Source organism: Chenopodium album, chromosome 3, assembly GCF_948465745.1.
Source record: "Chenopodium album chromosome 3, dcCheAlbu1.1, whole genome shotgun sequence".
In the NCBI taxonomy this organism is placed as follows: Eukaryota; Viridiplantae; Streptophyta; class Magnoliopsida; order Caryophyllales; family Amaranthaceae; genus Chenopodium; species Chenopodium album.
In genome coordinates this window covers 67650109-67722197 of record NC_137836.1, presented here as the reverse complement: position 1 = coordinate 67722197, position 72089 = coordinate 67650109, and the positions used below count along the sequence as shown (strand labels likewise).

At 33.2% G+C, this 72089-nt stretch overlaps 5 protein-coding genes and 1 pseudogene across 11 annotated transcripts; 3 read left to right on the top strand and 3 right to left on the bottom strand.

The window, feature by feature from the left end:
* Positions 1-1765: 1765 nt before the first annotated feature.
* On the bottom strand, positions 1766-11527 carry LOC145624070 (protein LOW PSII ACCUMULATION 1, chloroplastic-like). 4 transcript variants are annotated; one of them, XR_014110376.1, is made up of 11 exons: positions 11188-11526; positions 9011-9114; positions 8347-8482; positions 7987-8218; positions 7643-7800; positions 6933-7121; positions 6588-6688; positions 4464-4560; positions 3081-3156; positions 2868-2931; positions 2142-2321 (listed from the first exon to the last, which is right to left on the bottom strand). XR_014110376.1 is itself a non-coding variant. In XM_081677011.1 (11 exons), exons 1-9 carry the CDS (start codon positions 11437-11439, stop codon positions 3082-3084), a joined length of 1344 nt encoding a protein of 447 aa, XP_081533137.1. In that variant the 5' UTR covers positions 11440-11527; the 3' UTR covers positions 2142-2321; positions 2868-2913; position 3081. The 4 variants fall into 4 exon arrangements, 3 of the variants coding, with proteins under 3 accessions (XP_081533138.1, XP_081533137.1, XP_081533136.1); XM_081677011.1 differs by having other exon boundaries at positions 2868-2913; positions 11188-11527; XM_081677012.1 differs by lacking the exons at positions 2142-2321; positions 2868-2931 and adding an exon at positions 1766-2049 and having other exon boundaries at positions 11188-11527.
* A 10696-nt stretch (positions 11528-22223) lies between these two features.
* LOC145615095 (putative indole-3-acetic acid-amido synthetase GH3.9) lies at positions 22224-25021 on the top strand. Its single transcript, XM_081670173.1, has 4 exons — positions 22224-22532; positions 22627-22728; positions 23280-24097; positions 24285-25021. Exons 1-4 carry the CDS (start codon positions 22243-22245, stop codon positions 24851-24853), a joined length of 1779 nt encoding a protein of 592 aa, XP_081526299.1. The 5' UTR covers positions 22224-22242; the 3' UTR covers positions 24854-25021.
* A 1126-nt stretch (positions 25022-26147) lies between these two features.
* LOC145624069 (uncharacterized) lies at positions 26148-38444 on the top strand. 4 transcript variants are annotated; one of them, XM_081677009.1, is made up of 6 exons: positions 26148-26273; positions 29645-29736; positions 31271-31362; positions 32305-33703; positions 36821-36896; positions 37068-38444. In XM_081677009.1, exon 6 carries the CDS (start codon positions 37076-37078, stop codon positions 38171-38173), a length of 1098 nt encoding a protein of 365 aa, XP_081533135.1. In that variant the 5' UTR covers positions 26148-26273; positions 29645-29736; positions 31271-31362; positions 32305-33703; positions 36821-36896; positions 37068-37075; the 3' UTR covers positions 38174-38444. The 4 variants fall into 4 exon arrangements, with proteins under 4 accessions (XP_081533135.1, XP_081533133.1, XP_081533132.1 ...); XM_081677007.1 differs by having other exon boundaries at positions 26153-26273; positions 29565-29736; positions 32308-33703; XM_081677006.1 differs by having other exon boundaries at positions 26153-26273; positions 29565-29736.
* On the top strand, positions 26236-29548 carry LOC145624068 (uncharacterized). Its single transcript, XM_081677004.1, has one exon. It carries the CDS (start codon positions 26236-26238, stop codon positions 28681-28683), a length of 2448 nt encoding a protein of 815 aa, XP_081533130.1. The 3' UTR covers positions 28684-29548.
* Positions 38445-41336: 2892 nt separating the features above from the next.
* LOC145625251 (glutathione S-transferase pseudogene) lies at positions 41337-43236 on the bottom strand (annotated as a pseudogene).
* Positions 43237-46851: 3615 nt separating this feature from the next.
* Positions 46852-49460, bottom strand: LOC145624066 (glutathione S-transferase-like). The gene is made up of 3 exons (XM_081677003.1): positions 49218-49460; positions 47566-47614; positions 46852-47477 (listed from the first exon to the last, which is right to left on the bottom strand). The coding sequence occupies exons 1-3, from the start codon at positions 49362-49364 to the stop codon at positions 47029-47031; spliced, it is 645 nt and encodes a 214-aa protein (XP_081533129.1). The 5' UTR covers positions 49365-49460; the 3' UTR covers positions 46852-47028.
* Positions 49461-72089: the final 22629 nt, after the last annotated feature.

Below are 72089 nucleotides of genomic sequence, written 5' to 3'. Positions count from 1 at the left end.
AAAGCACTCGATATTGTAAGGAGAAGAGAGAAAACCAGGAGAAGGGCAAGAGAAGAGGTTGCTGTTTTTGTGCCCATGTTTTTCTTTTTTTGTGATCTTTCTTCTGTGTTTTTGGTTATGCTGTTTTTTTTGGGTTTGTATTCTGTTTTATGTTGTGTCTTTTAAACTTGTAGAATTGGTGGTGACAGCTGACTTGGGATGTTCTTTGACTTGATAAACTAACATAGTAGGTGCCACGAAGGTTGTAACTAATATGATGTTCATTGTATACACTCTTCATTCCAAATTAAAGTCTCATACATCATTAGAGCGCGTTTTTAGGAAGGTGAAATACGATCCAGGTTTTGGTTTACCAACAGTGAATATAACAAAACAAGCTAGTATGATTGGGTTAGATTAAAGTGAATAAATAAACGACAGTGAGATTTGTAGAATTAAATATATAAAGTATACATAAAGGTGAAATGAAATTTTTATCTAAAGATCAGAATTTTTGGTAAAATGAGACTCTTAACTTCTTAATGACTTGTTTTTTTCAGCTTAATTTCAGTTCAGTTCAGTTTCTAATTTCCTTCTCTCATAAACAGTTCAGTTTAGTTCAGTTCAGCTCAATTAGTATATCATAATAGACCCTTATTTGTGGACGGGAGAATACTTTAATTTTGGTTGGTTTGGAGATGTCAAAAAAACTAAATAAAATTTTAGGTTGGTTTGGATTCTTCAATTAACATAGTTGAGGGCACGAAGCTGGGCGGTATTAGCATAAATAATTGTTAATTAAGTACTTACGACTTTGCAATTTGTAGACAACAACCTTTTTTTTGTGCGTTGTAGACAACAACTTCTGACTTAAACTAACATTGTTGAGGGCACGTAAGTTGTGGAATGTCTCATTGATTAGATTTTGCTTACATTATGAGTTTATGACCAAAATTTGTACAGCTTTATAATAGTCAATAATTCTTATTAACACTAAGCTAATAAATCTCCTAATTCAAATGGTTTTGACTTAATTTTTTGGTTGTTTAAAAATCTGATAGGCAAAAGATTCATTATTAAAAGATTTAAAACCCCTTTTAAATATCATAATGTAAGGCCTAAATTGATAACACAAAAACTCAGTTTCACTAGATGTGTAAATAACTTTTCTATAAACTAAGTCAAAACTGGATGTCCGGTACTCCGGTACAACTAAAACTATTTTTGGCTTATACACTCATACACATGATACAATCGATTTTACAATAGAAATTGCCCTTTTCTCGTATAATCTTTTAAAATGAATATTATTTTATGTAGGTTTTATTTTATGTTCATCCAACTTGGGTTGACAAAATGTTCCATATTTACTCTCCCTATAGAAGTTGGTAGTTTGGTACCCTATCTCTTTTGCATAATAATAGAGACAATTTTATCCACCGTTTCCGATTAGACGAATAATGGACAATGATAATTGTTGTTGTTGCCTTAAGTTAATCTATTATACTCTAATTATTAGCCCTATTACAATTATAACATACGCCAAAAGATTTTCTAGGTTGATACCTTGATTGTTTTCTGTTTTATATAATCTTTCCAATAATGATTTCAAAGTTCCCTCAAAAAATTGACAAGATTCTTTTTTTTAGGGAACAAAAAAAAAAAAACATGTTTAGTAATGTCATTAATGCAGACATCCGATCAAAAAAAAAAAAAAAAAAAAAAAAAAAAAAAAAAAAAAAAAAACAGACAAAATTCAATCCCATATATTTGATTCTAATCTCAAGATTTAAACCAAAAAAGCTTGTTAAACTAGAATGATTCAGAGTAAAGTTATGGCTTCCATTTAAGCGCCTATTTGGCTGATAAATATTAAATACTAATATTTCCAGTTACTTCAATAAAGCTGGTGTAATGCTTCGCAATGACTTGAGGCTATGTTTTAGCAGCGCGAGCCTTTTGCAGGAGCCTTCCGAAGTTCCTCTCCCTTGGTTGCAAAAGTAGCCTTTATGGCCTTATCTTAGCACGTAGAATTTCGGTGTTTTCAAGCCTGCTATTGAAGGAGATAATCTGATTTCCCAAGGAGGATTGAACTTATTAGGTACACACTTAAGTGGAATAAACATTGTATTTGTAGGGCTTAAACTCAATTTTCGTTCTGAATTTATAATCAAATCGATATCCACAGCATCCGGTAGCCTACAGGAATGGCTTTTCAGCTATACAACAGAAAACTAAAACTGCACATCATGACATCAAAATGCTAAAACAAGTACACGACAGAAAAACAAATGAAAATTATATAAGATATCTTCATCTACACTGTAACGCAGGATGTTGAGTAGGGATGGCAATGGATCGGATTCGGATCGGGTGGAGCTTCACCCGCATCCATCCATTACTCTAATCGCTCCATCCACATCCATCCGTCATCCGCTTCACCCATCATCCATATCCGTCCGTCCATCATCCGCGGATGAAACGGGTGGAGCGGATGACTAATGGATGAGTATTAAAGTGGAAAAAAACTCACATAAACTCTAATTTTCGGTTATTTGTACAATAATTTTTTTATTTTATTAATACAAAATGAAACAATAACAATATATTGTTTGAACAATTAATTTGCAACAAAAAAATAAGTAATTTTCTTGCACATTTCATATTTTATTATTAAAATTCTTAGATTAAAAAATATAATATATGTTAAACGGGTGGGTGGATGGTTAGCGGGTGAAAAAAGTATCATCCACATCCGATCCGATCCATCACCCGCTTCATCCGTCACCCGCTTCTCATCCATTTAATTCGGGTTTTCGTCCATTTATTTATAGCGGGTGGAGCGGATTCGTGGATATCCACTTAATATTGCCATCCCTAATGTTGAGCGGCAAATGACTTGAGTTCTCAAAATCTTCTGGATTGCACACATCTCTAATTTGTTAACCATGGCTTACACCAGTAATGTCATCCAAAGAACACACCAGATAAGAAAAAGAAAAAGAAAAAAAAGAGAGAGAGATGCCATTGCACGGACAATAAAATTAGAAAAACAGTATTTTTCAAAGGAAATTTACCCAGCCGAAAATGCAGCCAAGTACCTCATTTTTCAAGTTTGCTTAACAAATTATCCATAGCAGGAAGCTCTTGTATTATTTGCTGCCAGTCAGGCATTCCCTGAAATCATTTAAGTTCGAAAATATTTAACTACATAGCATGCAAAGCAAAGATACCACCTGTATTAGTTGTATAAACTAAAATCCTGAAGGAAGGCTGATGAAGAGATGCTGCTACATGGTAACAGCATCACAGAAAGTCCTATATTCTTGATCATCCCTAAAATTGTCATATTGAAATGCACATATATTGGTTTTAAAAATATATCCAACTCTTGATGAAAATTAGATTCATCATTTTACAAACATTTGTTTCCAATTTCTAAGTGAGCAAGTAATTAGTAACCTTAGATTAACTAACATTAACTAAAAATATTAGTCGTTAAAATATGCACCCTTCAAAGTTCCACCATGACCACCCTCACACAACCATCTTCTCTCGCACTTTTATCAAAAATAGATCGTCACCAAGCTTGAGCCTTTCCCCCTACCCCCTTTTCGTGTTTTCTAATGCTATTGTTGGCCTCACCAACCCTTGCCATAGCCAAACTCGGCCTTGGATAGGGCTAATAAAGTTTTAGGGGTGGCACAAAAATATTAGTGGTGTCAGTGTTGTTGGATTGGTTTTGGGTGGGCACGGGTGGAATTTTTGAGAAGTACATCAAAAGTCGAATTACTCAGTCCATAAAGAGGCTTCCAACCAACAGAAAGTCAGAAAGGGGTTAAATTTACGCAGTCCCTAGTCTTAAGTCTTAACTCTTAAGTCTTAACACTTAAGTCTTGACTATACAATGAAAAGAGGAATTAACATAATTTTTGGCTGTTTGACAAATTACAAAAGCCAATATAAATGTTAGCAAAAAGCCACACAAAACAAGATCTGAATCTCTCTCTATCCCCTCCCTGGTTCCCTCTCTCCTTTTTCCTCTACAATCCAAAAAAAACAATTATACTTTATTTCTTATTGTTGGTATCACCCTCATAATTTGCTCTACAAACTATTCAACCCCCTCCGTCCTTTCCTCGCCATTCTTTAAATAAGCCAATTACACTTTGTTTCTTTTTGTTGCACCCACATAATTTACTCTACAAACTATTCAACCCAAAACAGATTTCCAAGGAGCTCCTTAAGCTACTGATTTAAACAGTTCACCAACGCCATATACTCCCACCCCACTTCAAGTTTGCAAGATGGAGGTTCAACAACTGTTTAATGCAGAGAGGGCCAGACGGGTCCCCTTGAGAATGATTTCAAATATCCAAACACCACCCAGAAAAGCTTAATTAGCCATTATAAAAACATTGCAATGTTAGGTATCTAGTACATACAGAAGCAGAATTGATTGATAATCTATAAAGAAAACTAACCTTGCCTGACCTGCGAACCCGACCATCTAGGCGTAGTATTATGTACACATCCTCACCTGGAGTGACTCCTTCTGATTTTTGCTGGTCCTTTATCCATCTGAAATTAGAATAAGATAAGCAGACCCTAAAGATTGATATATGTTCCAGGTTGGTTCTTGTTCTTTCTTCAATAATTTGTTAAATATTCCAGGGATTGGTGAGAGAAGGAAAGAAATAAGGAAAGACAAAGAAACAAAATGCACATAGGATAAAATTGCATCTTGTGGCATAGTGACAGCAGACAAGAGAGACCAAACACAGATTTATTCTTCAGATAGGGAACTACAATAAATCACCTCCATAGAATAATAATGAAGAAAAGGCACAAATCTACTTAAACAGACTACATTTTTCATTACGTTTAAAAATCATATAAAAAATCCAATGAGCATAACTTCAAAGACCTGCATTTTAGAGTCATGACTCATGATCTCATATTTCCAAAAAACAACTATTAAAGGAAATTGCTATGATAAGAAAATCGACAAAAAGCTCCCAACTATGGCCGATCATCTGTTAAAGGTCTCAGCTTTCCTTTAACTAGGGAATTAGGGATAGTCCCAAATCCCAATTATGAGAATTTCTTCTCAATTGGTCCCATATGACTTGTGACTTGCTGAAAGTAAATGCATTACTTTTCTTTTCCAGGGAAACCCTAAAAAAAAAAAAAAAAAAATTCCCCTCATTTCTTATTCCTTTAAAGAACAACTCCATAATTTAACCACCATCCCCTCCTATGCGATAACCACCATTAACCAGAATGCTGGAAATAAATTAAATTTTCCCCTCACAAATCACTACATCAATGGCCATGGTGGTTCTTAATTCTTCTATCTCCCCTCGCTGTACCTAGAGCAACTACCATATATATCCTATCTCTATTTTTCCTATTCCCCATTATCTTGCTCACTGCCGATTCCTTTCTCCTCTTCAACAGATCCTTTTTTTGGCTTCATCTTCTTCCTTTTCGTTCTTTTACTTCCATATAAGGAGATGACAGGGATGGTGGTGTCAGCTTGAGCGGAGAATAATAAGGTGGCTGTCATAGGGGGGTTGGTGGTAGAGATGAATTGGATGGAGGCACATTTAGGTGGCTTCTATGGGGGGAGGCTGGTGTGGCCATCATAATGAGGTAGGAAGGGCTGCTATGGGTGGTGGGCTGGTTAGAGTGACAAAGGAGAGGGTGGTGAGGTGGTTAGGCTTAGGCTACTGTGAGGGCATGATAGGTGGTGGTGATGATTTCAGGGTAGAGATTTTGTATAAGGGGTTGGGTTGCAGAGATAAAAGAGGAAGGAGGATAACATTAGACTTATAAAATAATATCCAAGGGCCAGTAAAATTGTGCCGATAAAAAGGTCAGTTTTGGGAAAATAACATCATATTTGGGACTGTCTTTAAATAATCAAAAGTTGGGACCTTTTAAAGTGGACAATTCATAATTGGTTTTGTCATTAATTTACTATTCCTATCCTTGATTTCTTCATAAGTGAGTTTGGCACACAGATTAAGCTAGAAATAAAAAGTAGAGTAAAAAAGTTGGATATTTATTTTTAAATTCTAATGTTTCTTGATCAGTCTCACTGCATTGAAAAAATGTTGAGAAAAGTCAGTTACTTTAGACTCTCACATTCAATTCATCAATTGTATCCTACTGCGAATGATAACAATGTTATAAATCAAACTGAACATGCTGTTAAGGTATGCTGCAGATACAAGGAAACACCTGTACAAGGACTGCATGCACATACTAGAGGTGAACATTCACAAAACTTCATTAAGCAACCATGAACTGGAACTAGTAAATTTCAATTAACTTCAAATCTCACTCGATAATTAACCTACAGCATAAACTGCATTTAATATGAACTTCAACACAATGAGCATGGGAAATTGGGAGCAATAAAGATTCACTATTTGGGAGAAAGGTAGACAGATAGTTGTATATAATTTCTTTTAAAACAAAAAATAAAAATAAAAAAGTAACAGATTATGTTTAGCTAAATTCACAAAGTGACATATCCTTCCAGGGTTATAGTTCTATGTTTGCAACTGATCACTAGTAGGCAAAATAGAAAGCAGAGTCACCTTTCCCATTCTGCAGGGGACACAGCCTCAGCCTTGAATCGTATCTCAGCTTGCAACTTGGATTTTGTAGTTATAGACTGAGCTCGTTTCTCAAAGTCGTCCTAAAATGGTAGAGCACAGAAAGAAAAAAAAAATTGCTTTTAAGATTTAGCAGGTTGGTAAAATTATGCTTCACGTTGATGAAAAATGCAAAATCATCCAAATCAAGTAGTTACTAGAAACAGCATTAATAAGCACAACATGATTACACGTTCAAACAAAAAATCCTGGTTTTTGCAGCAGCAAAATTATCCTTCAATTGCAAATTATTTAGAAGCAAAAATATAGAATAAACATACTACATACCCCAATAGAGGGAAGAGCAGCAGCAGCCTTCGCAGAACCCCCAAAGCCCTTCTTTTCTACTGGAGCTGCCTCAACCTCACCCCAAATGACAGGAATTAGAAGAACACCTCTTCTAAGAAGCTCAGTCCTAAACCTTTCAGCTTTCTGCATTGCCATGAAAACAGTCTCCCTCTTGCCAGCCAAAATGACCTAGAATCAAACATAAACTCAGCAAGGGGGGTACTAATTGAGAGAAACTTCAATATCATACACCCATCTACAACTATAAGTTGTTACTATATAATGCACGAAGGGGAAAAACACATGCCATTTTATTGTAAACTGGAGTCAAAGCCTAAGCTATTGTTATCATTCTTTCTTTATCCAGAAAAGAGCCAAGACCATTTTGCTAATCATATTATGTACAGTTAGAGAAAAAGGCCAGGAATGCATTGCAACTTACTCAACTGGACAGCTATACAGTATTTCCTATCTTAGGGATAAGACTTAAGAATGAGATCTACTTAAGTCCATAATCATCACAGGTATAACTGATGGTTAATTGAAGCATAAGATTAGTTGAGTAAATAGGGAAAGAATAAATAAGGTACAATTGACAGGACATAATATTTTGTTGTGAAAATAGTTTTGTATGGCTTACAACAATATAAAATCAAAACATTCTTCCTAGAGTAAATTGCGTATTAATTGTAAATAAAATGGACACCTACCGGTCTAGCAGTGTCCCGTAGCTGCACCAACTCAACAACCCGATTAGTAGAAAGACGTAAAGGTAACCGTGATAGAGTTTCATCTCGAGATATTTGTGCAAGCTGCTCCTCCTCTTTCTTATTATCCCAGAGAAACAGTGCCACCAGAATAACAATGCCTGCACATTGCTGATTTCTATAACATAATTACTTTCAAGAAATGTTTTAGTGATACATTATGAAAACACTCAAGCAAGTTAATTTACATAAAGAGAGAACATGACTCAAACAGTCAAACCATGTGCTTCATGTTAACAAGTGCAGAATAAAGTATATCAGAAATACATAAAATATGTCATGTCTACCTCCTATATTTACAGCACCATTTCCAGCAGTCTCTAATAGATCAGGAGCACCTTCACCTCCTTGAATTGCTCGGAGCAACCGGGGTAATGTGAAAAAAGTGGAAATTCCTGCAGCTGCTGCAAAAGCTACATAAAAAAATTTCCGGATTCCGCGAAATGGAGCTTGTACTTCACTAATGAGCTTGAGGTCTCTCCTGAAACTATCGCCTATATCCTCACCACCAAGTCTAGCCTGCATTTTAGATTGGATAACAATGACTTTATTTGAATGCAAAGAATAAGAAAATGAATGTAATATAGTTGAAGCTCATACAAGCAGTATCTAATAAGAAGTCAGTCACTAAAATTGATAACTAAAACCTCTTCTTGTAATTCCTTGAATTCTGGCAAAGCTCTGAAAGAGGCTAAGTCTGGGTCATTGAGGATGGTCCCAAATTTAAGGTTGTAATCTTTAAGAGCAGTGCGCAAACACTCGGCAGCTAGCTTTCCCTCCCCCCTGCCTCAAAAGAAAGGAAACCAAAAAACCAGTATAACTCTGTCATAATAAATCTTGGAGATTTTCAAAGCACTGGATTATTTATAGATGAGAGTCAGCAAGAAGAAGAGCATCATGCATGCACAAAGATTAAAGGGAAATTGTACTATCTGTCAAGAGTTTCAAATATTCATTTGACCCTAGTCTATCTGCTTCATGTCCACTAACATTTTGATCTTTTGGTATAAAAAAGTTCCTTCACAAGAACGTCTTCGAAAAGCTATTGAACTTCCAGGATAAATTTAGAAACCAAAATAAAAGGAAATGCCTAATTTATAAGAAGAAAACAACATGTGTGTTTCTTTGAAGGAGACCAATTACGGCAATTGGCAAGTTAAGTAGCAAGTCTTGCTTTGTGGTATTAAGATTTTGAGATGGAGAGACCAAGAGACTAATAAATATGCAATGCTGATATCTGAAACATGACTGACAACAGATTCCAAAGCACACTTATCAAAGTCTGGATCACAAGGAAAATAAATAAATTACCTGTAGGCATGACAGCATGCTTTATTGTAAAGTGCTGCTTGAGCTTCCATAGTATTAGGATTCAAGCTAAGTGCTGTATCAAATTGTATCAGAGCTTCTCTAACCTGCAAAATACAAGTGGACACTCTTTCAAGTCAATTTAAATTTGTGAATTTAACAGGTGCAGCAAGACACAATCCTAATTTAAGACTGAAAAGAGAAAAGGAGAAAAGATTATATATACATATATATTCTTTCTATTGGGAGATAAACAGTTCAAGATAGACCTAGTACTTGAATCGTGAGGCCAATTATAGCCCTCAATATAGCCTAAAGTAAAATTATGGGGGTAGGAAAGAGTGAAGACAGGCACATCAACAGTGGAAGAAACAGCTCTTAGTGAAGTAACTAAATTAATAAATTACTCAAACTCTTTACTGTCTTATACCAATTAGGGTAAGGGTTCACGCAATAGGGCCTCCCCAAATCCAGTTGGCTTCCCATGTCGGGATCTACAATGGGTGATTGTTATCATAATAGCATAAAGAGAAACAATAAGCTTCCTATAAATTTCATGGGATGAAATGGTTTATTCTAAATCCATGATTACTTCATTAGATTAATTGAAGATGCTTTCCCCTCAGAAGTCAATTAATCAATCAAAGCCTTAATCACATAAGTGGGGTCGGCTACATGAACCAAAAGTGATTATCCCGTGTAAGATTCAAAAAATTGCATGGTGAAAGAAAACCAGCAGCAGAATCAAATACCCAAAATTAGCTTACCTCTAAGCTAGTATGAGGACCAAATCCAATGAATATAGCACTTTTGCATCAAAGATATTCAACCACGAGTCTAATTTAATGAGGTCTGTACATCAAAATCAGACAGGCACCATGCCACCATGATTTGGAGAATCAAATTTGAGAAGGTAGGTGAAGGCGCATTTGAAGTTGAGTCAAGCAAGTCAGCAGTTAGGGAAACCAAAACTGTATTTTTGTCCCCAAGGAACCATCACAAATCACTGATATCAGGTCCATTCCTTCACGTTAAATGACCCAAACAAGGGAAGCAGAAAAGAAATATACTCAGCATGAGGATAGGGATGGTTTGAGATTCTACATAGTAATGATAATACATAGGCACATTTGGAGAGTGTTTGGTTGGGTGGAAAACATTTTCAAGGAATATGATTTTTCCCTTCTCCTTTGCTTGGTTTGCAAAGGGGTGTGAAATAGTGATCCTATGGATGTGAATTAGCTCTCCCAAGGATTGAGATATTTTCTTCTTACAAAGATGGAGAAAGCCCTATTTTACGCCCTACCCATTAACACCTTTGCAGCAAATTTCTAGGTACCGCCAGTTGTACCTTGTACATGGTTCAACAAAGGCTATTTTTTTCCATTGCACTTACCTAGGGAAGATATTGGCACCAAAAAAAAAAAAAAAAAAGTGATCTTGGTTGCACCTTGCAATATCCCCCTTCACTCTCGTCCCATCCATCCTCTCCCTTGCCTTTCTCTAAACCTTTCTTATAAGGAACAAAACAAAGGAAAACTAATTTTGAAATTTCCACCTGACAATTGATTTTCATGGAAATCATTTTCCATTGCAAGAGCTTTCAGTCAAATCAAATATTCAAATGGAGCCGGAGTGAAGAAGTGTCCTCATCCCAAAGATTACAATTTTTTGAATCACCGATTCTTGCACTAATTATCAATTCATGTCTTATAGAACGAACAAATTATAAGTACACATTATCATTAAAAAAAGGTAAATTGAAAGCCCTATGATTGTCCAATTTCCATGGCAAAAGAACTCATGGAGGGCATGAGGCTCTCCGAGTCTAATTTGAATTAGTCAAATACAGTATCAATTTGGAGTACCTAGTTCCAAAATCTTGAACTTCATCTTAGGGCATTTTCGAAAATAAACAAATTAGCTCATTTCCACTTATCACAAAGCCTATCTACATCTTTTACTACACAATCAACCAAATAATATACCAATAAACAACCAAAATTCCCCATAAAACAACATTTTCGTTCTCAAATTCTAAAGCAAGCCAAAATCAAAGAACACCCACATGAAAATTTTCATCAATTAAACAAATAATCAACAAAATTCAACAAACCCACATCACAAAATTCCAAACTTGATAAAACATAATCATTAAAATGAAAGACAGAAGAACACACCCTTCCTTTGGAAAAGAGAGAGAGTCCAGAATTGACGCATGACTCCGGCGTCTGCGAAGCCGTATCCGGCGGCGGAGAAGAAGAAGTACAACAAATGAAAGAGAATCGAGCTATTTTGTGGGCAGTTGAAGAGTTGGGAATGGTGTTGAGAAACCATTGTGTTGTTCTTGTTTTGATTGAAGAATGAAAATGGGGTTTTGGGTTTGAGTAGCAGAAGATTTGGTGGTGGTGGATAAGTGAAGCCACTGCCATGTTTTGGGGGTTAATTTGTGAACAACAAGCAAGGCGCCAAGTGAGGCTTAACCACGGCCCCTGGCTTTCCACCTTTACATAAAACAAGTCGTTTTGGGATGTCTCTAGTTGCGATTTGGTGATCAACTAAAGACATGTTCACTCCAGCTTAATTTTTGTTCAGTTTCCTTCGGCTTCAATCAATTCAGTTCAGTTTAGCTTCTAATTTCTTTATTCAGTTCGGTTCAGTTTAGCTCCAATTAGTTCAGCTCAATTCAGTAAATCAAAACGAGCCCAAAATCACTAGCAATTGTGTACCTTTTCTCTTACCAAATTTTGATATCACACATTATTCAAATTACTAAATTATGGCTAATAATGGATCTGAGGTGAATCGGGTTCATCCGCCAACAATCTATCCTTCATCCAACCCATCCATTACTATTTAACTCAAAGAGAGTGTTTGTTTGTAGGGATTGAAGGAGGGATAGAGATTAATAATTTCTTGCATCCTATAATCCCTTGTTTGTTTAATGTGAATGGTTCTATCCCATACAAATGGGATAGGGATTAAAAAAAAGAGTTATCCCTCTATTTTTGTGACAAGGGGGGCAGGTATAAGCTGTAGGGGTTAATTTTGAAATGTAAAAGACAGTTTTACCTTTAATGAAAGGGAAGGAAGAGGGGAGAGGAGAAATGTTAGTAAGGATAGTTATGTAATTTTACTACTTATCCCAATTTAATTCCCAAATCTTACAAAACAATGGATAACATAATTTTTTATCCTTATCCCACCTATTAATTCTCTAACCTTATCCTACCTTCTTATCCTCATTATCCCTATCCCTGTTGCCAAACGCCCCGTTCATCCACATTCAACCATTCATCATACTTGGATGAATCAGGTGAATGACGGGTGAAATAAACTAAAACCATTGTTTATTTATAATACTAATATACATAAGCTAAGAATTTGATATATAATTGACAAATTCTTTAAATTTCTAAACATTCACATTATTATACATACGAAGTCTAACTTATATTGCTACTATATATAAAGTATATGCTTGTGTAGTATTACAAATAGGTAAAAATACATTTGTGAATTTTAAAAAAGTATAAGCGGCCATCATCCATATAAAATCCATGTGTTTGTCTCTATTTAATTGAATCGAGTGGTTCGGTTATTCATGGGTTCAGGTAAAATTGTCGGCCCTAATCCAAATATATAGACATTATTCGACCTCATACCAAATGTTGATCAAATATTCGAAGAGTCGAAGTCACTCAATTCAAAGTTATCCAATACTCGAAATTACTTGAACTAATATAAACTCGAATCAATCGAATGAACCAAACTAAACCCGATGCTCAAATTGACGCGGACTTAACCCAAAACCAAAATTACCTAATAACAAAAATGGGCGAATTGATTTCAATCCGACTTAATTGATCAAAAGTTCAAAACAAATTGAATTATATTGAAAAACATGTGCCAAACCAAAGTGAGGTTTTTTTTTTTTTTTTTTTTTTTTTAATTTTATTAAATTTTTTGTAATGTACACATATAATGGATTCGATCTTGACCCAAAGTCGCGACTCGCTGTTATGAACTTACCTAATAGTATAGTCTTGACCTAAAATGACTTGATTTGACCCAAAATGACCCGACCTAACTTGACTTGATTATCTATTGACTAAAACATACCTGAAAGCTTAAATAACCTGTTTAACACCCTGACCCCAAATCAGGGTGGGGTCTATTTTCACGAAATTCACATCTGCATCCGGGACAACAATTGTCCTCATAGACTAACACAAGCTCTTTCGGTGCATTTTGTCCTCACTCGTGCGCAATATGGGAAAATTTCCTATGAGGTTACTATCCTAAGACTACTCCCAACCAAACACGCTTAACTGAGAAGTATCTTAGCATATGATCTCTTTAAAAGAAAGATACATCTTGTTGGTATGAGTAGTATATTAATTTCCTTTAAGAAATCATGAAGACTACCATAACCAGTACTCGATTCGTTGGTATACTAGAACTGAAATTACCCCAACTCAAAATTGCCCCGAACGACCCAATTACTACTTTACTAGGTCTAGGAAGAAATACAAGTAGAGTTTTATAAATATATTACTTTTGTTTTTAAGACTTTGACTCATTTTAATTTTATATGTTGAGTTGTTTAAGAAATTTCAACTTATCTTTACTTTATTCTATTTTTGTCAACCCCAAACTAAAACTCGAAATTTTAATATTTCATTAACCATTACTAATCTAGAACTATATAAATAACATTAATAAATTCCATTAGTAGAGTTTCTCTTACAAGTCCTCTCGCCTCGAGTTAATGAGCTAGGCATTTTGGGAGTGGGGAAAGGGTAATAAGAAAATCCCCACCCTAAGTGTCTCTAATGGGGTTTAATCTCACAACCTCAAGGTAGTTGGAAGATGTAAATCTTACCGCTAGATTTTGTATTAGTAGAGTTTTAGGTACATACAAGTGTTAGATATTTTAATATTGCTTATTCGTAGAAATATTACTAAGTAGATTAGTAGGAAAATAATTCTATAACCATGCTCTAAAATCATAATGATGGGTATGTTACTCCTTGATCACATGTCCAAGTATCAACAATGGTCACCCATAAAAGTGGGCATGGGTTGTGCAGGCACGTGGGCGGCACGGGCCCGACACGATTCCGACATGGCCCAACCCGACACGGCCACCAGCACGGCGGCCCACTTGTAGGTCGTGCCGTGAACAAAAAAATTAAAATCCGGCATGGGCACGGCGGGCGGCACGGTCGTCGGCACACTAACACGGCCCACGGCCCGGCACATGGCACGACCCATACCCACCTTCATTTATATAAATTTATTTATTAAAGTTTATTTATATATATAAACTTATTTAATTAAATAAACTTATTTAATTAATAAATAATAAGTTTATTTATATAAACTTATTTAATTAAGTTTATTTAAATAATTTATGTTTAAGGGTCTTTTCTCATACGTTGAAATTCAGTTCAGTTCAGTTTATGTCTAAAGATATTGCTAATGATATAAAGCCAAATTTCATTCTTTTAAGCTCTTATTACAACGACGATAATAATAATAATAATAATAATAATAATAATAATAATAATAATAATAATAATAATAATAATAATAATAATAATAATAATAATAATAATAATAATATTGATACAATTCATTGTTCAAATGATTCTATTTTTTTTATACATATTTCTACTGTTAAACTCATTGAGAAAATTAGAGTACTACAGAACTTAAACTAATTTTCATAATCAGTTAGTTCTTCGTCTTCTTCTTGTCCACCAAGCTCCTCCATTACCTCGGCATTCCTCTGAACTGACTCCCATATCTGATCAGTTATTTCTTGTCGTACAATATCCATAGCTTCTTTTCTGATAGGATCGTACATAGTATGATCTTCTCTTCGCTCCATGACTTCAATGGTGCGTGAATGGAATCCCTAGTTCATGTAAACGAATAAAATTGTGTAGAGTACAACAAGCAACGATTATTTGCAACTGAAAACGTAATTTTATTTATTTTTTATTTTTTATTTTTTATTTTTAAAAAAATAAAATTAAACAACAAAGTGTTTTGTGTTCTTTTGTCATAATACTATTTTATTTTTAAATTATATAGTATATGTGTTTAAAATGCTTTGGGGTTTCATGTTTATTATATATTTTCCATAAATATTATAATTATAAAGTATATTTTTCATAAATATTTTAATATGTACATATGTATATACACATATGTATAATAATAAATAATCAATAAATAATCAAAGATCACTAATCCGTAGTTAAAAATCACTAATTACTAAGTTCAGTTCAGCTCAGTTCAGTTCAGTTCAGTTCAGTTCAGCTGATTTCAGTCAATGAGAACAGGTCCTAAGTTTATATAAACTTAATTAAATTAAAGTTGTTCAAATATATATATATATATATATATATATATATATATATATATATATATATATATATATATATATATATATATATATATATATATATATATATATATATATATATATATATTTTAAAAAGGGTTTGGCCCGCTGCCCGGCACGGCACGGCCCGGCCGCCAGACATGTGGGTTGGGGTGTGCCAAATTTTGCACGACTTGGCTCGACCCGACACGAGCCGCACCCAGACACAGCCCGCGATGGCCCGACATGACACGATGCCCATGTTTAGTCACCCATCTTTGAAGAACATTATACATATATACCTTCAAATTTTTGCACAACAAATTGAACCACCAAGAGTCATTTACTTGTCACTCCAAGACACATATTCCATGAGGCCCACCGTTGTAGTTTGGATTGACAAAGCCTAAATTTTTGAAGGTAAAATTTTGGTAAATCTTAGAGGCTTGTGCATGCAAGATGTCAAATGCTTAATACATGTTAATGAATCACAAAATCTTTTTTTGTTGATATTTTTTTTTTCATGTTTCATTAATTCATTTTAAAACATTTCCACTCAATTGACATCTAATATAATCATCTTCACTCTAAGACACACCAACACACTATAAGGCCCACATTTGTAGTTTGGATTGACAAATCTTAAATTTTCAAGGCCTAAAACTCGATCATATAAAGCATATCCAATGAGGTAAAATTTTGATAAGTCTTAGTGCTTTTTACCCTAGAATTTGTGCATGCAAGATGCCAAATGCTTATATTGTTTAATGTGTTAAGAATCACAATTTTTGTTAGATGCATATTTTTCAAGTTTCCATTCATCTTAAATGTACATTTGTCACTCAATTAAGTTGACATTTAATAGGAATCTCAATAGTAGAGTTGTCAAATTTGTGGATTTTGCCTATGTGAATAATACAATGATACATATGTGAAAGTGATTGGCACAAGTTTAGTTTTGTAAAATGAACAACAATTAGGAACCTATAAGTAGGTAGATTTGGTTAATGTTTATGGATAATAGCTAGGAAATTTGGTCAACTAAGTTAAGGGATCAGAGTCGAATATAGCATTTCTTAGCTCGTTCACATAAATAGACTAATTAAGCAATAGTACAACCCAATCATCAGACGCTGAATTAGGGAGACACAAATTTGGTGTATTTGTCTTTGTCTTTGTACTTGTAGATAAAATGATCATAACGCCTGTATCATTTATCAAAAAAATCTACAAACAACCGTGTGGGACATAGACCAAGTCAATCACTATTTTTTGTTTATCATGTGACTTCAATAATCTTAGTGATCCAAAAAAAAAAAGAAGTGGGCGAAATGAGAGCATGATTGCTATCATACAGTCATACAGATCACATGCTAAATTGTATGTTAGCTAGTTGTTAAATTACATACCACCCTTGTTTCATGTTAAGTACTACAGTTTGACAGACGACACATACACTTGTCAATGCACACAACTTTGACAACTGATATCTCTAACTATCTTGATATACATATTCAAAAGTATATATAAATCTTAAAATATCTTACATATGTATATATGCTTGTATATCTTATATTAGTTATATATGTAAATAGAACAAATAGTACAAAGTCAAAATAATACATTCATCGTCATCGTATTATTGTAGTGCGCTATTAGTAGCATTGGTTGAATTTGAACATGCTAGAATAATTGTGAAAATCGCGATGAAGTTACTTTCTTAAAATACAAAAGTAACGCACAAAGGGTTAACTGTATGTCACAAAGTGTATGTCACAAATCAAATTCATTATCAGATTAATTCAATAAAGGAAATTAAAGAAGCACAAATCCTTAGCTTTACGTGCGTGTTTCTTGTTTTCGTAAATTTGCACACGTAATATGAAATGACATGCCAACACTATGCTATACATATACTTCTTTCATTTTATATTATGCCTAATTATTAAAATTGGATGTTACACATTATGTGTATTAATGTTTTCTTTCCCTTTTAAGTAGTCATTTTTCTCTATCTCTTTTCTCATTACATGTATATTTTTTTTTTATTTAAAACAAATTATATCAGAAAAAATCCGTATTAAGATCTTTATTGCATATAATATGAATAGGATAACACATCCAACTTATGAAATTTATTATATTTAAGCTTCAATATTAAATAAAGTTACATGCATTTAACAATGTATGGCTTAAATTCCATCTTTTTTATTTTCTTGTCAGATCAAAAGCATGCCCTATTATGCAGATGACTATGCTCCCACTATTAACAAATTTTTTGTCATTTGCTTTCTTTTTATACTTGCGTAGTTGCGTGAATGCTCTGCAACTAATAGTAATTAATTAATTATATATATTAATTAGATTTTTATAAAGAAAATAACATAATTTTTTTTTTCTTCTCATGTACATAACCATATGCGTTAAATAAGCTAAGGGAAGATTATAACTACGTTATGGCACGAGAGACAAGTAGTGGATACCACATCATTCCATTTAGAAAAACTAAAAATATGAATTCAAATTATTGGTCTTATTTGGCAAGTGGCTGTTGGCGGTTGGCTGTTGGCTGATTCACTTGGCTTGTTTGACTAGTTGGTATGTTTGGCTGTTTATAATGACTTTTAAAATTGGTTGTTTAAGCTGACTGTTTATAAAAGTGTTTGGCCAATTACCAAACACATTTTTTGGCTGTTTGACCACATAAAAAAACCAAAAGCCAAAAGCTAACCAAAAAGCCATTTACCAAACATGGCCATAGTTTATAGATAATTGTTTTTTAAGTATCTCATTTGTTTACACAACAATTACTTGCTAGTTATAAAGTAGTTGCTATCAATCTTAAGAAATCCTATATATATTCAACAATTTAAGCACAGTAATAATTTTTTTTATGGAGTAACTAAGAATTAGGTAGATAAGGTAATTGAAGTTTGTATATAAATGAAAATCGACGCACAAATTAAGTAGGGTTTCCATGTTATAGTATCAAGTAAGTGTTCGATATGAATATATACTACGGAGTATTAATTAAGATAATAATATAGAGTAGGTTAAAATTAAGATCGAGTAACCTTAGTCAAAAGTTGTGTGGGTGATGTTAAGCTAACAATGTTAGATAATATGGTACGGAGAATACGTGCAAAATATATAGTTGGACGCGAAGACACCGGTGACGTGACTGGTGGCACACTTATGTATTCCACATATCCGTCTAGACCATGAAAGTAGATGGTACACCTTCTTTTAGAAACACTTTGTGTAAGCTTTGCAGTTAAGAGGAAAGCAGTTTTTGATGCTTTCTAACTCATGTTCAACCAATATAGGCATATAGGCTCAAAGTAGATAATAAGACACAAGCTTAATGTTTGTAATGTATACACAATTATATCATACTAAAGAGGTCGAACTTTACAAAAGATAGCCGATGCGGCGAGCACCAACCTTATTGAATGGTACAAATTGCTAAAGAATATGTAAGTACGTAAGATTTTGACACTGCCTAAAGATTTTTGATGTGGGGACTTGGATAAGGATGTTTATTCTAGTTTTGTAGGGTTTATATATGGTTGTTGAGGGGTGATAGCTCAATACGATGTGTAACGGTTAAGTAATAAATTTGCGTGATTAAACTGTTACTAATAATTGACTAATGAAAACTATACAGTACTATTTAGTTTTTTTTAAAGAGAATTTTAGTCACGAGGTTGATGGATTTTCCATTTATTTGTCTATAAATTAACGTGCATCTATATTGGAGGAGAGTCTGACCACATACAAGTTAAACTCAAATTAAAATCAGCTGACAATGATTATAATAACCCACTATAATATAATTACAAGTGTATGTTAATCACATTTTTTATGTGATTATTGCATAGTGGTTAATTATGTGGGTTATGCTTAACTTAGTAACAAATTTCACACTTTTTTGTGTATGCAATTTAATTTCATGTTCTTGTAATTAATTAAGATACAATTAAAATTCAAGTGTTGAAGCTCTTTGGTTCAGGGTGCGTTTGATTTAACTGATTAGAACCAATTTGAACTTTTAGTTCGTTGTTAGTTAAACTTGGTAGCCGACCTTATTAACCTTTTTAAAATTCATATGAAGTAATAAGGAGTATTATAAAGTAATTAAATTCATATCTAAGTAGTTAATTAAACTTAATTAATCATATGAAACTTTCTTGCTAATTCTTGAATTTAATTATCTTATCTAAACTTACATTTTGTGAAATCCTTCTATCTAGATTGCAAATAGGTGAATAGAATAGGGTCTAAGCCGTCCAAGTTTGCTTTATAGCACCACAATGTTTTGTTATGCTTTCAGTTTTGCTATTATTGGTTAAGGGAAGTCTAAAATTAAAAGACATGGTATTCCATTAAGCACATGTACACAATAGCCATTGTGGGGAAAGATGCTCTTCTAGAGAACAGATTTGATGTTATGTTCCTTGATCCAAAGTTGTGGTTTTAATTATTATGTGTTCTACAATTTGTTAAATCCCTTCACTAGGGAAATATATAAAAATCCGCGATATTCAGTGAATTAGATGCCCACATTCCCATCTTTTCATTGTACCAAAAAAGTACTCCGTATAATCCGAAGCAAAGTAACAAAGATTTACGGTAAGTCGATAATAACCAATAGACAGGTCGCTGACTCTCAGACGAGGTAAGGGGTCGAATCTTACCAAACTTATTCGATTTGTTGGATGTTGCCATCTCTTTACCCCAATTAATAACAACCCTTATTCAAACTTATTTGCATGAAGGGTCTTACACTCTTAATTATTCTAATAGTTAGTAAAAGGTCATTTCAAATTATTGTTGAATGTTCAATTACAATATGTTCATATTAAGTAAAGCAAATATATTGTCATTGCCTTAATAAAATAGAATTTGTTATATATACCCGGGTGTACCGTACACCTAACTAACCCAAAATTAGTTTTTGCTCTTCATTTGATGATTAAATAAAAAATAATCATCAAAATGAGAACGAAATACTTATGAATATACGGTACACCCTAAACAATCTTCTTAATCAACAGGTAAGATATACTCCCTCTGTTTTTAAATACTTGCTCCACTTTCTATTTGCGGCCGTTTTTAAATATTTGCTTCATTTCCTTATTTGAAAAGTTTTTACAATATTTAATCAATTTCTCTCACCTAGTGGTCCCAACATACATTCTCTCTCCTCCAATTCTCTCCACTACTTTTGCTTTCTATAATTTTTTATTCTTCCACCAACCCCACTACCTCCATATTTTATTACTTTCTCTAATTTCTCCTAAAACTCCGCGCATGAAGAAATAGAACAAATATTTAAAAAATGAGGGAGTAAGATACCAACCTTAGTAAATGCATTTCTAATAATGTTTTGAGTGTAATATTTTCTTATTACCTTTTCTTAACATCAGTACGTTAAAATTATATTATAAGTATTGTGAACACATTAAATAGAAACAAGTACAATCTTATCTTATTAGGCTATAAGTAGTTAAATAGAATGTGATACTTATCTACATCTTAAGTTGCATTCATTGAATGACATAATAAATCAAAATCATACTCCATTTTTGTTTAGTGATATTAGTAATAAGCACAAATCTATTTTTGCTTAGTGCATTGAATTTGAATCAATGACTTTGAGGAGAGTGATTATATAAACTCTGGTTCCTTGTTCAAATCTTCCTTCCTTTGCTCAATATCATAATAATTATGTGTATAGTAGGTTGTTGGACGCTGCAAGCGGAGTTAAGCCTTGTTGTCATCACATAATATTTACTGAACTTTAATTATTTATACTGTAATAAGTTATTTTTGTTGGACTAAAATTTAGTATTTTACTATTAGATTTGTTCTTAAATTTATAGTTTTTTTTTACCGATTAAAATTAAACTTATTTTACTAAAGTTAGCTTAAAAAAACATTTTTTTTTTTGGTGAACTTAAATTATTTTTATTGAATTTAATGCATTTTTATTTTACTCGTACTTAATATTACTTGTATTGTGTTAAGGCAAATTTAGAGAACATGGCCTTACTAGGACTTGTTTTACCTTAAGTACCAATGTGGCAATGTCAAGATATTTGGTACTCCAACAAGCATATGTACACTACTTGAGACTTAAGACTAGAAAAGCTCATCAAATGGCCGAGTTTTACATTTGGACACCTACCCATGATCATGTAGCTAGTATGCACCAATGTAACAGTAAGTGTTGATATGTGTATGTAAGACCATAAAACAAAACACAGGGTTAAATTTACAACTTGTCAACATCACATTTGCATAAGCAACTATTGCTTGTAATTTAGCTACAATCGGGTGGATGAGTTAGCGAGTTTAGATAAGTTTTTCCTATTTAAGCTAATGAGTAAAAGCTTGAGAAATCAGAAGTTATGTGTTTATAGCATTGCAACAAATATAAATCACAAAGGTCTAATAATTTTGTATTAAGAACAAAAGTTATGTAAGAAAAGTTTTTATCCGTATGAACGAACATTAACAAATTACATAAATTTCGTGTCATATATTCGTTTCTTATAAAAGCTTCATCTATGATATCATGGATTTAAGACAGGAAAGTTATTGATCTCAAATCAAAAAAAGGAGCTTTTTCGAGGGACCACATTGTGGATTAATTCAAGAGAAATTGCCTCATTTTAGGATGCAATGACGTGGGAGTAGCCATTGCTTTGTCTTCCCTCTTTATATATAGATGCATTACATTGTAAGGCTCTTGCAATCTTGCATGAAGCATACTTGTTAGTGGCTTTCGAGTTTTAAACAGCTCGTGTGTGTGTGTGTGTGTGTGTGTGTGTTTGTCATGGACGGGAAGAAGTTGGAATACAAAGGTGAGGAGGCGTTGAAGGAGTTGGAAAGGCTTACAATGAATGCTGATGAGGTACAAGAGGAACTTTTGGAAGAAATAGTTACTAGGAATGGTGATACTGAGTATCTGAGTAAGTATCTCAGAGGCTCGAAAGATGTCTCTGCCTTCAAGAATCGCGTTCCTGTCATTAGTTATAGTGGCATTCAGCCTTATATTAAGAGGATTGCCAATGGAGAGGACTCTTCTCTTATCTCAGGCCATACTATTGTGGAGATGTTATGCAGGTTTTTAATATCATTTCTTAAGCAGTTATACAATAATTTTCTGTTACTGATCTGTATGTCCGCGAATTAGAACTGATGTTTTATCTGTTTTCAGCTCAGGGACATCGAATGGAGAGCCCAAGCTGATGCCGTCAATTGCTGAGGATCTTGATAGGAGAACTTTCTTGTACAACCTTGTCATGCCGGTTGTCAACCAGTAAGACATAAGTTTTATACACCAGTGTTGATCTGCTGATTATATTCAGACAGTAAAACTCTTCACTGATTTGATTATAACTGTTAATACTGTTTGTACTGATCACAAATTTTTAAATTGACTCGTATTTTTTCACTAGCTCGTACTAATGATGATCAGTCTTAGATTCTTCTTAAATTGGGTGGAGGCCAGTAAGGCTTCACAAAGCGTAAAATTCAACCATAAGTACATTAAGGTAAAAAAGCAGGTTGATTGAGACACTGAAGCATTATGCACCACCAAATAGTCATATCTATCAATGTACTGAAGAATATTTGTTCTTTTACCTATACAATTTGCGGCTAAGTTGATGATTATATGTCATGATTAAAGTCTATTGTTCACATATTTGATGCCGTCATATCATGTTGAATTGACAATAAGTGGTTAATGTTTTGTTAAGGATAAGGATTAGAAAGAAAAAAGAGTTACAATAAAGTTGTATTCATCAATATAAGTATAGTATAAAAAAAACTAGACAAGTTTTGTACTGATGTATGTAAATGCTGTAGGTACATTCCCAGTTTGGATGAAGGAAAGGCGATGTTCCTCAACTTTGTGAAGGCTGAAATGTCTACACCTTGTGGCCTGCCAGCAAGAGCAGTCCTTACTAGCTATTATAAGAGCAAGCACTACAGAGGACGACCGAGAAACGTTCCTTTTCTTGACTACACTAGCCCTGATCAGACTGTCCTGTGTGAAGACAGTAACCAAAGCATGTACTGTCAGTTACTTGCTGGTCTAGTATTCCGTCACCAAGTTCTTCGTCTAGGAGCTGTTTTTGCCTCAGCATTTTTGCGTGCAATAAGCTATTTGGAGAAAAACTGGGTTAAAATGTGCAATGATATAAGAAAAGGAAAGTTAGATGCCTCAATCACAGACCCTGAATGTCAGTTAGCTATGTCAAGCATAATTACACCGCCTAATCCTGGTTTAGCCGATGAGATTGAAGAGATATGTAGTGGTTCATCATGGAAAGGGATCCTCTGTAGGCTCTGGCCTAAGGCTAAGTACATTGAGGCGGTGGTCACAGGCTCGATGGCTCAATATATTCCATCACTCGAGTACTATAGTGATACGAGACTGCCATTATTTAGCCCAATGTATGCTTCAACAGAGTCTTTTTTCGGTATTAACTTGAGACCCTTGGATGATCCATCTGAGGTCTCCTTTACCCTTTTGCCTAACATGTGCTACTACGAGTTTATTCCACTTGGAGAAAATTCATGGTCACTTGATGAAGAAATGGAGGCACCTTCGAACGAGCTTGTGAGTCTGTTGCAAGTCAAGCTTGGATGTTATTATGAACTTGTTGTCACCACTTTTGCTGGTAAGGTCATTCAATTAATAAGCATAGTTTGCTATCATAATTGTACACACTAATCTTTGCCCTGTCTTTTTCTACTTGAAAACTAAACTTTGGTTAATTTAGTTTTAAGTCAGTTTTCATGAACAGAAATGAATCTAATACATCAAACTCTGATCAAATTGTGTCTTTTGGTGCATATATAATGCAGGACTCTGTAGATATCGAATTGGTGATGTGCTACAAGTGACTGGCTTCTACAACAAAGCTCCACAGTTCAAATTTATATGTCGTAGAAATGTTGCTTTGAGCCTAGACAATGATAAAACAAGTGAAGAGGACTTGCACAAGAGTATTACAGTAGCAAAAAAGCTCTTAGAGCCTCACAACGCGATCCTGCTAGAGTACACGAGCTTTGCAGATACCTCTTCTGTGCCAGGGCACTATGTCCTGTACTGGGAAATTGGACATAACAAGTCTAAAATTGACAATTCTTCACTTGATGAGGTCCTTCAAGAATGCTGCATCGCGGTAGAGGAGGAGCTAGATTACACATACAGAAGGTGCAGGTCTCATGACAAGGCCATAGGACCATTGGAAATAAGGCTTGTTAAGCCTGGCACTTTCGAGGCGCTGATGGATTTCTACATAAGTCAAGGAGGGTCTATCAATCAGTACAAAACACCAAGGTGTATCAACTCTAAAGCCGCCTTGAAGCTTCTCGAATCGAATGTCAAAGGACAGTTCTTAAGCCCCAGGGATCCAATATGGATTCCTTAAATCTTAGTGGACTATGTTATAACTTATATAGTGTAATAAGATATTTCTGGTTGATTGTAACCTCTTTGTAGCAAATAGTTGCTGCACTTTTCTAGTTTTTGTGGGACAATCTTTGTGTACTTGGTAAAATAACTACTGATTAGTATTACTATAATCTACAGTAAAGAATTATACCTATCATACCTTTTGTTAAGCCCTTTATTCTATAATTAGAGAGCAAAAGGATGATAAATATGAAATATCTAGTGTTTAGATTAGTCTTTTTCTTCCCTCAACCATGCTCATTAGGATCACTGTGCTGCACCTTATAAAGATTGGCTTTACAATGAGGAATGGTATAACTATTAGTGAACCAAGATAGTTTAAATATACTTTATATAAACAATGTTATTCAAACAATTTCCTTTTGCATTTTTTTTTTCTAAAAAAAAACTTATTTTCCAAATCCCAAAGTTTAAATGAAGTATTTCATTAATTAATAATAAACCCATCTAATTTCCCCCACACCATTTTTTTTTTTTACCTTTCTCTTCAGTTTTGTCTTGGTGCTAAAGTAACACTACTTAGGGGCTAGGACGTATTCAATTATCTTAAAAGAATAAGTTTCAACTTAAAGAAGTTCAAATAAGTTTAGTCATGTCTAATGGCTAAGTTCAATAAGGTTAATAAGTCAATAAGGTGATTTAGACTTGTTTTACTTTCTTGGTACCTCGGCATGGTTAACTCCAAAGGTAAGATTTGTCGTGTTCCTCCATTAAAGCTGCTAATTTCTCCATTGAAGCTACTTCAAATTCTTCTTTATGTTAATTATGTGATTTACCATCTTTTAACACCATCCATTACAATAATTAAAACTTTCAAAAAATGTAAAAGCTAATATCGATATGCCATAAAGTCGATCTAGGTGATTAAATTGTATTTTCTCTTACTAGTTAGGCTATTACTACTAATTGCTTGTTTGATAGAATGTAGAAATTGCAAATTTCTAAGTACCAGGAATATATTTCTAATACTAAGGGTCTGTTCTGATTGACTGAACTGAACTAAACTAACTATTTTATAAGAGAAGGAACTTAAAACTGAATTGAATTGAAAATAATCTAATAATCTAAAGAGACAAGCCATAAGATTTTTAACTATTTATTTATTTTGTCAGCCAAACGACACCTTAACAACAGTCTTCTATTAGCTTTCCCCAAACATCCACCATTTTTAAGAGCTCTTCCGAGTTCCGCCGCAGTATCCCCCCTCTAAAACCCCAAATTAACCGCCATCTCAAACTCCCTTCCAACCTTCAACAAAGTTTCTCAACTTTTTATTTTTTCAATATGATTTTTTTTGGAACCCCGTTTTCATTTTGATCATACTATACATTATACTGGATGGTAACATCATATTCCATGTGGGTTTCATCTATAAGGTCAGTTTCTTGTAGAAATTTGATTAAAAATTCTTTCTTTATTCGTCACAATTCTGCTTATGCTGCTGCTCAATTAAATTCTTGGTTTACTGATTCAAGTTCTGATGAACATGTTACTAGTAGCAGTAGTAGTGATTTAGAGGATCAATTACACGAATTAGATACAAATAGAGTAATTGAAAATTTGAAGAATTTGAGAACTAACCCAAATCAGGCTTATTCATACTTTTCTAATGTAAAGGAACGTGGGTTTCGGCACAATGTCGAAACTTATGGTTCAATTGTTAGTATTATGTGCAATAGGGGTTCTGTTAGAATGTTGGATGCATTTTTGTTGGAGGTTATTAAGTCGAATTCCAACGAATTGGGTTTCGATGTTTCTGAGTTGTTAGAGTTACTTGAGGTTGAGATGACTACTTCAGTGCTTAAAGTGATTGATGCCTTGGTGAAGGGCTATGTTAGTTTGGGTATGTTTGAAATGTGTATAGATGTTTTGTTTCAAACAAGAAGAAAGGGTTTAAAGCCTAGTTTGTTTACTTGTAATTACCTTATTAAGCGCATCATTGAGAAGGGTGAGCTAGATACGGCTTTGGCTATATACCGGCATCTTAAGATGATGGGTTTGAATCCGAATGTATATACCTATAATCTTATGATTGAGGTGCTGTGTAAAAAGGGTGAATTTGAGAAAGCAGTTGAAATGTTTGAGGAGATGGAAAAAGCCGGTGTCAACCCAAATGAATATTCTTATGGCAGTTATATTGAAGGGCTTTGTTCAGTTCAAAGATCTGATGTGGCGTATAAATTGTTAAAATCCGTCGATCCTGTTGATAGTTTTAGCTACACCATGGTGGTTAATGGTTTCTGCAATGAAAATAAACTGAGTGAAGCTGAGGCTGTTTTGCTTGATATTGAGAAGCAAGGGCTAATGCTTGATGCTTATTGTTTTGGAGCTTTGATTCATGCATATTGTAAGAAGGGGAATATTGAAAAAGCATTGTGTCTTGAAAGTTACATGATGTCAAAAGGTTTGAAAGTGAATTGTGTTATTGTGAGTTCCATTCTTCAATGCATGTGTACTAAGGGGCTTCTTACAAATGTTCTCAGTCGATTTGAAACATATAAGCACAAGGGGATTTATCTCGACAAAGTTTGTTATAACATTGTAGTGGATGCTATGTTTCAGTTGGGAAAAGAGGAAGAAGCCTTGGAGCTGCTTGAAGAGATGAAGCGCAAAAACATGGTCCCAGATCAGATTCATTACTCCACTGTGATCAATGGCTACTGTCTAGAGGGAAAACTTGTTGATGCCTGGGCCTTTTTTGAGAAAATGAAACATGAGGGTATTCAACCTGATATCATTACATACAATATACTTGCAGGTGGTTTTGCTAGAAAGGGCCTTGTAAAAGAGGCTTTGTTAGTTCTTGACTACATAAAAGACCAAGGTTTGACGTCCCTTGATACCCAAAATAAAATCATTGAAGGCCTTTGTGTAGGAGGGGAGGTAGAAGAAGCTGAAAAGCTTTTTAATAGTTTAGAGAAGTCCACAGATAATTATAATGTAATGATTGATAATTACTCTGCTATGATTAATGGATACTGTGAAGCAAGAGATACACGAAAGGCTTTTGGTCTTTTTGTCAAGCTTTGCAAGCAAGGTATATCTTTGAAGAAAAAGACATGCTTAAAGCTGCTAAATAGCCTATGCAGTGAAGGTCAATTTGAAAGTGCATTTGTGTTGTGCAATAACATTTTGGGGGTAGAAGAGAATACTCGCATTATAATGTATTCAAAGCTTATGTCGACATTGTGCAATTCTGGAGATTTAAAAAAGGCTCATTTGGTGTTTGACAAGTATATCGAAAAAGGTTTGATTCCTGATGCCATTATGTACACGATACTAATAAATGGGTATTGCAAATCGAATCTTACGTTAAAGGCCTTTGACCTTTTAGATGATATGAAACGTAGGGGTATTATTCCTGATATGATCACTTACACAGTTTTGATTGATGGTTGCTTGAAGTGTAGTTTGGAGTCTCGTTCTCGCCCTAACAAGTTTTTGATCGAGAAAGCAACAATATTGGAATCAGAGATGTTGAAAATGCAGCTGAAGCCTGATGCTGTCTGTTATACAGTGTTAATTGACAAGCGCTGTAAGTTGAATGATATCCAGGATGCCATGAAGCTGTTCCATGAGATGATAGATAGTGGTATACAACCTGATAATATGACATTTGCACCTCTACTTTCTGGCTGTCATAGAGTACAAGATTTGGATATAGCCTTGACCCTTTTTGATGCGATGGAAGAACTTGATTTAAAGACTGATGAGAAAACCAAGTCATTGATGTCAACATTGACACATGGTATAGTGAATGTTAAAAAAGTACCCCTCACGGCTTGAATGCTCCTAGTATAGCTTTGAAGGCCAGTCAAAGTCATAAAAGCTCAAGTGTAATGATAGTGGCATTGAGCAATGTGAAGGACAAATTTTGAAAAGTTATATGCATATTGTTGATTGATAAAAAAAAAAAAAAAAAAAAAAAAAAAAAAAAAAAAAAAAAAAAAAAAAAAAAAAAAGTGACACAAGTTTAGAAAATTCTTTACTGTATTAATGCTTACTTTATTAATACTTAGATTTGTATGTCATGCTTATCATTTATTAAACTGCAGCTTCTGTAAGTTAGGATGGAGATAAACTTGCATCTTCTGGGCTAGGTATTTGGACTGTTAGAGGAGTAATGAATGATATTAATATGAAGATTGGGCTGCACTAGGATCACATTAATTCCTATCCTCTTTGCAGCCGTTTTGATTTAAACATTCGATGTCTTGGCCGTTTGAGTCTAGTTACATTAGATTAGGGTTGACAGTCAACTATGTAAATGATGTATCCATGAATTGAGTTTTTTGAACTTATTTTGGTAGAAGAATGATACTGGTCTTTTTAAATGCCAAGACATATACTTGAAGCTAGTGTTGGTCTTACAGTCTATAATTGTTCTATTGTTGCTTATTTATTTTGTTGTCTTTTTTTGACTTGATATAATGCCTTGTTTTGTGATGAAATGCCTTACCAAAAAAAAAAAAAAAAAAAAGAGAGAGAGAGAGAGAGAGAGAGAGAGAGAGGTGTTGGTCTTACAAGGATTTTTCCTGTACTGTTATTTAAAGTATTCTTTTTTTTTTTTTTTTTATTTTTTTTATGTTAATTTAGGGTCGGGTGGGGTTAGTACTATACATTATTATGTATAATCCAAATTCTTCTTGTTTGCTGCTGATGTTCAGGACTCATTATCAGATTTGTGAATAGTGAGTAAGAACTTCATAGACGTGAAGGTGCTTAGTTAATTGGATTTTTTCCTCAGAAATTTGAGCATGAATAATCCTTTGGAGCCTTGAAGAGACGAAGGCAGCTAATCCGTGCAACCTTGGATCAGACAATGCGTGTCTGCGCAAGGTAAAAAGGCAGCATGTCTATGCATGCCTTGGTTTTTTTTTTTTTTTTTTTTGTAAAGATTTTGCTATGCGTGTTTTCTTCTCGATCATCTATGTTTCATGGAATGTTTAGGCCATTGGCTATCATTATGTACGGTGAGATTACACATTGCAAATCATATTCAAACTCAGAGGGTGTCTAGAGAGAGATGCAGAGTTTGAGGAAAGTTTCATCAAGTTGAATGTTTGTTAGTCATCCTCCACTGTTATTTGTAGTGCAATATGGGTTTTTCCTTAGTGCGTGAGGTTCCCACATATAGGCTTCGTCTGTTCGTTCTTTTCCTTTCCATAATTCGAATTCGTGCATGTTCAATTTTATGCTTCTTATTGTTTTTTGTTAATTGCCACATTAGTTTGCACTATTTATTCACAACAGTTGGTTGGATGTCTTGACTCTGATCTCCAATCCCTCAACTACTCCAATAGTATCCTTTTGTCTTGTGTCTCTTTCAGTTTGTAGCTGGATATCAAGAGTTGGGGATTTTAGATGTCTGTGCTGGTATATGTGTCAGATGATATGTTAATTGTTGTGTGATTATGTCATAGGTTACTGGCAGTGTCTATCATGATTCATGATGTCCTGCTAGGCTGATATTGCTTGAGGCCGTAATGGATAAACAAGCCAAGCCTATTTATGTTGTGTGGGTTGACTAGTTTACATTGGTAATGAGATTAGTTGCTAGAAATTGGATTACAGATAAGAAATCTATGAACAACTATATGCTCAGATGCTCTGGAGGTCCAAAGTTAAGCGAGCATTGTGATTGATATAACTAGTTGGCTTGAACAAACAATTATGGACATATTGTGTATGGCCACCCGTGTACTGATAGCAGACCAGAATTTTAGTAAACAAAGGATAGCGATAAACATAGCCCTAATAACCAACCATTGAACCTGTGATTGCTGTAAACTTTATGTTTATCCATCGCTATTAAGAAACAGGGCTATGATTTGATAAAACTTCTTGACAATGCCCTCCTTTGCTGCTAAGCAGGAAGGTAACAGAACTGCATGGACATAGTTAATTAAGTGAAATTATTTTGGTTGTCATGTTTGTTTCTGCATCTTAATCAGTTCAGAAAGTGCAACTTGATTGCTGTTCATTCCATTCATTCACTCACAGTTTTGAAAATTTGAAGTGTCAAATGTTTGTTAATGTTATCTTTGTTAAGTCTGGCAGTGTATGCTTATTTTTCTACCATTGGCACATTTATGATTCCTATGAATCCAAATTTTGACCACCTAATTTTTGTACACTTTTCTTTGCATGCATGACTGACTGAATCTTTGTTGTGAAGAGTCATTTTATCTGACTTGCAACATATCCTCATGGGTCCCTGAATTTCTTGCTGTCTGTAAATGAATGTTTTATTCAGATCCAATTATTGTTTGTACTTGAGCTTTTTATTTTTTTTATTTTTCTTTCGTTAGGCATATGAATGTTGTACCAATGTTCTAATTCTGAAAGTTTTTTATTTCTTTTCTTTTTCTAGGGATTAGGGGTGCACTGCCTTACTCATGCATGTAACAGCCTTAATCCCAAGAGTAAAAGTGAAAACCACCTAAAGTTTGGGATCAGTTTCAGGTATAAAACTTTTTTTCTTACAAATTAGTAAAAGGTGACAATTATGTACCAATGTCGTACCAGCAGAACCATCATATACACCAATTTACTGAATCAGAGCTAAAACATGTGCTTCTAAGCTCCTCTTATGCTTCTGTGGATATTTATTTTGTTATGCAAACATATTGGTGTCAAATTTTTGTAATGCCAAGAATATCATCAAACAGGTGGAACACATGCTTTTAGATATTTTTGTGGGCTATTAGTGTGACTTCTTAGTAATCTCCGGTTTCTTGGGAGAGATTTGTTGTTATCGTTTAGTGGCTGGAAAGCAAATTCTGTATGTTTGCGACAAATTATTGGTCACAAAGCTACTCTGGGCTTTGTCTGACAAAATTGATATATTGTGGCTTAAGTGGGTGCATTGTAATTACATTAAAGGCAAATCAATCTGAGATGGGCTTATCAAAAATTCAAAAGTGACGTGACTAAGATTACTTGGATTCTTTGGAAAATTTTGGCTTATAGAGGCATAATTGATTGGTGTGTTGTTCAGTTGACCTCTTGAATGGGTTCCGTTTTCAATGCAGTATGCGTATATTTGTGTTTTGTATTCTTAACCTGAATTTCCTTGGAGGAGGAATACATGAAGCTTGCTAGTCGTAAATGCAAGTTTATTACATTGCTTGTGCTATGTTTATGATGCTGACCATGGATTAATGAGACAATTGTTTTTAGATGCTCTTCTGGAAAATGCCATTTGGCAGATTGTGCTTAAAATTCTACATTATGTTAAAATCTCTCAAACTTTTGATATAGAAGTGAAGTTACTCTCTCAGGATTTGGGAAGAAAGATTATAGGGATACGTACTGTTTGAAGTCATAAAACAGAGAATGTTAATGTTGACTGTGATCTGTCTGCAGGGCAGTTTAGTAAAACTAAAACATCTTCTATGTTTCTAGTAGATGCAGTGAATGGACGAGAGACCTGCTTTTGTGGTTGGCGCTTTTCTGCACCGATATGATCTGTTTGCTGATGGCCAGGACCAGGCCTGTGCTGGTTCTTCTCTGGTTGGGCTTCCCTTTTTCATAGCACATGAAGTATTCCTGCCCTTGAATTCTCCTTGTATATGGGTTGAGTTGGAATGCTGATGCTTGTGGGATCTTGGCCTGCTTCGGTGCTTCCTGCATACTTCAGCTGTTTTATCATCTTGGTTACTCTATTAAGTTGATTTATTCCTGACTCCTTGTATCTGGTTGCTACTTTATGCTGTAATGTTCATCTGTTGTGGGATTAAATTTCATTTCACTTGCCAAAAAAGATAAATTATATTTCTCAGAGTTCAACATCCTGTAAACAAACAGCCATATACAGAGATACCTCTTTCTGTATCTATGATGCAAACATTAGAACTGTAATACATACTAACATTGCTACAGAACACAGCTTTTCTGGTATTCTGTACAGCCTCTTAACAACTTTTTCCACAAAACAATTTGCCAGGCTTCATGATCTTCAGTTTCTATCAATCCGCGCTGAACCCTTTTCTTAAAATCTCTGGGATCAATGATATCTCAAGAAAGGGTATTATGGATTTCCCTTTTAGGAAGGACTGATGAATAAAAACTTTTTCAGAACGTTTTAGTGCTTTATGCTGTTTGATATCAAGCTGCAAGATCATCCTTTATATGTGAAGTAGTCAAAAGTTTATGATCTTTGGATGCCTTGTTTTTTTTTTTTTTTTTTTTTGTGTGTGTGTGTGTGTGTGTGTGTGTGTGTGTATCTCAGCTTCAGGAATAGTTTGAATATCACTGTTTTGTGGAATTTCCCGTCCATAATCCTCAATTACAACTGTCAGGATGTAAGGTATGTGACACACTGACTTGTGTTCTTTATGTTGGTGTGCAAATATTGCATTTCTTTCCATAGGGTTATTGATGGCCTGTTTACTAGTTGCTACTAGCTCATTAATTGATTTTGTTCTATTCCACTTGAAATATATGAGTACCATAATAATTGTCATGATAGCACACTATTCTCTGAGGATTTGTATTTTTGGAGTTACAACTCATTTCAATCTATCTTGATGATAATAAGCTCTAATAAAATAACACAAAAATGCATGAGTACTAAAAGAATGAGGATGCACTGTCATGGACATTCACATAGTTTATGTGTAAAATATTATGCACTCATTATATATTTATATGTTAATACCATCAATAACGTAGATTACGTATTTGAGAGGAGTGGATAAGCATTATCATGGAGTCATGGACACTTATACGACGTTGGTGCAAGTTACATGTACGTGCATGCAATGGATGGGAACACAGCAAGGATTCCAAGGAATGATATTAGGTACATATGCTGCTTTTTCTGAAGATTAACCACTTACTCCCACAGTGTATCTTCTTTTATTTGTTGTTTAATTGCAACTTTTAATGATAAACTAATTGCTTGCTAAACAGCCCATATATTGTTAGTAATATTCTTTCATTTTCGTACTTCATGGATTCCACTGTCATATAACTTTCATTCTCTTGGCTGCTTTCGATCGTTGTCTTATTTTGTAAAGTCTGAATTTAGCTGCTTGATTAAGGAATTGAGGCTGCCCAATTATTTGGGTAACTTATCTTACTGGGCTATGAGATAATAAAAAAAAGTGTTGCACATATGTAAAGTTGATGTCCACTTATTTTTGATAATGACAGTGCTTTAATACTGTATGAGATTTGCATTTTAGGTAATACTGTAGAACACTTGAAATGGCAAAAAATTATTCAAGATTGTTCCAGTGGACATCAGTTGATGATTGACTCGTATTGCCACTCTTATCTTTTATTCTGGGATTTTCTTAAAATTGAATTACTCCGTCCCCTAGAGTTTGCCTTATTGCCATATTTTACTATAAGATATGGCTGAGTGGAATTAAAGAGAGAAAAAAGTGGTGGGACTTAAAGTAATGTTTGTGACTAGTAAAGTTGTGACCTTTCATGTACATGACAATCTTTTAGTGACGGCTTAAAAAGAAAATTGGCACAAACTTTAATGGTCGGAGGGAGAATCTAATATTCTCTGATTCTCTCCATCCATGCTCCCCTCCTCTCCCGAATATTTTTTTTACTGGAAAATTTTTAGGAGGAGGGACTAAGTACGTACCAGAAACAAATAGGGAAAAATGGACTATTCAGTTTTTTTTTTTTTTTTTTGATATTCTGGTAAATTTCTTTCCTAGGAAAGCCTGATCCTATTTTATTCTGCTTGGTTACAGAGTAATATATTTATTCTTAAGTATACTTGTAATAAAAAATTTTATTTAGAAGGTGGAAAACATAATGCTGGATTTCCTTCCCTATCCACCACCTTCAACTCTTTCCTCTGCATTTTCATTTCCTTTTTTCCTTTGTCCGGGAGCTTTTCTTCTACAGAACAATGAAATAATAATAATATAATAAAAATCTAAACTTTAATATTGAATTTTTTTTTCATCGAAATATTTTGTTTTTTAAATTCAAAAATAACTTCATAATGTTTTCCTTTGAAACAAACACACTTCTCTTTCCCTGATTCTGAAGTTCTTTCCAGCTAACTACGACCATCAAAAAGCCATCTTTTTTACCTAAACATAAAAAAGTGCTGTTTTATGAATGTTTCATCAACTAAGGAAACTTTGTTAGTCATTGGCAAAGGTGAAAACGTAGTCCTGTCTCAATCTAATAATGCCTTGTGCTTTATTTATTGGCTTCTAAAGTCTTTTTTAATGGATGTTTTAATTATTTTAACCTACTTTATTTCTTTTCCAAATGCTTTTAATAACTCTTTGCATTCTTTGGACATGAAAAGTGGTCCCTACTCCGATGTGGGTGGGGGGTTAAACCTGGTTACACAAGTGATTATGAGAAAGAGGGATTGTGTATTTGTAACTAATGAGTTGATTAGCAAGCTAATGTTTAAGAAATGTGTTTCATTTTATTATATTAATACTTGATTTACATTTGGACTTCTTCATAGTAGTCACAATGGCGGCTAATTATCCAAAAACTGTCTTTCAATGCATTGCTAATTTGCTATGATTATCTTTTGATGAGATGTGAAGTAATACTGCTCATCCACTCCTTTTAATATTAGGTTTATTTTTCTCAACTTAAATCTATACGTTAGTTCAATCAAGAAGGTTGCCACTTACTTCAACCTATTACTATCATGTGATTCAGAAAATCACCATATAGGTAGACATTGCAAACTAAGCAAAACAGAAATCTTTTCCATGATTAAGACTACTACCAACTTTTGTGGATAGCCCTGTTTGCATCAGATGAAATATTGTTTTCACCTAGTGCTGCTGCTTTTGACATAGAGTTTTTTTTTCTTGTGTCTTGCACATATTATAGCACCCGTCTTTGGTTTAGTGTACGGCTATTCAGTGAACTGTTTGTTGGTGAACTAGGACGTGAAAATGACAAGGTTGCCTTACAATTTGGCAATTTTTTTTATATTTCTGTCATACTGTAAGTCAAGGGGTGAGGTAGTGGTGTCCATCTAAAATATTTAAATTGCCGTTAATTTTTACTTGCTCTTTTAAAATGCTTGGTGTATCGTGCATATAGATCTATTATATATACAAACAAAATGGTTGATGTAATAACAACTTTTGGTTTGGTTTTACATTACCAAAAAAAAAAAAAAAAAAAAAAAACTAGGGATATACATGAAGGAAAAAAAAAAGGATGTGCTTGTAAGAAAATTGGATGATTATAAATAGATGAAAAAGCAGAGGATCTACACAAAAGAAACATCTTTTGGGGGAATTTGATAATTTAAGATAGTATGGGCCATTTTCTTTCCTTTAATTTTCTTGGGATGATGTGTTAGTAATTTAACTGTGTTGGTAATCTTGGTATTGTACATGATTGCATTTGATGATATTCATGTATTCTTATATGAAGTTCGAACTATGAGAATAAAGGTACCACTTTTTATGCAAAAAAACATGCAAAATTTTCAAAAAAATGGTTTAGTTGTTTATTTAGATAGAAAAATAGCCGAGTGTGACATTTGGACACCTACTGGTATTGAGTATTTGTTTGAAGAACTTAGACATTGTGGGTCCATCTAATTTTATAGTTCTCTCCAAAAAAGTTTCTTTCAAAACAATTTAAATTTGCCCACTAGGCCTTTACTTCTTCTACCTTGTTTTCTTACTTTTCCTCCCTCTACTTATATTCTGTCTAATTAACTTGAGCAAACCCTTCCTTAAAGCTCTCTTAAGAAGCATTCATTCTTCTTAGCCTAAACCCCGTTTTGTCCAACAATACTTCTCTCTTCCACTCCTTTAAGTGATGGCTGCAGCCACTGACGTCCCCGGACCGTTAAAATATCAGGTATCTGCATATACCATGTATCAGAATCTGAGATTCTTATGCTACAACCTTTTTCCTGTTTCTTGTATTAATAATCTGTATTTTTTGTTGACAGACTTGGACCTTGAGAGTTCCGATACACTGCGAAGGTTGCAAGAAGAAAGTGAAGAAAATTCTCCAAAAGCTCGATGGTACGATCCCCAACCCCCTTTAATTTAGTCATTAGTATGTATCATGTATGAATATTGGTCCATGTATGTATATTGGGTTTCACCAACGTAGTACATAGCTTATTCTGCTATTATTTTTCCTAGTTTCAACGTTATTGCGAGTTTTGTCTCATATTATGCTCAATATTGCAGGTGTTTATATGACAACAATTGATGCTCTACAACACAAGGTTACTGTGACTGGCAGTATAGATGCTCAGATCCTTCTTCACAAACTTGCTAAGTCAGGTAAACCTGCAGAATTATGGGCAGATAATTCTGTGAAGAACGAGAACATGCTCGAAGCTCCTAGTAGCGCGAAAGAAAAGACTAAGCCCACTAAAGAAAGTGATGGGAAAAGCAAAAATCAGAAATCACAAGGAAAAGCTACTGAAGAAGGCGGTCAGAAAAAAGAAACAAAATCAGCTGATAATCATGCAAACCCTGCAAAAACTGTCAAAGGGGGTGAAGTCTCTGATAAGGCTCCTCCTCTTGATGGTGATAAGCCATTACAGTTAGATAATGCAGGCGGAACTGATGGCGTTGATGGGACGAGCAATGGCAGCAGTAGTGATAAAAAGAAGAAAAAGAAAAGTAAAGGAAACAATGGTAATGCTGGAAATGACGAGAAGTCAAAACCTCCAGCATCAGCTCCACCTGTATCAGTACCAGATGCTGCACCAGTACTGCCTGAGACCCCGGCACCTGCACCAACTTCGGTGCCTACAGAATCTCCAATAATTCCTGCAGAATCACCAGTTCCTACAGAAACAGCACCGGCCCCGACACAAGCAAAATCAAAATCAAAAGCAAAAGTAAAAGCACCAGCACCAGCACCAGCACCAGCACCAGCACCAGCACCAGCACCAGCAGACGGGTTTTCAGGTCATTCAATGCACCATGGAAACCCCATTGAGCCAATGAACTTTGGACCTTCATCTAATTATGGACCTCCTAATCAAGGTTACCCAAATGGGCCGTATCACAGTCCTGACAATTTCGGTCCTCCAAATCAGCAAAATTACATGTACCCTCCTGCTCATTACCCACAACCTCAGCTCGGAATGAGTTACAGTATGGCACAACCCAGCAGTAGTACCTCGTTCTACGCTCCACCATACTATGCCTACGAATATCCACAGTATCACACAATGCATATTCCGCCTCCACCACCACCTTCGAATCCAATCAATGAGTTCTATCATGACGATCAGTATTACAACGACAATGCAGATGAAAGTCGATGTAGTCTGATGTAGTATCATAGATTCATATTTGCTTCTAGGATTATGAATAACATATGCACTATACTGTCAAACATCAAAGAGAAAAGCAAAATAAAATTTTTGTTAAAATTCAGGGTGGAAATTATATTTTCTTCCTGTATTAAAATTCGTAGTTAGGTATTATCCTTGACTAGGATATTCTGTTAGTCTGTTAGAATATGTATATTTCCTTAGTTGTGACTTGTGAGGACTAAAGATCTTGCCTTTTTCTTTACTATCTGACGTGCATCCTCCTTAATTCTGATATGTAAAGACATACTTTTTAGTTAGCTTTGTCCTCCTTTTCCTTTTCACTTTCCGTTTTTGTTTTGTATATGAGGTCATTAACGACACTGATGTAGACGAGATTTGATCTTAGTCTCGGTCTGAGATTGGTCCCAGTCTCGGCCTTGATTCTCTCTTGCCTTTGTTTACTCTTTCCTTTTGTCTCATTCTTATTCCTTTATGGTTGGAATTTGAAAATTGTCTTTTTTAACTAGTCTGGTTCTCATGCATAATAAGCGGTTTTATATGCTCGAGAATGTATTAGTACTTAAAAGTAGCTTTATTAAAGTAAACCTCAAGAAGAGTAGAAAAAAGGAATCTTATTAGGTGGAATCCACCTGAACCAAAACCCAAAGACTGCTTTATATTCAATATTGGTCATTGAACATGGAGATAATACTTAAAATTGGGTATCATTGTATCGAGATCTTCCAAGCTATGTGTTCTACCATAGAATATGGAGACATGTTGGAGTGATAGCCGTGTAAGACAGATACAGAGGTGTCAAACAGGTCGTTTGGTTTAATTCTGATGGGATTGTATTAGATGGTACTCCGTAATGCATTTGATTTGGTTGTGTCAGAATGGATTAATATTATACTCCGTACTTATTGTCAATTAATTTATCATCTTTCATGTAAGCCCAAGCATGTAATTCAATTATTCTTGGATGTTGTTTGTGCAATATCACAAATTTACATGATTAAAATCAAAAATTTTAGGAGCACACATGCCTGTAGGTTTTCCTTTCAATCAATTACAAATTGTTCCACATTCTTGTAAAAATAAATAAATAAATAAATGCTCCATATTTCTTCAAACTAATAGTTGTTCAAATAAATTGTGTAAATTTTTTTGCTTGTAATCTTGTAGAAGCTTGATCCCAAATGCACAATTTAGATCTAATATCACCCATAACAATTACTCTATAAAAAAGACTAGACAAGCTCTAATATCTCAAAAAAATACCAATTTGACACTTATTTAGATTCCAATTGATTAATCTCTACGAATTCTTATATAGGCCAAGCTAAAATATCAATAATAATGTTTTTAATTTTTACTACATCTTTAATTCTTAAAAGAGGTTGGTCAATTTAAATTTAAAAATGTAAAGCACACATCGCGTGCATATATAGATTTAGCTAGTTTTTCTTATTATAAGGTACTTGGCTCGTTTCCCATAGCCATAACTTATCCTAGTTATTTTTGGTGACTCTTATTGCTTGTGAGCAATTCACAATATTTTTACAACTAGGTCGTGAACTTATTATAATTTTAAAAACACTTATTAAGGTAAAACCTCAAATCTCAATTGTACCCAAGTTGTCTCAAGTCCCAAGTCATTTTGGGCCTCTAAAAGATCCAATTGAGCACATTTATATAGTACTTGTAATGCACCTCAAAATAAGGTCTACTAGTTAAACTATGTGTCCTAATGTCCTATTACCACTAATTACGGGAGGCTAATCAAGCGGCGTATTATAATACAAGGCATAATTATCCTACTAATCCTAAATCCTAACTCTTATAGTAGTATATAGCATGCATTAGCATGTCAGAAAAATGTAGAATCTCTATGTAATCGCGGTACGAGTTCATGATTACAAGTGTATGGAGGATGTTTACTTTAGTCTTTAGAGGCAGGGGATTAAGCAGAGAACCACCAAGGTGGTGTAATGAGTTACAATGGCTGATTACAGTAGCAAAGCTAGTAACAGCCTTCAAAAGAATTCTAAGAAAAAAGCTGAAATACTGCAGATTTAATTGTGTGGATAATTATTAAGCTAGTGGTACTGCTAACATAGTGTATGTTTAATGATGTATTGATAAGTTAAAGAGTTGGTGCAATGATTTAAATTGGTAGCAATAATGTTATTCTTCTGACTAAATCTTAAGCATATGGTGCATAATATTTCATTATTGTACCCTTCCTAGAGATTTGCTCTCCAAAAAGTTGTGTGGATATGATACATATAGTACTATTTCTAGTAAACTACATGGATTTAAGCTAGTTGGTTTCAAACTCGGCTTCAAACTAATGGTGTTTCATTCTCACGACTCAAGATCAAAACTACTTCGTATTGATTAAGCTGAAACAACTCTCTTAGTTATTTTGATAGTAATAATGTCTATAGTTCTTAAACAACTAGCTAATATAAAAATGCAATAATAACATTTGTTTGATAGTAATAATGTCTATAGTTCTTAAACAACTAGCTAATATAAAAATGCAATAATAACATTTGTCTAGTTGTTGGGTTGGATCAAACATTTTTCCGCCCAAGTTTAGGTTATTGGTAGAGGAATTTACGTTCTAATTACAAATTTATACGTAGTTGCAAGATTAAGGTAATGTATTTAAGTCACTATCATGTACTCCATTCATCTCTATTTAGTTTATACACTTTTCTTATAAAGTCGTCTCTATATAGTTGATACGTTGATATATTTTCTTTTTATTTTATGGACATGACATAGACCTATATTTTTAAAAATTATTTTTCTTACCTCACCATCCACTACCTGTAAATAAAATATAAACCAATAACTATATCATAGTTACCCCACTAAATTTGACTAATATTTTTTTGCGGGTTAAAGTATGTTAACTAATTAAATAAAGATTGGATGGAGTATGAATGCCTCTGATGAAAGAATAATTCTAACCTTCTAAGTCCAAATTTAGCAAATTCTCAAATCATCATCATCAGCAACAACACTTGCAACCAAAAAAAGGCCTAATGGTATATAAGACTGCTTTATTGATTTACAAAGTCAGATGATTGAACAAGAGAACACATGTTATTTGTGACATGAATTATTATAGTGCTCTCAAAATACAGCAACATTTCATCATTATTAGCAAAATCTATCCCTTAAGCTTTTCATGCAAAGTCACAACTTTTATCCAAGAAGGCCTAGACAAGATATCCTTGCACCAAGCACTCACATTAGGACGCTCCTCGAACAGCTGCTTAACTTGGCTGCACATTAAGTAGTGTACAATAGGCAAATGATGTAGATCGGCTAAGGTAAAGGCTTCACTAGCCAAGTATTTGGATTGAGCCAACCGCGCTTCATAGACATCAAGGACCTTAGCCAACTTAGCCTTGTTCTCTTCAACTACAGCCATGTCCGGTTCCATGTCGAATATCTTCTTATAAACAAGCTCCCAACCTAGTTTGATTGCCACTGGGTCAAAGTGAAGGGCTTCCACCTCTACCCAAACTTCTACAAGTGCCATTTTTTTTGTATCCTTGGTTAATAATTGAGTTCCCTTGTTATCATATTCATTTGCTATGTACCTTGTAATTGCTCTTGATTCTGTTTTTCCAAGTATGTAGCTAGTTTGTTAGAATTGAGTGTTTGTTATTATACACTTCGAAATATTAGATCAATAAATAATGATTATTCAAATTATGAACAAATAAAACTTGATTGTAGGGTCTAAATGAACATTGATGTCATCAATCGATTGTTCATCATATAATCTACTTTGTATAATGCTTACCAAAAAGCTTGATGTATCCATCTTCAAGAGCCGGAACTTGACCAAATGGCTGCAATTACATGAAAGAACAAGTAATTAAACCAAGTATACACATATATGAGCTAGTTACATTAAGGTAATTACCGAATTAGTGAATTTAGAGTGTACAATTAGTAATAAACAAAACCCTTACTAGCTACTGCCAATACATACAATAAAATTACAATGCAAGATTGTTATGTATTTAGTTAATATTTTGGTGTAGGGAAAATGACAAAGGATCAACATACAATTGTAATATGAATCATGAAATTTGGAGTATTGGTATTTTTATTGGAGGATTTGATGAGATTATGAAAAAAGTCCATTATCTAAAGTTTTGGATTGAATGAACTAATCCCTTATATAGATAGTAAGACTTAGGGCCTGTTCTCTTACGTTGAAATTCAGTTCAGTTCAGCTCAGTTCAGTTCAGTTTAGTTCAGTTCAGCTCAGCTCAGCTCAGCTCATAATTTCCTTCTCTTATAAAATATTCATTTCAGTTCAGTTCAGCTCAGGTTCAGTTCATTTCAGTTCATTTCAACTCAATTCAGTTCAGTTCAGCTGAGTCAATGAGAACAGGCTCTTATATTAAGTTTTCAGTCCGCCATTTTTCATTACATAGCTGAATTAATTGCATAGTTACATACATATAGTGCCAATAGTGGTTTATAGTTTATGTTATTATATGAAGGAGGTAATATTAATTAATTGATCATTTGTTTGAACATATTAATAAGACTAATAACCGATACATTTATTTCGTTGGAGATTATTTTCACATATAGTTTTATTTTCCATGAACTACAAGAAAATTGTTTACTAGATCAAAGATGGTAAAAAAATCTTTAAAATCGAGACCCAAGAAAATTGCATATAAGAGCAAGAGCATATAGATTAACATATACTTGTAATAATTAACAACCTCTCTACACATACATATCAAGTGAAAGACACATCAAGAGCAAAAGTACAAGAGTGAAGTTAGTGAATTATAATCTCAATGCGTTTTAATTTAGATGACACATCATTAATTCAAATTACACAATCAACACACAATAATCAATTAAACTTAACGCGTACACACGTTGAGGGAACGATAAGGAATCTGCTTGTGAGCGCCGGACTTCATGTCGAGTGGAACGTAGTCAAGCTCCAACTCCTTCTCGTAGACAGCGGCTAATACTCGCATCACGTTTGGTGTTATTGGATAATCGCTGCCATAGACCTTGATCCCCATTTATGAGCTAATTTAAGACTAAACAAGCAAGCAAGAAGACTAGATGAAAGTGTGTACACACTACAAAGAGGAAATATAGGGTATATATAAAGGGTTGACTTTGGATATTTCCATCGAGGGTATATATAAAGTGTGTACACACTACAAAGAGGAAACATTGGCACAACGTTGTTCGTGACACCCTTGTTGATATTTGTTAAAAGAGGGAACGACGGGGCTCTACGACCGGCAGATGTGCTTCTTTATTCCTAGGATAGAGACCTTGATGTATGTGTTGACTTGACGGGGTCTTCACCTTTGACGCAATCGGGGTTGTCTGATTTCGTTTCTGGTCGTGTTGTGTCGGCGGCAGCTCAGCGGAAGCGGGACAAGTATGGGGCGCGTTACAGGGCTATTGATTATGGTTTTCTTCCTTTTCCCTTTTCTTTGTTAGGGGAATTAGAAAAGGATGCTATTACGTTGCTGAAAAGGGTACAAGTGTTCGCTAAGAGTCAGGATATTGGTGCTCGTGCAGCTGCTCACATTTTCAGCAAGATCGGGTTTGCTATTGCTAGAGGGGTGGGGGCCCAGATTTTATCTTGACTTCCCACCAATTTCTTGTAAATTGATTGACTTTGTAGATTTTCTAATAATAATAATAATAATAATAATAATTCTTTTTATTTGGTATTCTTAATTCTTCCATACAAATTTACCTAAAGTATTATTCCAACTCTTTTTTTAATTATCTTTTAACAAATTTTTATTATTAAGTTAATTTTTTTTTAAAAAAAACGGTAATATAATCAAATTGATTTATATAATTGATAATAACGAAATTAATATACAACTAACTTCACTTAAAATTTTCATCGTGTTTTGTGTACGGCCGGCCACACTATATGGCCGCTTGTAAAAAAATGTAACCCTTATAACACTGACCGAATAACCCTTGTAAATATTTTTTTAATCTAAAATATGATATCATATATTAATCTTTTGCTTTGTCTTTTAATATAGATTATGAGAACATAATTTTCTATATTTTGATGTGTATATTGTATCAAAATGTATTTGTTAGATATAATTAATTTTGTTTTTTTTAAAATGGACTTATTATGTATGGCACAGGGCCTAAGCTAGTAAAGCAATTTAATATAATAACATAAAATTGAATATAATGTTAAACAAAATATAATGACAGAAAGTTGAATATGACTAAACAAAAAATACATAGTAATGACTTATGTATATCCAACATGATATAGTTTTGATCCTTACAATAGTTTTTTTTTTTTTTTTAGTCAAAATTTATTGATCAGAAAGGTCAAAAAATAACAAATATAGAGATTTTTAATAGTCAAAGTTTATAGACCAGAAAAGTCGAATATATACAAAGACTAGATTAGATCTCGTGCCATGCACGATGATTGTTATAGATTATTAATAGATAAATATTATAATCATAAATTAGTCGAGAAACAATAAAAGTATGTGATATGTTAAATTTTAATTGTAGCTTCTAATACACAATTAAAAATAAAGTAGGCAAAAAATACGAAAAATAATATTTTGTTGTAAAAAAAATCACAAAATAATTTATTTTAAGAATATAATTTTTGGTTTATAGTTGTCCAATTTTCTGTTTTAGAAAAATTATTTGTGAAATCTTTTTATTTTAAATATATTACATTAATATGGAATGTATACCATTCAAAAAAAATATGGAATATGTATAACAAATAATATTATTTTTGAAATTGATTTATTTCCTTAATTAATAGTTTTTTTATATAAAAAAATAATTAATATTAAGGACACACTAGTGAATGACATGTGTCATTGATGGTGTGTCTTTTAATATATAGTATTGAAGGCAGAAGCGATGAGAATAAATGAATAATAATGACCATTGTCTCATTGACCTTACAACTAGAAACTGAGTACATTCATTGGGCCAAAGTGATAAGCTCATATTATAGGAGAACATAATTACATATAAGCCCCAATAACGTTCCGTCCAAAAGCCCAACAATGTTCCGTCCAAAAACCAATTGATGATATGTTAGTTGTAGAAATTCCCATAAATTTTTTATTTCCTCTTTTTGTTTTTTTTCTTGTGGCAATCAAACAAGTATTCAGAATTCCATATTTAATAAGTCTTGTAAATTTGCATTTCCTCCACTTTTAATATGTACTATGTATATGGTGAAAACAGTCTAAGGGTTTGTTCTTATACGTTTATTTTCAATACAGTTCAGTTAAGTTTAGTAGTTCAATTTAGTTCAGTTCAGTTCAATTTAGTTCAGTTCAGTTTAATTTAGTTCAGTTCAGTTCAATTTAGTTTAGTTCAGTTCAATTCAGCTTCTTATTTCCTTCTCTTATAAAATATTCATTTTAGTTCAGCTCTGCTCAGTTCAGTTCAGTTCAGCTCAGCTGAGTTCAGTTTATGAGAACAAGCCTAACTCATCATTTATTTTGAAATGAAAAGAGCATTTTACGGTAAAGAGAAGAACCTCCTAAACTCGAATTTTAAACTTTGAACAATATTGAACTACTAAAATCACTTTGAATTATACAAGTTCAAGTTACAAGTGTACAATTGTTGCTCCATACCAGACCATCTGTCGTTCCCTTTGTCGTGGTAGATCACCAAATTCATTACTCCCACAAAACTTCTAAAGCTAAAGACAATGTGACTAAAAACAAAGGATGCCGTTTGATATTAATTGGATGTAAAATTGTGTATATGTTATTCCCTCCGTTTTTAAGTACTTGCTCCAATTTTCTTTTTTGACCGTTTTTAAATACTTGCTCTATTTTCTTTTTTTTGGAAAGCTTTTACAATATTTTATTCATTTCTCACACTTGGTGGGCCCAACCTAATATTCTCTCTCCTCCTATTCTTTCACTATTTTTGTTTTTCATAATTTTTTATTTTTCAATTACCCAACTACCTCTATATTTTATTACTTTCTTCAATTTCTCCTAAAACTCCGCGCATGGAGAAATGGAGCAAGTATTTTAAAACGGAGGGAGTATCATGTAAGGGTTTGTTCACTTTAAAATTTAATTCAATTCAGCTTCTATTTTTCTTTTCTCAGAAAATATATAGTTTAGTTCAGTACAGTTCAATTCAGTTCTAATCAATTCAGTTCAATTCAGCTCAATTCAATACATGTGAACAAGTCCTAGGTATGCGTTATGAGCTGTCAAAGGAGAATTAATCATTTAAGACTTTAAGGTTTAACTATAGTCCATAGATCATAAGTTCATGATGCAGCATAAATAATTTACCATTTATGTTTAATTTTCTTCTAAAAAAAGTACTTAGAACTATGTCTGTGTTTGGAATTGATAGCTATTACCTTTTAAAAGAGAGTTATATTTGTCATTTTAGACATTTTCATGATTATATATCAATTATTAAAATTAGTTTTTTACACATTTCCCTCGTATATTTATATTTTCCATACGGTTATCCCCATTCATAAATAGTTTTGAACGACCAATTGGTTGTTGGTGTAATGGTGATTGGGACTACACTTGGTAGGGAGGACTCGTGTTCGATCCCCCGCAACAACAATCGGGAGGGGACTGGAACCTAACCACCCTTTGCTGCAAATAATAAAAACCGTAGCTAAAAAAACTCGGGTATTATTATAACATAAGAACAGCTAATCGAAGTTGATCTGGAGTCACAAACATTACAACCACATAGAAAGCAGAACACCAACATAAGATTGAGTGCATAAAACTCTAATACAGCAAGACAGTACGTCAGTACACAAGCTGATCGTATTATAGCACGCCTTAAGTTTGTTTCTGCAAGGCCAAGGACTTTCCCCAAGAGGGCCTAGCCAAGATATCCTTGCTCCAAGCGCTCACATGAGGGCGTTCATCGAATAACTTCTTCTCTTTAGTACCGAGCACGTAATGCAGGGTAGGCAAGTGATGAAGGTCAGCCAAAGTGAAGGAATCACCAGCCAAATACTTGGACTTAGACAAACGAGCCTCGTAGACATCAAGGATCTTAACCAACTTAGCTTCGTTCTCTTCAACTACAGCGTTGTCGGTTTGCATACCAAACATGCTCTTGTAAACAAGCTCCCAAGCGAGTTTACTGGCTACTGGATCAAATTGGTGAGCCTCGACTTCCATCCAAACAGCTAGGTCAGCCATTTCCTTTCCTTTGTTGTACACAAGAGGAGTTCCCTTGCCTTCGTAGTTGTATGCTATGTATTTTGTAATGGCCCTTGACTCTGTTTCAAATATGAACATTTCGTATCAAAACATGAGAAAGACAATCAAAGCATCGCTATTCGTGTTTGTTTAGGTATAATGCCTTACCAAATAGCTTGACATCTCCATCTTCGAGAGCTGGTACTTGACCAAATGGCTGCAATTATACAACGAGTAAATCAAGTGTCTTCTAGAGAACCAAATCTAAACTATTAAGACTAATGAAAACCAAACATGACTAGAACGTCTCAAGTGCATTCGTTAGCAAAATTCTTTTAAAATTTGGTTATCATTTTAAAGAATTCCAATAGGATTGAAGTTTAGATTCTAGATTCTAGAAGGTGGGGTATAATAAATCATCGATTATTCATTTATTCATCAATTATAATGGTCAATGTTATAATAATATACTCGTACAAATTAATTATATAACCAAAACACCACTCCTCCCATCACTTTCTATACTATGGGCCTATGCTGTTTTCTCACTACCAATTACAACCACTAATAAACCAGATATGTAACCACTACATCGTCCTTTATCTTATACAAATCTCTTTAAAGATTTTGAACATACAATAATTCAAAGTACGAAAAAAAAAATATTATTAAAAAAATTTGAGGATGCGCAGCTAATTAAAATTATCTATATTAGGGCATACTCTCATTTACTGAGCTGAGTTGAAATGATTTGTTCATGAGAGAAGGAAATTAGAAACTAAACTGAATTAAAATTAAGCTAAATAGGACAGACCCTTATTGTTGTTTTAAATGTTACACTTGCATGTACTAGTGTGAAACTGTTTCTGATAAAATATGGTTTTTTTTTTTTTTTTTAAACCGAGTGGTCAAATTGGGTGTGAAAGTCAAAAGTTATAACAAATAGTCAATTCGTTGTCAAAACGTGTCGATTTGTTATAACTCTTCGTATTACTTTATGAACATCAATTGCATGTGATTTTATAAACCTTCTTTAGTTCCCTTAATTTCTCCACTTATTTCAAATAAGAAAATTAGTTTTGATCAAGGTTAATAGATTTATATAAACTCAAAAAAGAAATTTTATACGGAGTATAAGATAGATTAAGAAAAATTTAAATAAGTTGTGAATAGAACACATATAAGTTAATCATTTAAATTTGATGAATAACATATTTTTCTTATGGTACTAGAAAGAAAAAGGATGACAATCATGACACAACAACAAAATGCCTTTAATAATACGAGAAGTTGGAATAATTATCTTTGTTTTAGAGTCAAATTTTGACTTTTTTTTTTGACAAAAAAATTTGACTTGATTGACTTGAAAAAATCTAATTTAAATTTCAATCGACCATTTGAATAAATAATTTAGAATGACTCGAGTTAAAACTTAAATCCAACTCCTCAACATCTAAATTAACACCTCTATTGTTATTATACCTATTTTAAATGATATTCTACTTGATTTTTTTTTTTTTTTTTTTTTTTTTTGGGGGGGTTCAACATTAATCTAGGTAGAATAGGTAAATCCACACAAAATCTAAAATAAAGCACTTAGAAATAGAGAGCAAATAAAACTTTAGATATTAATAATAATAACAAATCAAAGCATGAGAATTATGGACTAAATAATATAATCATAAATCATTATTATATTAACCATAATAGATGTAACCATCCGTTCCAAAACAACAAATTTTATTATTTTTTAAAAAATAAATTCAATTCATTAATAAAAAGTCATACGAAAGAGATCGAGTTTAACAAAAAAAACTTACGTTAAGGGAGATAAAAGGCTCTTGTTTATGAGCACCGGATTTCATATCGACGGTAACAAATTCGAAATCGAGCTCTTTCTCATGAGCTGCCGCCACGGCACGGAGGGTGGCGGTGGACATAGGGCTTCCATGAATCTTAATTCCCATGTCTAATACTAGAACTCTAGAATCTTAATTTTTGTAAGATCAAAATTTGAGAAGAAAAGCTTTGATTGTTTCGCCGATGAAAAATGTGAAGTCACAGAGTAGAATATTTATAGTTGGAGTTATGAGTGTCTAGAAGTCTCCACGTAACGTTTATTTCCTTTATTTGTGTAATTCTGTCTTCTTTTTCTTTTTCTATATTTTAAAACATGTTCTAGTAAAGTTTACTTTGACTTTTCTAGCGGCATCTTACGTCTATAATGACGTCCGAAATTTAAATCTCTTCGGGTTGGTAGTAGGAGTAGCGATGACTCTCCGTCCCTTATTTTTTTTTTTCCGCTGTTGAATTATGGGTCAAATTTTTATAACTTTGACAATGATCTCTTCTCATTGACTGAAATGAGTTGAACCGAATTGAATTTATTAGAGCCGAACTGAATTTATTAGAGCTGAACTAAATATAATGAACTGAACTGAATTTATTAGAGCTGAATTGAACTGAACTGAACTGAATATTTTATGAGAGAAGAAAATTAGAAGCTGAACTGAATTGAACTAATTAGAGCTCAACTGAAAATAATATGATGAGAACATGCCCTAATTATCAGTAATCTATAAGAAATAATATGGTTACGTAGAATCTTGTTAAATTTGTATCATTATATTTTAGAAAAATACACTTTAATAATCCCAACTTTGTCCAATTACTTTAAATGATCCAAACTTTCGATTATTATGTAATAATCCCAACTTTTACATGTGTTTTTTTTTCTTTAGTCCCAATTACTGGTAACCTGAAGAAAGGGTTAATATTTTTTTAAAAAATGAAACTGCCACATGTCGTACGTTTATTTGTTAAAAAAAAAGAAAAATAAAATAATAAATAAAAAAAAAATCAACCCCAAAACCAATGCACAGCCATGACTACCGTCAGTGGCCAAGACCTTCCTAACTTAGCCATGACCGCAGCCGGTGGCCACGACTTTCCAGCGCCTACTACCTCCTTTCTTTTCCCCTCCCTTCTCCCTACCCAACCTAACCCCGATACATAACCCCCCAGATTAGATATCGGTCCAACAAAGGTTTGACGACGAAGGTCCAGTTTTCTCGGCTTCTAGGTTGCAATTTTTGGGCGAATTATTTGGGGTTTAGGCTGTGGTTTCCTAGCGACGGCATAGGCGCGTTCAAGTTTCTGGTGATGTCTGTATTTCTGCCGGTTTCAGACGTATTTGGGGGACTTTTCAGGCATTTATCTCAGTTTTTGGGTGCGATATTAGGGTTGTTTCAGGTGTAGTTTTTAGGCGTCTTTAAAGTGTTTCAGGGGGCTGTTGTTCGATGGCTGTATTCTGGTGGTTTTGGGTTTTTTTAGGTGAATATTCAGGCGGTTTTTGGGCTGTGGTTGGAGTGGGGGACTGATTTTCGGTGTTGGAAATTGGTGGCGGGGCTGGAGGGGGTGGTTGGGGTTAGGCTGGGAAGAAAGGTGGCCACCATTGGTGGCTGGTGGCTGCTGGTTTAAGTTTTGTAATTTTTTTTTATGTTTCTTTTAATATTTATTTTTATTTAGTTTTAATCTTTTTGGACCAATCACGTGTCAACACGTGTTAGGCAACCTACAATATAATAAGTTGTTGACTTTTTGACTGGTTTGGGATTGTTAGAAGAAAACGCACATCAAAGTTGGGATTAATACAGAATAATCAATAATTAGGATTATTTAAAGTAAATTGAGCAAAGTTGGGATTATTAAAATGAATTTAATATAAAGGTTTTTTTTAAGAATATTTACGCCCATGAAATAACGATAAATACGGTTTACTCCATAAGTTTTGCATTAGTTGCAACACTTTCTAATTTCGGTCGTTTCATATTAGTTGTAACACTACTATATTTGGAAAGGACCCGTCATTATTTTATAATCCCACTAACCCAACTTTCATAAATATTTTATTATTTATCTTTCTTACTAATCTCACCAACACTACTTACAACGCATCAACCACTCTATTGTCTAATACTCCCTCGTTTTTAAGTACTTGCTCTTCTACTTGCGCGGTGTTTTAGTAGAAATTAAATAAAGTAATAAAATATGAAGCTAGTGTGGGGTTGGTGAAATAATAAAAAACTGTAAAAAGCAAAAGTAGTGAAGAGAATTGAACGATTTCCCATAATATTGTTGAAATAAAAATCAATTCCCATAATACATTGATTTAAAAATAAATTCCCTACATAGTGTCCACGTAGGATCGTTTTTTTTGCTTTAGGTTCAACTTAAAACCGCTAATGGTGATAGCGGTTTTAAAAAAGAGACCGCCTCTAACAATAACAGGTCTCTTTGCGTCCTTGGTTAATTCACAAGGCATAGTCTACAGGAAAATTAATTCAAAGAGACCGCCTTTCAATACGACAGGTCTCTTTGTGTCCTTGTTAATTCTTAGCCCACAACAAGAAAAAAGAGCGCTGGCAATTACACTTATAACTTCAAAGAGACCGCTTCAATAAAAACAGGTCTCTTTGACTTTATTTTACAAAAATTGCAAAACCGCTAATACCGTTAGCGGTTTTAAGTTGAACCGAAAACCAATCCTACGTGGACACTACTTTGGGAATTTGTTTTTAAAACGAAGCATAATGGGAATTAATTTCTATTTTAACAATATTAAGGGAAATCGTTCGAAGAGAATTGGAGGAGAAAGAATATGAATTAATAAAATATGATGTATATTGGGTCCACTAGGTGAGAGAAATTAATTAAATATTGTAAAAACTTTTTAAATAAGGAAATGGAGCAAATAATTAAAAACGGCCGCATATGAAAAATGGAGCAAGTATTTTAAAGTGGAGGGAATAGCTGCTATTTACATGGTATGTAAATAACAGCTATACACTAATACTTAACCAAGAAAGTAGACATCACATGATATTATACACTTAAAATGGGATTAGGATGGAGGTTGTTAGGTGTCTAATCAAGTGTGCCATGAGCTTTAAATAAAGGTAATAGTATAATTTTTTACCATAAAAACGTTTCTTTTATAGTGTATTGCAAGTTTACAACTATTTTGATAGTTCCATTTAAGAGAAATGTTGCAAATATAAATAAACAAAGGAAGTATTAACTAACAAAGGAAGTAACTCTTTATATAAAAATTTATTTATTTATTTTTTATTTTTTTTTTTTTTTTTTTTTTAACATAGGCTTAATAAACTGAATTAAAGACTTAAAGTGTTACTTTGTACAACAACGGTTTTTTTTTTTTTTTTTTTTTTTTTTTTGGGTGTAATAAAACCTATTTAACAAATTACGATTGCCAAATACTCTCTTCGTTTTAAAAATTACTTAGAGCACTATCAACAATGAGCAAAAATTGGTTTCCTCATTCTCTCTCTTCCAACTCATAAGCATTTTTGTGATTATAATTGTATCTCACCAATGATCAAAAAATATTTCTTCACCAATTCTCTCTCTACTACATCTACTCTCTTACTTTTACTAATACCCTCTTCTATTTCTCTCTATTATATTAATTTTTATTCTTTTTTTTTTACTTGCCTTGTGGACCATACATGGTTATTATTCATCTTTATAATGCTCATCCTATGAGCAATTTTCATTTTGCTCATGAGCATTTTTGCTTTTGCTCATTGATGTAAGTCATTTTTGTTTTAATTTCACTTAAATTTTTGCTCAAGAGCTTTTTTTTTTGGTCATTGTTGGGAATGCTCTTAGTACCTATGTATGCATTTGGAATTGATAGCTACTCCTTTTGTTCCTGAAAAAGAGTTATGTTTGTCATTTTAGGTGTTCGATCTCATAATTAGATTTAAGTTATTTTCTAAATTAAAATATTTTTTTACACATACATTTCTCTAAAATATACCTATTTTCCATGCAATATTTATACCCATTTATAGTTAATTTTGTGTGAGACTTTCGAAGTTCAAACTTTTATGAAGGAATTATGTTTTCGATAAGTGCAATTACTAGATATATCAAGAGAAGATTTTGTGTAAAACGGACTCACGTGAGATCGGACTCATCAACAAAAAGGCGCGGGTTTGAGAAACCCGATCAAAGCCCGCGCACCAACATTTTATAAAATCGATAATATTTTCTTATTCCTAATAAAAATTATCTTATTCTGGACTAAAATAGTCTTATTCCTGATAAAAATATCTTATTCTTGACTAAAATTATCTTATTCTTGACTAAAATTTTCTAATTCCTGACAAATATTGAACCAATTAATATTAATCTATGACAATAAACATTTAATACCAAACTATAACATTCAAATACCAAGCAATAAACATCTAATACCTGGCATTATCTCCTTCACCACTAACCTTCTTCTTCTTCCATGACTACAATTATTTCTCTCTCCTCAACCCTCATATTTCACATCATCTCTAACAAACTCCTACATTTTATCATCAATTAACAATTCCACAATCAAATTTCCTAAAATCAAATTAATCAAATCCACCCAAAACCGCCGCGACAAAGCCGCTTCACCAAAATCCTCTTTATCTCGACCATTATCAATAGAATTTGACCTCCCCAAACTCAACAGAGTAGCACCACATATTTGGTCATTCTCCAGATGATCTCGAAACTTCGAATTCGAAGCACTGATTGCCAAAGTAAGTTGCCATCTAATCATTCTTCATCCTGGGCAAGTTGGGAGGTGCGGGAGAGGAGGCGGAGAGTGATGGAGGATCTGGCCGCCATTGATGGGCGGGAGGAGAGAGAAAGAGGAAGAAGGAGAATGAAGATGGTGGACTAACGTGAGTCCATCTCACCCAAAACTTTACCAAGATTACTATTATAGATATAATTAGTTCATTCTTTTGGGTCGTCATTGTCTGGTGTAATATGGCAAATGATCTTTGGGTTAGCTAAATAGTCCAAAGCCATAGAATGATCCTATAAGGTCATACACAAGGGTATTGGGTTAAACAAGTAAGATGCCCATTAATGGGCCTCATGAGATTATGATATACCATGAAAGGTATTGGGCTAGAGTAGTTTGATTAGGATTAGGTGTTTGGGTTTGACATGGACTCTTATTTAGAGATATGATATATAAATAGGATTCATGCCTAGGGTTGACATAAGACACAATTAACAAATCAGTGAATTGTGACACAAGGCAACTAAGTTCCCAAAAATCCTAATCTCTCACTCTCCCCTGACACACCCTCCCTCTCTCTCTCCTATCCGTCGGTCGGCCACCTCCCTTGGTGACGCATGATGTTTGTGGTGGTAGATCGTGGTCAATTCGCGTCGTGTCTCCTTTCTCCGTACAAGGTTGGTTGAAGTGTTCAATCACAACTAACTAGCATTAGTGGAGTTTTAATCTGTGCATGTGGACCAAGTAGAGGAATCACACTTGGGGTTCTTGATCTCCTATTGTTCTTGCTCGATCACACGTGGAATCACGCTTCAAAGATATAATCATATTTTTTTATGTGTTGTGCAATGATCTTGGTTATTGGATTCTTATGAATATGATTTATGCGATTCCTCTTAGAGTATCTAAAGTCTCACATTTTAATGATAAAATTTTTTTTAGCTTAGATCCGCCCTTTGTCATTATTAGCCTTGTAGTAGACACGGGGGCAACTTTTGAATTAACAATAACAGATACTGTTGCTAAGAGACCAAAGAACCAATCAATACTTAATCAGTTGATAGTGATAAAAATTGTGAAAATGATAGATTAAGCATTGACAAATTTAGGTGAAAGAGATAATGGAATGACTTAGCTTATTATTCATCAAAAGGTAGAGTTTTATACAAAAAGTACGCTCATAAGATAGAAAACAATCTTCCAAAACGAAATACTACCATAAATATATATTCTAAAGATACATTCACTAAATAATATTTTTAACATAAATAGAACTAAATGCATTATCTCCTAATAAGATGAATACGGAAAATAAATCACACATATATTTTCTGATATCTCATACAACTAACACCTTCCGCAATCGTAACGATAGTTAGACGAACGTTGCGATTGAAAATTCTTCACTTTGTTGAAGTCGATCTAGTTGCACTACTTTGTTGATGACAACTTCAATTTTTTTTAATTTATTAATGATGAGAACGTTCAGTTTTTCGAACTCATCAATAATAATAATAAAAAAAGCAGGATCATTTTTTTCGAACCTGTAAAAATAACAATTTTGGGTTTGAGCAAAACCTCCAATCAAATATTGGTTTTCAGAGCAAACTACACTCAAATCTCTTATTGGTTTTATTTTAGAGTTAAACCAAACTCATATCCAAAGGAGCAAAATATACTCGAATCATATCACAAAGCCTGTCTTACGGCACTATGAGAACTAATTGATAAACCCTGTCTCACAAGTCACAGCTCAAAGGAGAACCAATACATACATCATGTCACATGGCACAAGCTAAGAGAACGTTTTTTTTTTAAAAAAATAAAAACTCAAAACTCAAATCTTATACACTTTGTTGTCACCTCAAAATAACACAAAACCATCTTAAACAAATTAATCTCATTGTCAAAGAAGCCACGCATGATGTAATTAACCTTCAATATCTCCAAGGCACTATATATGCACAACGGATGTAACACCCCAATAATTCTCTCTTAAAATACTGTGAGAAACTTGTATATAACCTGAACAATTTCAAGAGAATTAATGGCGTGCTACCGCCACGTGTTCAAACGTTAAGGCTATCTCAGAAATTAGCAGCGGAAAACTAAAACAGTTGTAAATAAACTTCAAAACAAAAGGATTAAATCAAAATAAGTGTTACAAGTTGGAACCATTAAGGCCCTTATTCAAAACCTGATAAAAGTGGTAAGTTATTAAATCCAGTGTTCAAATAAATTCAAACCAAAAGAAATAGTGTCGAATAAAATCGAATTAAAATAAATTCAAACTTGCAAAAGAAATAAACGGCAAACAACCAACTCTCTCTACTCAAGATCCCACAACCCTGATGAATGCTGCATGTGTAAGAACATGTGGTTATTTTGCTCCCTAATATTACAAGTGTAAAAATTGGATCGTCACAGGGTCATTGAAAGGCGAAGGCCATGACCAGAGAAAGACACACACAAAAGCATGCAGTCAGCAAAGCCGAGTACATACAAGCTACGAAATAAATTAAGAAAATACCTAACATGCTACCAGTGGCGGAGCCAGGAATTTCCTACCGGGGGGACAAAGGGACATCACTTAATCTGACAAAAATGGTGCAACACACAAATATTTAAATAGCTAAAGTTTTACAATTTAAAAAAAATACGGATTACTTACAATACTTAGTAAAAAAAAAAAAAAAAACAACATCATATTACCGTTTCTTGGCTTATGGGTTTAGAATTATTGAAGAATTAAAACATTAAATAATTTAATGCACTTGTCATAATAAAATGCAAATCAACAATTACAATTATTCAAATAAAGATATGACTATATGGAGTAACCGTTAAGAAAAAAAAAGGAAATACATTAAAAATAAAAAATACAGATTACTTACAACACTTAGTAAAAAAAATACAAACATCATATTACCATTTCTTGGCTTATGAGCTTAGAATTATTGAAGAATTTAAACATTAAATAATTGAATGCACTTGTCAATTTGTCATAATAAAATGCAAACAACAATGACAATTATTCAAATAAGATATGACTATATGGAGTAACTATTAAGGAAAAAAAAAAAAAAAGGAAGGAAATACATTAAAAATTAAAAAAAATAAAATAAAATAAAAATATAGTAAAATGAGTTTTGATTGAAGCCAGTGGGATTTGATCCCGTGGCTGCTGCCTTTACAATGCAAGGTATTAACCACTACACCAACTTATTTTATGATGATTTATCTGCACAACATACTGTATTTAAACAATTTTATTTTTTTTTTAAATGGGGGGACAGCTGTCCCCCCATGTCCCCCTCTAACTCCGCCCCCTGCATGCTACTAATAATCAAGCATAAGCATCATTAAATACAGACTCAACTCATGACTCAATTATCAAATTTATTAAGACCACACTAATTGATATTAACTGACTCATTTATTTATTTTATTGGATTTAGCAATAGACAAGGTTGTCCAACCCATGTCCCATTTGGAACATCAATAAAAGAAAAACCCCATGTCTCCTTTCGGAAACATCAATAAACATCCAACGACCACGGGTGCGACTCCGTGACCGTAGTTAGTATGAGATCTCACCTAACTCCTAGTTTTAGAAAAATAATATTTGAAATAGGAGACTCGTAGATCAGACGGCCTCAATAAAAGTACACGGCTAATACCCCATGTACCCCAACCCCTGATTGTCATTACTCCAGATGTGCACCAATCCAGAGTTTTATTGCTCATCCATCTTGCACTTTACGTGATTTACAGGTTTAGACTTGGTGATGACTCATATACATTACAATACAAACATTCCAAACACAATTAAATCAAACATGGCAAATTCCCAATTTAAATTCTTGATTTATTAGTGATGAGTGACATTTATGTCACTCTTAGGGAGTAGTTTTAGAGTCATTTTCGTGTTTATTTTATCTTATTTTCCCTTTATTTCTCTTGTTTTCTCTTTAATAAAGTTTCTTGTTTATTTGGCAGTTTTGGAGCGTTTTAGTTTATTTTCTTTATTTTATTAGCTTTAGTTTATTTTCGTATTTTATTTTACTTTATTTGCTTGTATAGTTTTTGTCTTTATTAGTTTTAGTTTTATTTCTCTTATTTCTATTTTACTTTTATTTATTTTAATTAGTTTGGAGTGTTTTTCACATTTTATTTGTTTGTGTTTTATTTAATTTTGTTAGTTTTAGTTTTAATTCTCTCATTTCCTATTTTAGTTTATTTAGTTTTATTTTATTTATTTCATTCCTTTTTGTCTTGATTTCTCCTCGGTTTTGTGTGTAGGGGTTCGGGTTTTATGTCAAATGGGTTCGGGTTCCAAGTTGAGTCAAACGCCAAACAAACCTGCTGCCCCTTATCCATCACCGCACCCTTCATTATCCTACACCACACCAAAACACAGCACTTCGCTGCCCACTGCTTCCAGCCGCAACAGCAGCCGCACCACCACAACCCAAATCAGCCCTTCACCACCGCAACCACTCAATTTCAGCCACCCAACTCACACCTCCTCCGTCCACCCTTCGCGCACAGCAACACCAGCCACAAAACCAGAGCAGCCCGCATCTCCCGTTCCCCAGCCACCGCTGCTGCCTCCAATCGCCACCAATAACCCCTCACTTCCAGTTGCCAGAAACAACAACCACAATCACCCACCAATTCACGCACCCAACAACCAGAACCACCTGACCACCAATGACATCCCCTGCTCCCCCAACACACAAAAGCAGCCGCACCACCACAACCCAAACCAAACCCGACACAACCAACTGCGCAGCCACATCAACCAAACCCACACCAATACACCACCAATTTCACACCTGACCCGCAACTACTCAAACCACCAATCGACCCAAAAATCAGAACAATTAGCAATTTAATCAAGTTCGAGCATACCGTTGGTGGTTCGACCGAACTTCGAGTCAGAGACTTTGGGGGTTTTGTTATTCAAAGAGGAGTGGTCGAACATATCCATGGTTCGACCGAACCAACCCCGTAGTTCGGCCGCACCAACCCATGGTTCGACCGAACCATTTCACGAGCTATGCACATGGCTTTTAACGAGGATCGAACGGTGGTGTTTGCTTGATGCCGATTTTCAATGATGATGAGCGGTAGTGATTTGATGATGATGGTTGTTAGTTTTCTTTGGTGAGATGCAAAGCATGGGATTAAAACCCATTTTAGAGCAGCTTAATTGTTGAAGAAGGGGGGAAAACGTCTGATATGTTTTGGGGGGATTTTGGGGGTTTTATTTTCTTTTTCTTTTAATTTTAATTTCTTTCTTTTCTTTTCTCTTTTTCTTATTTTCTTTCTTTTATTTTTTATTCTTATTTTAGTTTTCTATTTTTAGTTTTCCTTTTAATTTATTTTATTTTATTTTCTTTTTCTTTTTTTCCTAGTTTTATTAAGTTAGTATAAATACCCATTTTTGGGGCAATTAAGGACATTCAATAACTATCTATTCCTCTCTCTAATTAGTTTTAGTTTTAGGTTAGGTTAGGGTTAGTCTTCATTGGTAGAGAGAGAAAGTGAGGTTTTCTTCATTAATGAACTTGGATTTTGAAGAAGGAGCTTGTTCAATCCTTTGTAGACCTTCATCTTCAATTAATGAGCAATTTCTTACTCTCTCTCTTTACCTTTGTTCTTGATTTTGTTTATTTGCTTTTATTTTTCTTCTTTGCTTATTAATCATGTTGATGCTTATTGATTTGATGATTGATATTGTTTTCAACATGATTTGTGAGTAGTCATCTAGCCAAGGGTGTGGGGATGGTGTAGTTGCTAATTGTTCATGCTTTTAATGTTGGGGTTATGTTAATGGTGATTAAAGTCTTTGCATGCTTGATATTCCTTGGTCTTTCTTGCAAGTGCACATTGTTAGTTGATCAAAGATGAGTCTTTACTAACAAGTAACGGAAGTTGACTTAGTTGAGATTCATTACTATCGATTGTTATTTAATAGTACCTCCTAGTATATGGTTCTAATGTGGAAACATAGAGGCTATGTTAGGAGAAGCCAATTGACCCCGGAAGGCGGCTAGATTGGACCCTTTACTTCGATATTCATGCATGTTTAGTTTACCATTGATATGCTACTTTGTTATTGTATGGTCAAGCGTCAACTTCACCTACCCATTTCCCTTGGTGCCTTAATGTTTTATTTCTTGTTTTAGCATCTTTAGACTTTAGTTTATTTATCTCCTATTCCGGACTAGCTTAATTGTCGATAACATTTGGTGGTGTTTACTGTTCTCTGTGGTTCGACCCCTATGCTTGCCTTATACTCGTATTAGGTTTGTTTAGGTTGTATAAATTGTATTTGATCTAGGGATAGACAATTGACGACGCGTTTATTCCCTTGTCAATTAGTGACAAACAACATTTATTAATTATTCCTTTACTACCTCGGTGTATAAACATCTTGAGTGCATAAGGCACCCCAAAACCTTAACCTCGTCTTATAAGACTTGAATTCCTCCTTTACTCATCCTGTTTGCATAATCATGAATGAGTAATAATTTAATCTTTACACCAATCACATACCTTTGCCTTTAAGCGCACCTTGCATAATTAGAGCACAAATAATACTTGCATTATAAACTAGTGCACATCATTTGAAATTCACAATGTATAACCAAACAATTTAACCCAGTCAATCCTATACATGATACTAAGTTCTTGATCCGTCTTTATACATGCACCTACAAGCAAGGTTTCATAACTTGTACGTACCTTGTGTAAACAATCCGGTTGACCACTTTAAAACTAGAAGTCGCCTTCTACAAAGTTCTCTCCTAAACCAAACAATTAGAAATAAATCAATACCAAAGCAAATAAATTTACAGCAATACTAAACTACTTTAAAACCTCTTAAAATCATCAAAATAAAGCTTTTAAATTGTCCCCAATAGTCAAAGTTAATAATATAACATCCCAACTATAAGTTTATATGTTAGAATTAGGAAAATATAGTGTTTGATATCAAATTACAGCAACTTTAAAGTAAGTAAATAAATCTGAAAATTTGTTTTAAGTATATAAAATAACCCCATAAGCATAATTACTTGAAATAATCATTATATAGCAAGTTAGTGTGTTAAAAACCCAAAAAATATCAATTCAATGCAATTAGAGGCCTCAAAATAAAAAGTATGAAATCTGAAACTTATTTTTAAAATTAGAATTTAAATTTCAAAGCTTTTTTAGTCATAAAATACCCACAATAATTATTTTGTAGGTTTGGAAGCATAAAAAACATGAAACTAACATAACTTGTTCATAAAAATTGAAACTTTAATAATCTGAAAATTTATACGATCAAAATAATTATACTTTAACAAAATTTAAAAATAGTATGATTAGATAACTTGATTAGAACGTTTTCAAGCCCTAAAGCATAAAAAAAAATTAAGGTTTAAACCCTAAAATATACAAAATACATAATCTGAAATTTTATTTAATAATTTTGACATACTAAATCCATAAATTTATAATCTTTTGTAACTTAAACATACTATCAAAGCCTAATAACAATAATTTTATAATTGAAATCAAACAAAAATTGAAACTTTAATCAAAATAACAAAAATAAAGGAAGAGAAAACAAGAGGAAGGAGAAGAGAGGAGGGGCGAACTAGCTGGGCTGGCTGGCGGTGCAGGGACGGCGCGGCGGCAGGGGGCGGTCAGGCGGTGGCGCGGCGACAGTGAGGCGGTAGCAAGGGTTTGAGATTTTTTTTCTCTTCTTGTACGTGAAACAGGGAGGAGGAAAGAGAGAAGAGGGTTTTCTCTTTTTTTTTTTTTTTTTTTTTTTTTTTTTTTTTTTATATACGCGAGAGAGAGGAAAAGTGTGAGGGTTTGGGATTTTTATTTGGGTTTTATTTTCCCAAGTTTTATTAAGAGTAGGAACTTGTAATTTGGGCTTGAATAAGAGGAATTAAGTGTTTGGGCTAATAAGTTAGGAGAGGCTTAGAATTTAAATTACAACTTAGTAGTTTTAGTTTGAAAATAATTAAAATCTCATTACTTTACCTCAAAATAATACATGGTTATAAAATCAAAGATAGAAATATTTGTATAAATACTAAACTAATACATTATAATTATGTTGAAAATATGGGGGATTACAGCGGAAGTATTTAAAAAAGTTTCTAAACATGGAATCCCTCCGGTGGTTTTAAATTTTTAACCTATTGGTAGGTGAAATTTTTTTAAGTGCTTTTAAGATCTAACCTATTCTTCATACCATGATAAATCCATATCCATACTTAGTATTTAAAAACACTAACCACAAGTTTTTCACATGACACGTGTCATCACAAGTTACTGATTACCCAATATGCCTCATGTTACCTTCCTCAATATTTTTGTTTAAATCTTTATGCATTCTATAACTTCCAAATTCAAGGAAGAAAATAAAGTGTTTCATTTCCACCATAATTAGTACACATAATATAAACATGTGAATTAGGAAATTTTACAAAAAACCACCTTTTATAAGCAATTTTTTGCAAGAAACCACCTTATAAATTTTTTTTTGCAATGACACACCTTAATCAATTTTTTTTTTTTTTGCAAATCAATACCTTTATGTCGGAAAATGAGGTTTGACCCCATTTTCCGGCGTTGACTACCCCAATCTACCCACGAAACCATCTCTCTCCCCAGCCCCACCCACGAAACCACCTCCCTCCCAAGCCCCACCCACAAAACCACCCTTTCATGGCGTTGACCACCATAAACACACCCTCTCTTACGGCGTTGACCACCCTAAACACACCCTTTTAACGATGTTGACCACCCTAAACCCTCCTTTATAGCCCTAGCCATCCTTCTCCCTTCCACTGTCAGTTTCATGGGTGCAGATGGCGTAGTCAACGCCGAGAAATAGAGTTTGACTATATTTTCTGGCATAGAGGTATGATTTTGCAAAAAAAAATTTGATTAAGGTGTGTCTTTGAAAAAAAAAATTTATAAGGTGGTTTCTTGCAAAAAAAAATGCATATAAAAGGTGGTGTTTTGCAAAATTTCCTATGAATTATAATAAAAAGTTGTCTTTTCATCTCCTGCACTTATAATGTAACTTAAACTAATACGTAGTTTATCATTTCATATCCCACAATCTTCAAGTATATACGATATACCTAACCAAATTCCTTCGTCTTCTTTCACAATTCTACTCTGACTCTTTTTTTTCTTTTGAAGTTTTATGTTTTATATATATATATATATATATATATATATATATATATATATATATATATATATATATATATATATATATATATATATATATAACCCAAGTAACAACCTGTGCATTGAACGGGCCAGAAGACGTGCATTGAACGGGCCAGAAGACTAGTTTAAATGAAAGAGATAATGGAATGACTTATATCTTATTATTCATCAATAGACTAAGTATTTATACAAAACATACGCTCATAAAATAAAAAAAAAAATTTCTAAAAACTATAAGACGTACTTTGTACATAAAACTAAGGGCATGTTCCGATTGACTGAACTCAGCTGAACTGAACTGAACTGAACTGAACTTATTAACTAGTGATTTTTAACTACGGATTAGTGATCTTTGATTATTTATTGATTATTTATTACTATACATATGTGTATATACAAATGTACATATTATTATTAATATTATTATTATTATTATTATTATTATTATTAATAATAATAATAATAATAATAATAATAATTATTGATGATTATTATTATTATTATTATTATTTATTGATTATTATTATTATTATTATTATTATTATTGTTATTATTATTATTATTATTTATTGATGATTATTATTTTTATTTATTGATTATTATTATTAGTATTATTATTTCAATTATTATTGTTATTATTATTATTATTATTATTATTATTATTATTATTTATTGATGATTATTATTATTATTTATTACTTATTGATTATTTTTATTATTATTATTATTATTATTATTATTATTATTATTATTATTATTATTATTATTATTATTATTGTTGTTGTTGTTGTTGTTGTTGTTGTTGTTGTTGTTGTTGTTGTTGTTTTTGTTGTTGTTGTTGTTGTTGTTGTTGTTGTTGTTGTTGTTGTTGTTGTTGTTGTTGTTGTTGTTGTTGTTGTTGTTGTCGTTGTTGTCGTTGTAATAAGAGTTTAAAATAATGAAATTTGGCTTTATATTGTCGTTGTAATAAGAGTTTAAAAGAATGAAATTTGGCTTTATATCATTAGCAATATCATTAGACGTAAATTAAGAGCTGAACTGAACTGAACTGAACTGAATTGAACTAAATTGAACTGAATTTCAACGGAAGAGAACAAGCCCTAAATACCCCCTTTATTTTTAAATAATTGCTCGCTCCATTTCTCCATGCGCAGATTTTTAAGAAATTTTGGAGAAAGTAGTAAAATATTGAGGTAATGAGTGTTTTTTTTTTTTTTTTTTTTTTTTTTTTTTTTTTTTGAGGGAATTGAGGTAGTGGGGTTAGTGAAAGGTAAATTAGAGGAGAAATAATATAAAAGTAATAAAATTAGGTCCACTAATTGAAATAAATGAATTAAATATTATTTAAGCTTGCCAAATATGAAAAGGAAAAATGGAAAAGAAAAATTCGACCTTTACACTTTTTCCTCCTAAAAATCCAACCTTCATTTTATTCCTCAAAAATCCAACCTTTATACCCCACCTTCTCCTACAGATCCATTTGACCTCTAACCTGTTAAACTGGTTAATTTTTTATTTTTTATTTATTTATTTATTTTTTTTAATTCTTCACTCCTCTTTCTCTCTCCAATCTCCTAAAAACTGAAACAACAGAACCACCACGCACCTCCACCGTCACCACCAACTCTGCCACCACTTACCCCACCCTACCCAAACCCAGAACCGAAACCCTTCTCCCACTCCTACCTATGCTTGAAACCACAAGCCCAGACTTGATTAAATTAAACCTTCGATTTGCTCTGATTGTGGGGCTGCAATGGTTGATTGAATGGGAGTTGTTGGGTGCGGTTTGCGATTGGTGGCGATGTGAGGCAATAATGGTTGTGGTGGTTGCCTTTGGGTTGGTAAATTGTTGCGTGAGGTTGGGGTTTTTGAGGTTCGAATGGTGGCAACTCTTGGTGGGCTTCGACTGCGGTGGTGGAAATGATGCGGCGGCATCCGAATTGGTGGTCGGTTTGGGATAGGTGGCTCTAGTTTGGGGCAGCAATTAATTGTTGTTGTTGTTGGCGAGTTGATGTTGTTGGTGAAGCTAAATTGGTGGGCTGAAGTGTGTGGTTATGATGCTAGTGTCGTGTGGTGGCGAGCAAGGTGCGTGGTTGGAGTTGGAGGGTGGTGCGGTTGTGATTGCGGGGTTGTGTACGGTTGTGATTGCGGGGCATCGAAGTGTGTGGTTGTGTTGCTGGTGTCGTGTGGTTGGAGTTGGAGGGTGGTGCGGTTGTGATTGTGGTTGTTGCGGGGCTGCTGAAACGGAGATTGAAAATGGAGGTAAGGGCGGCTTGGTGGTGGGAGGAGTGTAGTGGGTTTTCCGGTGAAGAGGAGATTGGGGTTGTCGGGTTCTGGTGGCAGGTGGCTGGTGGGCGGTGGGGATGTGGTGGTCAGGGAAGGAGGGTGGTCGGGTTTCTTTTTGTTTTTCTGTTTTTTTTTTATTTTTAAATTTTTTTGTTTAATTATTTTTGTTTTTAAATAATTAAAAAATGTTTTGACCTATTAATAGCTGACACGTGGCATATAACTTATAAAAACAGGTCATCAACAGGTAATGGATCTATAGCAGAAGATGGGGTATAAAGGTTGGATTTTTGAGGAATAAAATGAAGGTTGGATTTTTAGGAGGAAAAAGTGCAAAGGTTGGATTTTTCTTTTCCATTTTTCCATATGAAAATGGAGAAAATATTTAAAAACGGTTGCAAAAGAAAAGTTGATCAAGTATTTATAAAATGAGGGAGTATATTCTTCTTCTAATAATATCAATACAGAAAATATAATCACACATATATTTTTTGGGAAATTCCAAGTTTATCTTTATGATTGACAAACTTTGTCAATCTAAGGAAATTTTTTATATTTCATTTTAGTTAGTTGAGGATATGATTGTCAATTCCACTTGATGACTGAGATTAATTCCCTTGACTAAGCATCCACATGTGCATACCCATGCATTGTTGGACTTCACAGCTTACAACATGGAGCTTGCAATCGTTAACTTTCGTAGTCAAAGATGATTGCCCCACAACTCTTCATTTATTGTAGCTAAATTGTTTCAAAGTATATTGCCCCACAAATGGCATATTATGATTTGGGAAGGAGGTATTAATTCTTTGTATATTTACTTTCTTTCTTGTATATATCAACATGTACACTTTGATTGTAATTCGGTAAAATAGATTTTTACTTTCTTTATTTGTAAATCAACATCTTTCCAAAGTATATTTCCTTTTTTTATTTGTATAAATCAACATGTAAATTCATATTGTAATTCGGTAAAATAGATTAATATTTGTACAAATTAACATGTAAATTAATATTTAATATATAAATTAACATGTAAATTAATATTTTAGTTAAATTTGTGAAGTGTTGCATTTCTCTGATATATTTTTTATAAATTTGGTATTTACTTATTTCCTTATGTTACTGTTCAATGTAATTGTACATATGATGAAATTGAAAATGAAAAATTTATGGTTTTTGTTTTGAGTTGTTGGGCATTTGGTAAATGGTTAGGCTCAATCTCACTGAAGACACCAATGTAGAATAAGTGTGTTGGGCATTTAGTTAAATGTCCAATAACACAAAGTGCAGGTTTTTATATAATTGACAAGGATTGAATTATGTTTGGTTTGGGAAATAATAAATGTGTGTTGGTCATTAATGTTTTGGATTCCCATGTAATTTATGCTTCCCTCTATCTCTCTCCCCCAAATGCACACATGTACTTCAATTCCAATCATATACTTTTTAATTTTTTCACTTATCTTAGTTCTGCCGTAAAAACCCAAACAAGCATTAAATATAAAGTAATATGATTTTTAACGACTTATATTATGAGATGGAAGAAGTACTAATTATAAAATTACTTCTTTTTAGGTCTTGTAGCACTGTAACTTTTAACGAGAATATTACACTCGGTCCACAATATAGTATCATGTAAGTTCAATCATATACAATCACCTACTTCTTTTTAGATTTTGTTGCACATTACTTTTCAAACAAAGATTTTTGAATCAAATGAAAGTCAAACACATTCAAACAAAGATTTTCGAATCAAATGAAAGTCAAATGCATTCAACAAAGCTAATTGAATCAAATGAAAGTCAAACACATTCAAACAAAACTTTTTGAATCAAATAAAAGTCAAACATATTTAAACAAAGGTTTTTTTAATCAAATGAAATTCAAACACATTCAAACAAATCTTTTTGAATCAAATGAAAATTTAATGCATTCAAATAAGCTAATTGAATCAAATCAAAGTCAAACATATTCAAACAAAGATTTTAGAATCAAACAAAAGTTAAATGCATTCAACAAAGTTAATTGAATCAAGTGAAAGTCAAACACACTCAAACAAAGTTTTTTGAATCAAATAAAATTCAAATGCATTCAAACAAAGTTTTTTGAATCAAATGAAAGTCAAACACATTCAAACAAAACTTTTTGAATCAAATAAAAGTCAAATACATTTAAACAAAGGTTTTTTAATCAAATGAAATTCAAACACATTCAAACAAATCTTTTTGAAACAAATGAAAATTTAATGCATTCAACTAAGCTAATTGAATCAAATCAAAGTCAAACATATTCAAACAAAGATTTCAGAATAAAAAAAAAGTCAAATGCATTCAACGTAACAAAGTTAATTGAATCAAATGAAAGTCAAACACACTCAAACAAAGCTTTTTGAATCGAATAAAATTCAAATGCATTCAAACAAAGTTTTTTGAATCAAATGAAAGTCAAATGCATTCAACAAAGCTGATTGAATCAAATGAAGTCAAACACATTCAAACATACCCTTTTGAATTAAATGAAAGTCAAATGTATTCAACAAAGCTAGTTGAATCAAATGAATGTCAAAAACTATCAAACAAAGCTAGTTGAACCAAATGATAGTCAAACACTATCAAATATGTTTTTATATATGTATTTTTTATACGAAAAAAAAATTATTTGAAAAAAATAACAAAATGTCAGCGAAAAAAAAAATTGGGGGGGGGGGATGAGATCGAACCCTTGACCATTGTGCTTGGTAGTGTGTTGAGAGTTGTGAATTGAAGTACGTGGACCATTGGGGCTGTGCTTTGACCATGATATAATGGCCCAAAAAAATTTATTTATACTTGTTACCAATGCACATGTATTTGGAAATGGGGGACATGTACTCAAATATATTTTTAATACGTACGAGTATTTTTTCAAAAGTAATTACATAAATTATTACAACGGACTCAAATATATTTTTATTTTTGTATTTTTGATACGAATAAAAAAAAATTGTTTCAAATGAAAGTCTTATGCAAAGCTAGTTGAATCGAATGAAATTCAAATGCATTCAACAAAGCTAGTTTAATCAAATGAAAGTCAAATGCAAAGCTAGTTGAATCAAATGAACGTCAAACACACTCAAACAAAGCCTTTTGAATCAAATGAAAATCATATGCATTCAATAAAGCTAATTGAATCAAATGAAAGTCAAATGGGTTCAACAAAGCTTTTTGAATCGAATGAAATTAAAGTCAAATGCATTCAACAAAGCTAGTTGAATCAAATGAATGTCAAACACATTCAAACAAAGCTAACCAAATCAAATGAAAGTGAAATGCATTCAACAAAGCTAATTGAATCAAATGGAAGTCAACACATTCAAACAAAGTTTTTTTAATCAAATGAAATTTAAACACATTCAAACATAGTTTTTTGAATCAAATGAAAGTTTAGGGCCTGTTCTCATATGTTGAAATTCAGTTAAGTTAAGTTAAGTTCAGTTCAGCTCAGTTAAGTTCAGTTCAGCTCAGTTCAGTTCAGTTCAGCTCCTAATTTCCTTCTCTTATAAAATATTCATTTCAGTTCAGTTCAGTTTAGTTCAGTTCAGTCCAGTTCAGCTGAGTTCGGTCAATGAGATCAGGCCCTTAATGTATTCAACTAAGCTAATTGAATCAAATCAAAGTCTAACATATTCAAACAAAGATTTTAGAATTAAATAAAAGTAAAATGCATTCAACAAAGCTAATTGAATGAAATGAAAGTCAAACACATTCAAACAAAGCTTTTTGAATCGAATGAAATACAAATGCATTCAACTAAGCTAGTTGAATCAAATGAAAGTCAAACACATTTAAACAAAGCTTTTTTTGCTTTATTTTTTTATTTTTTTATTTTTTTATTTTTATTTTATATTATTAGGAACATGAACAAAATAACTTTATTATATAACTATTTCGATAAACGAAAATGAACAAGTCCAACTATTAATTTATGCTCGGGTTTTTATCTATATAATTTGGAATGGATTTTCGCTCGTGTTAAAATCAGTGTCATTTCTCTTTTTTTCCATACCCTACATTGAATATTAATTTAACAATTCTCATTGTCCTCCTTAATACCCTCCATGGTAAACAAAAAGTAATATGTATGTATGAAATTTTCTATCTTAATATCTTAGTTTCAAAGTACTGAAACCCACTTGTTTTTTTTTTTTTTTTTTTTTTTTTTTTTTTTTTTATCACAATAATTTTATAAACACAGTTATACCACATAGTATTTTTAAATTCATTCACTCAATAATTAAGATATAATTTATTTTTTTCTCTAATTGTAACTCTATTTAAAAATGGGAGCTGAGGAGTTAATATTTTACTAAATGTTACTACATTGCTATGAAGTACCTACCATCAATAAATGTCTTACACTTGTATTTGGCTTTAATGATAACTTCTTGACCAATAAATATGTCGACCCATGCAAAATTACATCTATATATACACTAGGTAAGTGGTGAAATATTTCGATAATATCAAATCATCAATCTCCTTTCCCCTTTTGTATATTATTTCAATCTTTCAATTGACCTTATTTTTCTTGCTAGTTTATTCTCTTCTTGCAATGGCTAGACGTTGCAGAATAAGAAGTAGAAAAATCGGTCGCAATTTTCATATTTTGCGACCGTTTCCTTTGCGGTCGTAAAAAAACGGTTGAATTTCACCGAATTTTAGTAGTGTAGGCGTGCTTTATTTTGAATGGTATGGCATTGCAAGTCTGAAAGAAGGCACATCAAGCTTAGTCGATGAATGAAGCTGTAGTAGACCGTGGAAATTAACAAAATGGTGTTATTGTTGTTTTGATTTCGGAATTTTCAAAATATGTCTTGTTATGTGTAGGGAATAATTTCAAGCCTTTAAAATCCCACTAGCTTGAACCCCATTGTGATCATACACTAAAGTACGGTGGCGTCCAAAAGGGAAGAAGATAGAGCAAAAGAGTCACCAACAAGTTTTTAAGGAACTTGTAAACCGTTCACGAGGTGAAGGTTACACCCCTTAACGATCCAAGAGATCGTCAACTCCATAAGGTCATGAACCAAATAAGGGTTCGGGGATGATGGTACAAATCCAACCTAAAAGAGATTGAACCTGCCCTAATAATAGGCCTCTACTTTATTCTGCTCGTATTCATGTGTGCTTTCTGACTAACATGCAATCAATAGGATTAACCCTAAACCTGTTTAATCTATGTTGGTTGAATTTAATGCACAAATAAACTATTATTGGCGATCACTTGAAATTATAATCAAATTAACCTAACAAGATTATTAATTATCTTATTAAGCTTGGTTGCAAGTACAAATTCCCTTTAACATGCATAAAAAGGTGATCAAGCAATAAAGAATAAAATAATATGCATATCAAGCAACATAATAAATAATCAACATCATAATAATAATCATAAATAAAATAACAATTATAATAATATTCATAATCATGTTAAAGCATAGCAAGATCCTAAGCATGATATTAACAAGATTAATAACAAATCCTAGCATGTCACTAAGCAATAAAAATCAAATCTTTAACCCTAGCATGTCACTAAGCAATAAAAATCAAATCTTTAACCCTAACATGATACTAACATAAATTAATATTAGGAAGAACATAGGAAGCATCACACTTTTAATCATACTTAATATTAAAGTTACCCTAGACATGATACTAGGAATTAAAATAACAATCTAAGCATGATTTCTACATCATAAATCAATTAAACCATTAAAGTACTTACTTGGATGCCTCATACCTCTTTCTAATAACAAAATACACACGTTAGTAACTTCAAGGAAAATAATAAACAAACAATCAAATTAAATAATTAAAAGAGAGATTTGGGACCAAACCCTCAGAAATTAAAACCTTTCACGTCTAGGGCGAAGGCAACTTCGAATATGGCTAGGTGTTTCTAGATCTTGTGAATGCGGAATTTTGTGTTTAAAAACAAGAAAGAAAGAATGCTAAAGAATACTTGATTATGGAGAATTTGTGAATGGAAGATGAAGATCGTAGATGAATGAATTGTAGATTAAACTTGGATGAAAGTTGGTGATAATTAGTAATTGATGAATGATTTGTGAATAAAGAGAGTTGATGAATGAAAACGGAATTTTTGATACGATATTTATAGAGAAAATCAGCCAAAAAAGATAATTTAACAAAACAGAGTCTGAAGATCGTAAAACCACATTGGCGCCAGCCCTGGCTAGTTGGCGCCAGCACCAGTGGCTAGCGCCAGACGCCAATGGCTAGCGCCTGGCGCCAATCCTGGTTCCAGGCGCCAAGGCCTGGGGTTGGACGCCAAACTGTTTTTCAACGCGTTTTCAAAAATCTGATAAATTTCCCGTACTGGAAGATAAAATAATATAATTCCATCGAAAATGCTATTTGATCTTGATTAAAACTCTGAAGAGTCCTAATTAAATTAGGAATGATGAGAACCTTCTAGAATGTTCTAGAAGACTAAAACCATTCCTAATTACATTAGGAATGATAAATTATATTAGGCCCTTCCCTAGATC

Bases quoted from the DNA above. Each gene is read 5' to 3' on its own strand.
- LOC145624070 (XM_081677012.1), bottom strand. From the start codon at position 11,439: ATGGCAGTGGCTTCACTTATCCACCACCACCAAATCTTCTGCTACTCA. The intron at 6,689-6,932 runs GTATGTAGTATG...CTACCATTTTAG, and splicing joins CTGCTCTTCCCTCTATTGGG to GACGACTTTGAGAAACGAGC. The intron at 4,561-6,587 runs GTGACTCTGCTT...TTCTAATTTCAG, and splicing joins TCCCCTGCAGAATGGGAAAG to ATGGATAAAGGACCAGCAAA.
- LOC145624066 (XM_081677003.1), bottom strand. From the start codon at position 49,364: ATGGGAATTAAGATTCATGGAAGCCCTATGTCCACCGCCACCCTCCGT. The intron at 47,615-49,217 runs GTAAGTTTTTTT...GTATAATTGCAG, and splicing joins AGCCTTTTATCTCCCTTAAC to CCATTTGGTCAAGTACCAGC. The intron at 47,478-47,565 runs GTAAGGCATTAT...TATTTGAAACAG, and splicing joins TGGAGATGTCAAGCTATTTG to AGTCAAGGGCCATTACAAAA.
- LOC145624069 (XM_081677005.1), top strand. From the start codon at position 36,685: ATGGCTGCAGCCACTGACGTCCCCGGACCGTTAAAATATCAG. The intron at 36,727-36,820 runs GTATCTGCATAT...TTTTGTTGACAG, and splicing joins CCGGACCGTTAAAATATCAG to ACTTGGACCTTGAGAGTTCC. The intron at 36,897-37,067 runs GTACGATCCCCA...TCAATATTGCAG, and splicing joins AATTCTCCAAAAGCTCGATG to GTGTTTATATGACAACAATT.
- LOC145615095 (XM_081670173.1), top strand. From the start codon at position 22,243: ATGGACGGGAAGAAGTTGGAATACAAAGGTGAGGAGGCGTTGAAGGAG. The intron at 22,533-22,626 runs GTTTTTAATATC...ATCTGTTTTCAG, and splicing joins ATTGTGGAGATGTTATGCAG to CTCAGGGACATCGAATGGAG. The intron at 22,729-23,279 runs GTAAGACATAAG...TAAATGCTGTAG, and splicing joins GTCATGCCGGTTGTCAACCA to GTACATTCCCAGTTTGGATG.
- LOC145624068 (XM_081677004.1), top strand. From the start codon at position 26,236: ATGGTAACATCATATTCCATGTGGGTTTCATCTATAAGGTCAGTTTCT.